General features: G+C 44.4%; 2 protein-coding genes across 3 annotated transcripts in view; both read left to right on the forward strand.

Annotated features, from left to right (window-relative positions):
* The first annotated feature begins 1462 nt into the window (after positions 1-1462).
* On the forward strand, positions 1463-42121 carry PVALB (parvalbumin). Of its 2 annotated transcripts, none has more exons than XM_081928492.1 (5): positions 1463-1487; positions 31036-31104; positions 34754-34886; positions 38590-38699; positions 41897-42121. In XM_081928492.1, the coding sequence occupies exons 2-5, from the start codon at positions 31044-31046 to the stop codon at positions 41923-41925; spliced, it is 333 nt and encodes a 110-aa protein (XP_081784618.1). In that variant the 5' UTR covers positions 1463-1487; positions 31036-31043; the 3' UTR covers positions 41926-42121. The 2 variants fall into 2 exon arrangements, with proteins under 2 accessions (XP_081784618.1, XP_081784617.1); XM_081928491.1 differs by lacking the exon at positions 1463-1487 and adding an exon at positions 22070-22226.
* Positions 42122-67510: 25389 nt separating this feature from the next.
* IFT27 (intraflagellar transport 27) overlaps positions 67511-72089 on the forward strand; it is a 7613-nt gene continuing 3034 nt past the window's right edge. The window contains exons 1-2 of the mRNA XM_081928497.1: positions 67511-67858; positions 71406-71485. Of these exons, the coding sequence (XP_081784623.1) occupies positions 67825-67858; positions 71406-71485 (114 nt within the window). The 5' untranslated portion in view covers positions 67511-67824. The remainder of the gene's footprint in view (positions 67859-71405; positions 71486-72089) is intronic.

The raw sequence follows: 72089 nt of genomic DNA on the forward strand, positions 1-72089 counted from the left end.
CAAAGGCCCGGGTCAAAAGCAGCCTATGAACATTCATCCTAATTTGTTTCTTAGGTCCTTGTACATCTGCCTGCTAATCATTCATTCATTTCACACTGTTCAATGCATTTTCCCATTACTTTCCTAACTGCAAAACTCTGTTTCTTTTCTTAACTGTATCTGTTGCACTAGGAAGATAGAACACTTTAATTTTCTGCAAAATGGACAACCCTAAATTCCTCAGCATGTACTTAAATCAATCCTGCAAAATTCTGACAGTCCATAGGTGCCTAAGCTATACTGGGATGGTGAGGTGGGGGGAGATGCATATTCCACAAGGCCTGTTGGGGATCATGTATAATGGCTGGAAAATGTACAAAATTCAGCCTAGATGTGCACATTCCCCATAGCCTTATGAACACAGTGTATGTTGGCCAGTTAATGTGTACAATTCCCTCTTCATGGAAATAGTATGTGCACATGTTCCATGAGGCTTGGTGATCGTATACATTTGATCATGTGTATTGTCAGTTTTATTTTGGACAAGAGCACAATGGGTATACCAGGTGATCTGTACGTTCACCTTGGTTGTATTGAAAGTATTGAAAACATTTCTATCAGCATGCTTTCTGCTAAGAGAATAAAAAAAAACCCTTGAGAAACCCATTTGAAATGAGAGCTTCATCAGCAAAAGTCTTTCCTTCAATAAATTTCTGAGTGAAACCAGAAATGCAGTCTAGGGAAGGCTTTTTTATTGGACAAGTCTTCACCAGCTAGGTCCTAGTAGAAATTGGTGGACAAAGAGATATTGCCAGAACTCACCACAAATGCCTCCCTTGTTCTCTTTTAATGGCAATGGTGCTCACCTGAGAGGTGCCAGAACCTAGTTCCGGTGAGTTCTGGCTGGGAAAAAAAGCCCTAGCCTTTTGTAAGATCAGCTCATGGAGAATAAGGCTACCAGGGCGTACTAAACATGATGGATATGTTACTTCTAGTAACATACTTCCCACCCACACAAACAGCAATTTTATTTATGTCTGAAATTGCATTGAGGGCTCTTATCAGAGAGCTCCTTCTTAGATAGTGGCCCTCGGCGGATACCCATCCTAGCCTGAAGCAGGAACTGCATTTCTGCGTCAGTTTTTCATGGTGGGCTTTGTGACGGTTGTTGGATTTTGCTGTCTCCTGTCTTTGGGCTCCTTTTATGGAGGTCTTAGTCTTAATCCTTAATCCCTCCAACTAAATTTATCAGCTGTTGATTCTAGCCAAGAGTTAAGCTAAATTAAACTTTGGAATTCCATGTAGAGTGTATCAGATGCACTTGAGTTAAGGGGAGGTGGAGCTGCAACCAGCGAGTGTCCTAATTACAAGCTGCCAGGGGAGCCATCCTTCACACCAGAGGCTTCTTTCTCACCTCTTCAAGCCTGTTACAGTTTTGGTGGCTTCGACATGACGGAAAACCGATCCAGGGGTGCAGTGCGCCAATCAAAACACCTACTGTCCAGCAGGTGTGTCTGAGTATCGTGTCTGGACATGCACATGCCAGGCATTGACTGCAAGGTTTGCTCTGTCTCTGCATGTTTGCATGTGTGACACTGTGATCTCATGGCAAATTTGTGGTCTTTGATAGCAAGTGTGCATGCATGAGAAAAATATAAGAGAAATCTTTTTATATGCGACAGCCGCTGCCCGGTTATTAATTGCATCGAACTGGAAAGGGGGGAAAGTACCAACAGTAAGGGAATGGCAGAATAAGTTATTAGACTATGCAGAAATGGCTCAATTGACAAATAGATTAAGGGGAAATACAAAACAGTCATTCATGAAAAAAAGGGACATGTTCAAGAAATACTGTACCTACAAAAATACAATAATGACATAACATCTATGGCAGCGTTTGAATGACCCTTGTGTAAATTAAATATTATTAAATAAGGAAAAATGGTACGATATGTTATAAGAAAGTATTAGAAAATATAGTAAGAGTAAGGTAAGAAGTATAAGTACATTCAATGTTGTAAATGTAACTTACATCGGGAAATGACGGGAAGTATATTTTGACATAATTTTACTTTGGTTTATTTTTGTCTAGTTAGAAAGTATAAGAAAAGAGCACGAATAAGTACAAATTTAAATCAATATTTAACGGTATAAAGGTTGTTGTTATTATTATTAGTTTTACCTTTTCTTTGTATGTGTATTTAAGATTGTGTATGATATTCTTGGATGTCAATTAATAAAAAAATAAAAAGAGAATGCCTGTGCCCTTTCCCATAACTTACTCAGGTGTAGTCTCTCGCACACTTATCCTCTGCTATCCAAAGCCATTTCTCACATTAGACAGGGGCAAAGCTGGATCAATAGGAAGCTGCAGGCAGATACGCAGATCAGTGTCCTTGTGTTGTACATGTGTTAGATGCAGTGCTATTTTTCTACGAAAAGAGGTGCCAGAACTCACCATGAACGCCTCTCTTGTTCTCTTATAAAGGCAATGGTGCTGCCTGAGAGGTGCCAGAACTGAGTTCCGACTGGGGAAAAAGCCCTGGTTAGATGAAATGTGTTTGTCACATTCATACATTTTGTATTTAGATCTGCGCTTAAAACAAGCACAGACCTGAAAGTGTAACGCAAAAAAGTGGCCCCGACATGTGAGCATATGCGGACACAAACACCTGACTTCCAATGCATGCAGCAAAACATCTTTCCCCTTCCCTCAGAAGGGATTCGCAGAAAAATTAATGGAGGCTTGAAATCTGTGCATTGAAATGCTCGGCTTCTGAAACTAGAAATCATACAACATATCTTCTATACTGCAAACATTCCACCTTCATGATAGTGCTTTGAGTTGTGGGTGCCAGCATTTGTGAACTCCAGATTCCCCTTGATTCCTGGGTCTGATAGGTGTTAGAATTTAATCAAGGCTTGGAGTAATACAATTGGCTGCCAGATTTAGCAAAGTGTAAAATATAGGCCAAACTAAAATACAAGCCAAACTTCCATGTTCATGAAATCAGTCATTAACCAAAGACCAAGGGAAGGTAATGGGCCATTAGGAAAGCCAGAGAGAGGGGACACTGCCAGACGGCCCTTGGGAGATGCCCCGATTCCAGGTCTGAGTTAGTTAGCAGGACAAAGGCCAGAGTCTGAAAGAGAGCAGTTGTTTAGGATTACAGTTGGCTAGAAATCGCCAGTTATGACTCTTTTCCTCTTATGAGCAACAATGAATTCCAAGCATATGTGAAATTGCTTAATTTTCAACAAGGATTGAGGATAGAAAAGGATTTGTGAGAAAGGATTTATTAAGTGGGCAATGTATTCGTAATATCTGAGGGAGGTGGTCTGGGGTTCCTGGAAAGGATGAGGAAGTGTGCAGACATATGCCTTCTGAACTTTTGATATACTGACCACATGAGGACTAAAAACTTATTTTATTTTTGAAAAAAGGCTGGTAAAATATATTAGTAGATTCTCCAATGGATTGCTTCTCTGTGCACTGAATTTTGGCTCTGCAGATGTATATTTTTCCATATTAAACAACTGAATTTTTTTCAATTTAATACTGTAATTTATTCCATGCGTCCAATAAAAATTGAAAAATAGTTTATGACATTTTGGGCTAAGAGCTCTCACCCCTACTTTTAATTATTGGAGTTGCCAGGGCAACCCAGCCAGATGGGCTGGGTGTTGTTGTTGTTGTTAAAAGGAATTACCGGTAAATATTAAAAGGCAGCCCTTCTGCCCTTCTCTCTTTTCCCCTCTCAGTCTAACTTGGCCCTTAACAGTGATGCAAAAGAGTGTCTCCCAGCTTGCTCTCTACCCTGCTCCACACTGAGGTGAGAACTGCAGAAAAGCTGTAGAGTTCTTTATTACTATTATTTATTAATATTATAATAATTAATTAAATCAAGTAAATCATCTGTCCTCGAAAATCAATGGCAGGGGTGAAGTACAAGAAATCCCATCAAGAATAAATCAGATCACCTGGTTTCAAAGACTTTGCTTCCACCTGTAGCTACCTTCCAGATCTGTCTCCAAAGGGTGGCCAAGCTGGGCTTTCGTCAGAGCCCCAAGACCAGCAGAGGGCCCACTGTCCTAATCATAATACTACCTTTCCCACTTTGCACAGAATGTCCCAGATAATCAGATGCAGCCTAGGAGAATTCCCAGTTTGTATATCCTGCCTTTTCCATGGTAAGGGTCACATTGAGGGAGTTATGCCAGAGCCCCACCCCCCTCACCCCCAATGCTAGTCACAGGTCAGTAAATGGCTTCAGCAGAAGCACTGGTGCCTGGTCTTGTGGCGCTGTTCTGTTTATTTTCTCCTCTCCTCCAGGCAAGAGTTCTTACATAGTCTCAATGGTTCTTCCCCCCTACTAATTGTTTCCCAGTGACTGCTGTGATATGGAGAGATTTCTACTGGAATGGACTCATCTCACATTCTGCAAAGCACATATATTTCTTTTGTGGGGACTTCAGTGCTCAAATTGGAGCAGTCTCAGCATGTCTTTTGCAACCATTAGGTTTAGAGTTGGAAGATAGTTTTCTAACGTTGTGTAATTCCATGAATAGTAAATAAAATCAGCAAGGGAACTTAACATTTTTAGAATTTGCATATGCATTATGCTTACCTGAGTAAACATGAAGGTGATGCCACTGGCCACATAGTGATCTCACTATCATTATTATTTTTTAATGGAATACCTTTAAAGTGCTAGAAAGAACTGAGAGTGACCATTTCCCGGTATCAATGTCCCAATAGGCACTAAATGAACCTGCATCACTAACTGAAACAGCATATTTGACTGGAGAATTGCTGGGTGAGAAGAGATTGAAATGATTTTTTAGACTGAGTAGTGACCTCCAAAAGAAACTCTATGGCCTCAATAGACCAGCAATTGGAGAAGAGAGGAACCTCCTCTCCTTAGCCAGAAATACAGGTAAAATGTCCATCTCTGGAAATAGGATGTGCTAACTGGTCATTAAGATTTACCCAAAAAAAGTAATAAATGGTGTCCATAAAGCAAAAAAGAAAAAGAAAGAAAGAATCAGGAGGGGGAGAAGGCCTTTTGGATAGTGCTTACTTTTCTTTTGCTGGAGTCTACATGTGAAGCTAGAGAGGGATTAGGAGTGTGAGTAACTTGAGAGCAAAATGACCAGCCTGTCCACTGAAACAGATGCCTCTCCATCCAATAAGCAGAAATATATTTTGCACTAGGCTGATTGAGTCCCTTGGGCAATTGGGACATGTGCAGTGTAATTCTGTGTATCTCAATAGTCCACTGCGTTCAGTGGGGCTGCTGTGGTCTGGAGGCAATGGTGGACTGTATGAGGACCAATAAACTGAGGCTGGGACTCAACAAGGTAGAGGCACTTAGGGGTGGTGATTCTCAGAACTGGGAATTGGTTTGGCAGAGTTGCGCACGTTTTGAAACTGCAAGCAGCAGACACCCCAAGCTTGGCAGTAGTTCTCAATCCAGCTTTGTCATAGGAGACCCAAGTGGTGTTAGTGGTAGTGTGCTTATTTCTAACTATAACCTGCTCACCAGCTACAGCCATTCCTGGACAGAGATAGCCCAGACACGATAATCCATGCCTTATGACTTGATTACTGAAAAGGTGCCTGCTACATGGGGCTGCCCTTGGAGATGGCCCGGAAACTACAACTGGTGCAGCCGGAATGTTGAGCAGTTCATTCTGCGAGAATCATGTAACACTGATTCTGAAGGATCTGCACTGTCTGGACAGTGATGTACTGTCCAGTCAAGGAGGAGGGGAGAATAAATCTCAGTGTCAGATTTGTTCTGTTGGTGAGTTTGCACCACACTGCTGCCTAGCCCCTCACCCTCCCACTACACCACAAGGACGGCAGGGAACACCCTGTCCAACCAACTGCTACTGCTCTGGGGTCATGACAGCTGATAGCTTCTGCTTCTGCTACTACTATTACTCATATCTTTGGAACCAACAATGGAAACCACTAGCACCAATAATTGTATGTCATAAAGAAAGTAGTTTAGAAAACAAGATGGATTGATCCTTTATTAGGATAAACTTGCAATTACAGTCAAAGCAACTGGCGTGATTAGACCAGGAATGCTTCTTAAGGAGGCAAAATTGCATGTTGTAATAACAGGCGCATCGTTTTCTGTCCCTGTCATAAGGTACAACAAAGGGGTGAAAAAATAAAGAAAAAGAATTGCATATCTGATTTTTTGCATGGACACTCAAAGAATATGGAGATTTCATATCACAGAAGATGCCCACTAGTGCTTTCTGCCAGAGGAACTAAGTAATTCACTACTGAGAAATCTACAGAAGACTGAAGCACATCAAAGCATCATTATTTTAATGCAAAAAAGCAGCAAGATAGTCCAAATCTGCCAGGGCTTTTCTGAATTAACCTTATGTAATGATCCTATTTTCTCTCCATTATTTAAAAGGCATACTCTGCTGAGCCCATTTTGCATTAGCCGTTCTCTGCCTTACAAAGATCTGTTGGTCCATCAGCACTCAAGCAAAGAATCACTAGTTTTCCAAACTCTACATGTGTATTTCCCTGCTGGAGATTTTTCACATACACCTTAGGGTGTTTTTTTTAAAAAAAGAGGGTCCCTTGTTTCTGGAGTTGCAATAGGAGCATAGGAAGCTGCCTTGTACTGGGCCAGACCAGTGGTCCATTTATCTCAGTTTTGTCTACACTGACTGGCAGCAGCTCTCCAGGGTTTCAGGCAGGCAATGCTTCCAAGCTCTACCTGGAGATGCCAAGAATTGGACCTGGGACCTCCTGCATGCAAAGCAGATGCTCTGCTGCTGAGCTCCACCCCTTCTCAAATGTGATAATGTGATATCTCCAGTAAGGCCAGACATTTTGCAATCCAATTAGCATGATTCCAGACTTGCTGCTGTTTGGAAAGCATGCATGGAATCAACTAGTGCTGCCAGAAAGGCTCTCTGATCCCAGGCTATGGAATGAATTTGGAGGGACTCGTAACAACCTACCTCAAAGAGGAGAGCTTTATAGCCCCAAAATCTGGGTTAGGTTCTTGCAAGGTTTACCGAGACAATGTGTGCAAATGGCTTTGAGCATTCTCAAGTGTGGCATATATGCTAAACAGGGGTGACAACTTGAACAATATAGGGGGTGGGCAGATAAGCCCCGCCCCACATAATTAATCACAAGGCGCAGTGCATGCACACCATTTGAATGGCAATGCTGATCCACTTTGGGGGAGCCTGGAAACCTCAAATATTTTATTGAGGGGGCCAAAGGGACCTCGGTCCCTAGGAGTTGGCTCCTATGATGCTAAATATAATGGTTTTAATTACCATCGGCTTAGGCAGAATGCAAAGCAGTGAATGGCCAAAGGATGCTAGACTAGCACCAGCACTCAGTGAGGCTGGACAGCTGCCAAGGAACCATAGATGGTTGAGGGAGCCACTGAGCTAGACCTAGTGCAACCCCTAATACACCTTCTCTGCTGCATTTGGCATTCAGTGGATCTGCAAGAAGGATGGATTAAGACTTTCAAAAATAACACAATGGGGAATGATCACACTGGGGAGGGGCCTTCTTTCTAAATCTCAGTTGTGTCCTGGCAATAAGCTCCTCCTCTGCATGAACAGGTCATTTTCAGCCAGTAGACTATTTGCATCCGGCAGGTCATTAGCGTCCATTAAAGCAAATGGAGTTTTGCCTACCAACCTTAGTCTCTCCTCACCCACCTGCTTGCCTTCTTACAACTAGTCCTGTGGCACAATGGGTCAATGCCTCTGGCTGTTGACCAGAAGGTTGGTGGTTTGAGCCCACCCGGGGATTGCTGTGGGCAGGATTCCTACACCAGATGACCCTTGGGAGTCCCCTCCAACTCTACGATTCTACGAGTCTATGAACTAGTCCGGGGTTGGTGGGTGACATTGGCTTCCTACTCTTTCTTCAGTGTTGCCCTTGTAGAACTCATGAGAGAAGAGGATAAGGACAAACCTAGAAGTAGCTGGTTCTTGCTCCACCTATCCTTGACCTCCGTGCTTTCTGCACAATCATTTTCAATGGGCACCAGTCATCACTGTTTGCATCACTTCTGTTCCAGCGCCAGCTGTCATGTGAATTCCTTGCAGTGCTCCCAAGTATTTGGTGGGAGGACACAGCAAGGAGGATGGGCTAACAATCACACAGCTGAGCCCAAATAGCATGCCCTTGTTGCAAAACCTGCTGCACGCTTGGCTGATATAGCCCACTTTCTTGAGCCTGTCACTTAAGGGGAAAAAAACTGTTGACCAGTGAAATATTGCTAAGGTGCATTGCCAGCTGACGGAATCCTCACTCATTGCCTCGTGCTAGTTTTAGACTTTCTTAGCCAGCACTTTTCACTTGGGATGTTGGCAGGAAACCCCCCGGATCAAAATTCTGGGATCAGAGCTATGATGTTCTCCTTAGTGCAGCTCCGGTCATCTCCTATATAAGCACCAGGATTTTAAAGGCTACAGTCATGGTTAAATGCATTTGCACTGCTCAAGCTGGCTTACAGCATTTTTAAGAGATATAAAATGAATGCATTTTTAAAAATCAAACCAGAATCTTTGTAAACATCTATAATCAATCCAATTTTGCTTTGTACTATGAATAGCATCTGGGACCAAACGAATGTTTTGCAAGTTATGCTCCCTGTTTCACATAACTGGTAATGAGGGTATGTACCACTTTAGAACGTTACAAGTTCATTTTGATTTAATTTCTCAAAGCTTCTGGTGTTTGTTTTCTCTTACTCTTATTTAAGATGCAGGTGGCCATGATATGCATATTCACAAATACCTAGTTTTCAAAGGAACTTGAATTGGTCAGTACTCCTGTAGCCAATCTGGTGCCCTCCGGATGTTTCAGACTACAACTGTGTAGCTCTGCTGGCTGGGACTGATGGGAATTGTAGAAATCTACAGAAGCACATCAAAGCATCATTACTGTAATGCGAAAAAGCAGCAAGATAGTCCAAATCGGCCAGCGCTTCTCAGAATTAATGTTATGTGATGATCTTATTTCCTCTCCATTATTTAAAGGGCATACTCTGCCAAGCCCATTTTGCATTGGCCATTCTCTTTCTTACAAAGATGCTGCTGACCCATAAGCTCTGCTGGCTGGGGATGATGGGAGCTGTAGTTCAAAACATCTGGAGGGCACCAGGCCTATGCTCACCCTTTGACTGAAGATGCCATTAGGTGCCACTATGAAGCTGGTCAATCCAGGTGATGGCAGTTGCATTCAGCAAACCTAAAAGGGTTGTGACAGACTAAGATGTTGTTATGAGTTGGGGGGGTTGGCCACATGCCAGAATCCCTTCTGCAGGGATTCAGTTGCTGAATTAGCCAGCCAAGGGCCATAATGGCCCCCTAAGTTTGGGTCTTTAAGGTAACAAAGGAAGTAGCCCTGTGCCAGAGGGCAAATGGGTGGGCCTCTCTCCCTCAACTGTCTGGTAATTAGACAAAGAGTCAGAGTTGAAGTGTGTGAGCTAGAAGTAAGAAGCCTGCAGCTGGTTGGGTAGCTGAGAGATGGAGCCATGCCTGATTTCTGCTTGAATCCAAGGCTGTGGCTATGGGAGAAGCAAGAGCTTCTTGGGGTGTTAATGCTGCGAGCAATATTCCTCCATCGCAGGCTGTTTATAAGCTAGCCATATATCACAAAGACTCCACTGTACCTCATTCCAAAGGAAACCCTGGGGTAAATGCCCAGAACCCCTGGAATCTCGCACCACTCAAGGATTGGGGTGGCATGAAATAATATATTCCACTTTACACTATCATCTGATCTTGTGCGCACACTTTATAATCCACCTCTTCTGTCCTTGAGGAATATACATTCAAAAATTACAGTGAATGCATAGGGAAGGGTAGTCAAACCATGCTTTGCTGTGACTTGAGCTATATGAAGTTCAATAGTTGGCTGCTGAACAAAGTGATTTCGAACAGATCATGTAAAAAATCAGAGAGGCTTTAGTTGATTGTGATCATTTTCTCCATCTCAATTTTGTAGGTTCATTTTATCACTACATGGATATATACATCCAGTGCTTTTTTTCTGGGGGGATGCAGGGGTACACATACCCCTAAACATTTTGTGAATCTTTGTACTTTTGTCCATTTACTGTATTTATTTTTCCCAATTTGAACTATAAAATGGTGATTTTCTTGAGTCAAAATGAGAGTACCCCTAAACATTTTTTGGGGGGGAGAGCACTGCATACATCAGGTCAGACCATGGATCCATGGTATACTGTAGCATTGTCTACCACAAGAATGGGGAGCCTGTGACTCTACAGATGTAACTCACTAATATATCACACTGACATTGTCATCCCCCCATGAAGTGGCCTCAGTTATGCTTGATGTAACTGGTCCTCATTAACTAGAAGGCAAAGGAAGTGCGGAAGAACTGGCAGACAGCTCTAATGTCCAGTGCAACAGGTTCGCACTTAGTCATAGCAGCATAATAAAGTCCAGCATGGAAGAAGGGGACACTTTTGGCAAAATTTGCCTATTCATTTTCTCATAGTGCCCATGTCCACCTGTCACAAAAAAATGGATGCATGAGAGAATCCCAATCAACTACTTTCCCCCTGATTGAAATCTTTTTAATCCTTACTCAGTCTCAAGTAGGCTGGGGGTTAAGCAATGTAGCTGGCTTCTGCTGAGCTAGTTTATACTGGCCTGGAAACCCTTGCAGCAATAATTACATGGGCTTTTCTAGCCTGGTGTGAATAAAGCCACAGTGGCAATTACACCAAACATCTGGTGTATAAGCTCCTTTTTGCTTATAGAACTGGCTCTTCTCCATTCATTTATCCTCTCACATAAAAAGCAACCAATAAGCTCCCAAGTTCCTGCACTGAATGAACCCTAGCTGCTACAAGAGTTATTGACATCCCTACTTTTCACATCGACACCACACTATGGAACATCACCATCAGGTTCACTAACTGTTTCTCATAGATCACCTAACCTATCGATCCTCAGAGGCTGCACCCACACTCAGAACTCCTCTTCTGTGGAACCTGCATCATTACTCCAGCCAGCACTTATAAAAGATCAAGGCATAAGACAGGACAGAATACCAAGCTGTAAAAGTTTCTCCTTCATACCCTTGAAGCAGCTGCAAAATGGGGAGAATGGTATGTATCCATGTTTGCAAGCTGTCAATGAATTTGTCTTTAACAGGCAAAAGGCAAAGGTTATCTGTTTGTGACATTGATGTTTCTTTTCCCCAACTACTGATGATATCACAGAATGTTCACAATTGTTTCAACTGCTCAGAGTGAAGGGTTGGGTGTCAAAAGTCACACACTGAAAATTTCACATGGGGGGGAGTTCACAAAAAGAATTGTATGATGGGGGAAGGCTGATTTTCCACATGCTGATTGAGAACAACCCGCCAATGTCTGGGTCAGCACTCTCTGTGATTTAAAATGAATTATGAAAAGGAAGAAACAAATTTCCCATCACAGTAGTGACCCACTGGGGACCTCATATGAACAGCCACATTTCATGATCAGGTTTTGAATCAGGTTCCAGGAGGGTAATAAAGCAATAAATCTTTCAGAATATAAAATAGAAATAAATGTCTAGGAAGAAGCATAAGGACTTAAAGGTTGAATCCTACATAAAAAGGTAGCAAGAACATAGTCGTACTGGGAAAAGCTCATGTTGAAAAGTGAGCATCATAATCATCCAAGAAAGGTGTTGATAATAAGTTGGAAAGGATCTTGAGGGAATGGGTCTGGAATGGAAATCCTGTGGGGCTAGATTGATGGAACTTATTCTGATAAAAGTGTATTTAGTGGTTGATGATGTTAAATATGCAACCCAGTCCTATGCGTGCTTTTTCAGAACTATGTCCAGGTACGCTTATTTGGGATTATTCCAAGGTAAATGTGCCTAGGATTGCAGCCTTACAAGGATTTCAGAAAGACACAATCGCATTCCCTCTCTGCTAGGTGTATGGCAAATTATTGGGTTATTTTCACTGCAACGGCAGGGCTGTCTGTCTGAAGGCAATGCAAACTATCAGCAGGCAGAGGCATGGGTAGTTTGGCAAATACTGTAGGCAGTCTTCACTCTGAGGAGCCAAAACAGATTCTGTCTTTTTCTCATCTGCCTTTTTCTGTCACCTGCTGAAATAGAAGCTATAGTACCAAAGCGCAACAAAGGGAAGGTCGTCAGCTCCCTCTTATGACACGCTGTCATGGTGGTGCAGAGAGTAAATTGCCTACATCTGGTTATAAGAAACCCCAGGTTAAGTCCTCTGGCACCTTACATACAAGAAAGTAGAAAAGGAGTGGGAAACCTCTAGGCTTTCAAATGTTGTTGGACCCCAACTTCCCTCAGACCCAGCCAAAAGTTATGGATGATGGGAATTGTAGTCTAGCAACACATGGAGGACTACAGGTTCTGTACCCCTGACATAGAATTAGGTTATATTAGGGGGGGATTATATAGGGAATGGAATGCGAGAGATCTTCTACTTTGCAAGTTTTCAAGCAAACACAGGGAAGATGATTCTTGGAACAGAAATAGACAACATCAGATGTTCATAGAATCAGGGGGTTGTAGAGCTGGAAGGACCCATGAGGGTCTTCTTGTCCAACCTCCTGCAATGCAGGAATCTTTTGCCCAACGTGGGGCTCAAACTCAGGAGATTAAGATTAAGATTGAGAGTCTCATGCTCCACTGCTGTTGGGCTACAACTCACATTATCTCGAGTTAGCTTATCCAGTGGTCATACATGATGGGAGTTGGAGTCTAACAACATATAGGGATTGAAGTCTGGGCTAAATGACCCCCTGGGTATGTTTCTGTTCTGTGACTGTCTTTTATATGCAGAAAGATGGTGTGACCAAAGAGCACAGAGGCTACAGCTTGCAGAAAGAGGGAGGAAATGATATTGCAGAGTGTTGAGAGAAAGAGAGAACAAAAGAAGGGAAGAACTGAGAAAATAGTGAATGGTTGCAAAATACAATGGAAACTATTTTGTTTGCAAATTATTTCCTTTGTACTCTCCTCTGCAAATGGACATCAAATTTTCATGAGATGTTCTCAGAATGTTCAGGTGTCTGCTGAATATTCACAAAATATCTGGTGTCACTATTTGACAACTAATCATGCTTTGATTTAGATATTTGACTTTGCAGTTTGATTTTAATGTTTGATATTTGACAGTATGTGACAGCTGCCTGTGTCTGATAGTTTATGACAAATCAAGGTTAGATCTATATCTGAACACAGTATATATACAGCAGCATTGCACACAAGGCCACTAAAGTAATATCAATAGTTGTTGATGTTTTTCCTCAGCACTGCTTCAGAATATTAAAATAGGCTACATGTAGTTCAGTATCAGGACTTCCTGAGAAGCATTGCATACTACCAGTTAAAAATGCAAAAAAAAATATTCCATGATTCAGGACATTCACAGCAAGGTTAAATTCATTCCATGAGTACCTTGTTATACTTTCCTATGCAATGAGATATAGCAGCAACAATATGGATGTGGGCAGTGCTTTTTTTTCTGGGGGGACACAGGGGTATGCATGCCCCATAACATTTTGTGATTCTAAGTTTGGCCTCATTGAGGGGCAATATTTCAATATGAGTAGGAAAATGAGAGTACCCCTAAACATTTCTTTTAGAAAAAAAAGCACTGGATGTGGGTAGCTCAGTTGGTTAAAATGTGGTACTGATAACGCCAGGGTTGCAGGTTCGATCCCCAGAAGGGACAGCTGAATATTCCAGCTGTGCTGCAAGGGGTTGGACTTGATGATCCTCAAGGTCCCTTGCAACTCTATAATTCTATGATTTCTATGATATAGAATTAGGCTGCATTCACATGGCAATTTATTCTGCTTTCATAATTTCCCCCCTAACTGTTAAGTTCAGTATTATATTTGCACTGCCACATGACATTAAAGGCACTTCTGGAACTATAATAGAATATAGTGTAAGTTTAATTTCCATATTATTTGCTTCCAGAATCCATTTGCAAATAATATGAGTGCTCAATTTGACTTTTATTCTACTATACACCCACTATAGTTCTGGAAGTGGCTTTTACATTGTGCAGAAGCTCAAATGTGGCAATTAAAAGCTAGGGAAACTTCATGGAAACAGAATAAGCTGCCATGTGAATGAAGCCTTTTTCTGTTACAATTCTAAAATTATGGATCCATCACCACTGAAAGGGGTGTCCAGACAACTCTGAGTCATGAATGGAATTGCCATGGCCCCTCATGCTGACATGAGTGCTCCCTTCATACTATTACCAAACGTTCAGCCACAACAGAGCATCATCACCAGTGTGTCAGCCTCAAACAGAACTTGGCTGGTAGGCACAATGCACCCTCTTCCTCACATGTTCACTAAATGGGGAGTGTGGAATCTGAACAACTCTAAGAAGTCTATTGTTTATTTATTTAAATTTCTATGCTGCCCTTCATCTGAAGATCACAGGACAGTTTTCAATATAAAAAACCACAAAAATGCATCGCATAGTAACAAACAAAATTAATATACAGAGAGAGAGAGTTTAAAATGCCATCAATTGTTTAATTAGCCAAAGGCCTGGGCGAAGAGGAATATTAGACACTTTACGCAAAACTTCAAAGTCTTCTTTTCAGACTAGCTTGCAAATCCTGAATTGGCTAGTTGGAGCTGCAACCTTAGTTTGCCACTTGGGTTCAAAGTGGTTATTTTTTTGGCTATTTATTTATTTCAGAAAATTTATATGCTGCTTGATTGTAAAAACAAATAAACCTCCAAACAGTTTGCCAAACTTACGTTTTGCATTCATTATTTGTTGTGGCTTTCTGTCTTGTTTTATTGCTGGCTGTTATTTTATTGAAAGGTGGACCCGAAATGTTTCAACCAAAGAAATTAAGCTGCTGTAAGATTAACAGCCATGTGATGTCTTCCAATCCGAGCCATTTGCACAATGGTGTGCATTTCCCTCACAGGATCCCAAGCATAAAACCACAACTAAGAGTAGCAGACAGGGGAGGGGGGTATCTCATTGTGAACAGATGCAAAGACATTCAATTTCTTGGGCCTCAGATTTCCAGAAACAGGCAAATGAGGCAATTTGACAGCAGCATGATTTCAGTGGGAAGGCAATGCTCAGCAAGGTTGAAAGGACCATTATTGGATATATTCTAGATTAAGGTTACCAGAGTTTTTTTTTAATGAATTAACACTTTAATTAATTAATTAATTAATTAATTACTACACGTTCGGGACATTGATGCTGCAGCGATGGCGGTGGCAGAGGAGCAGCTGCCACCTTGACCTCAACTGCCACGTTTCCCCTTCCTCTGAGGCTTCTATCTCCTTTCTCCATGAGCCTGGGCAGCCCCTGAGTTGTCGGTTCTTCTTTGGTGGTGGTGGTGGTGGAGAAGCGGTGTGCGGTGGGTCAAGCATGGAAGGCAGAGAAGGAGGGTTGAGAGCGGCGGTGGCAGTGAGGCTTGGGCAGTGCAATGCCTCCCTTCCCATCGGAGCAACCCCAATCCCATTCCTACTTGCGTGCAAGCAGGAGGGGGCAGGGATCCCTCAGCTGGGAAGCGAGGCTTCACACAGCCTTTCGGAGCAGCTCCATCCCAACTCCTACTTGTGTGCAAGCAGGAGGGGGTAGGGATCTCTCACTTAGGTAACGGGAAGCCCGCCTTCCCAGCTGAGAGATCCCTGCCCTGCTTGCACGCAAGTAGGAATTGGGAGGCTGCTCTGATAGGCAGCATGAAGCCTCCCTTCACAGCTTACCGGTAGTTGCTGGGGTCAGGAAAGTGGAGGCAGCCCCTGCACCACCATCATATGGGGACTTCCGAGCTGCTCCTGAAGCCAGCCAGAGCCAACTGCTCTGGGCTGCTAAGACCGCCGCCGCTGCATTTCCCGGGGACATTAGATGAAATCCGGGGACGTTCTGGGGATGGAATTTGTCCGGGGACTTATTCGCAAATCCGGTGACTGTTCCCAGGGATGTCTTCTAAAAGTCAGATAGAAGAGTTAGGATTTGATATCCTGCTTTATCACTACCCGAAGGAGTCTCAAAGTGGCTAACATTCTCCTTCCCTTCCTCCCCTACAACAAACACTCTGTGAGGTGAGTGGGGCTGAGAGACTTCAGAGAAGTGTGACTAGCCCAAGGTCACCCAGCAGCTGCATGTAGAGGAGCGGAGACACGAATCCAGTTCACCAGATTATGAGTCCACTGCTCTTAACCACTATACCACACTGGCTAGTTGTTTATTTCCTTGACATCTGGTGGGAGGGCATTCCACAGGGTGGATGGCACTACCGAGAAGGCCCTTGGTTCCCTGCAACCTCACTTCTTGCAGTGAGGGAACCACCAGAAGGCCCTCGGAGTTGAACTCTCAGTGTCCTGGTTGAACGATGGGGGTGGAGACGCTCCTTCAGGTATACGGGCCGAGGCCGTTTAGGGCTTTAAAGGCCAGCACCAACGCTTTGAATTGTGCTCGGAAACATACTGATGATTCTGTGATCAGGGCACTGTGGAAAATTTTAAAAAGGCAAGTGGTTTGTTGCTGTCCTGCAAGTTGTAGCACTTTGGTGCTGGCTTCCCATAGCCACTTCTGCCAGTGGAGATGTCTATTGAGCCATGTCAACAATCACCCAACAGAGGCTGATGCTCATTGAGACTGGTGGGCATTAGCAATGTCTGACTTCATCCACTGCTCACTGGATCCCTCTAACACCCATCTCACAGAGAAGGATGGGACCTCAACGGAAAATGAGAAGGGTGCCTCTCTAAGTGTGCCTGAGTGAGGTGTGAACCAAGAAAAAACATGCAAAAATAATGAAACCTTCATTTATTGAAACTAAATAATAAAACATATAAATCACACAGCGGAGTGTTGTGACTAAACTACGCCAAGCCACACAGGGATAAATAAAACTGCAGTTGCTTTAGATTATAGATCTAAATGTTTTGAAATGCCCTATGCTAGAAGAAGAAAAATGAGAGGTTTGGGAGTATGATGTGTATCATACAAATTCCCAGAGAATAGAGACAGATGGTTAGGTTTTACCTTTTTCTGGTTCTCACTGAGGAACTCCTTGCCACTGGAAGAATGCAAGTGTGCAAAAGAGGGCTTAACCAGAAGCAACCAGAAGGTTCTGTGTTTCTCAACTCTGCACTTGAAGCATCAGAAACCCCTCTCCAAAGCTGCCTGGCTTTGAATCTAACAAAAGCTGCCCTTGTGCTCAGAGTGAAAGAGGCATGATGGATCTAATTAACAATTCAAAGACTATTTAACAATTCAAAGGAAAACAGCTAATTAACAATTCAAAGACTAACCACTTCAATACACTTTTACCTCTTATAGCTAGATGTGTGTGCCTGAGGTTTATTTAGTGACCTCAAATGATAGCTGACCCATGATGAGACAATACTCTCCTTAAGGTCCAAATTTTCATGCCCCTGGGTAGATGTGCAGCTTCACTTCAGATGCCTTAACATGTTTTTCAATAAGCAACCCCTTGATCTATTCCTAGCCTTGCCATGAATAATCTATAATCAGGAAAAATTAACTTCTAGCCAGGACTAGACAAAAAATCATCAAGACATACATCAGGGGCCATATTTCAAGTCTGCCAATGTTATTGTCTGTTTGTTCTGCTGCAAATAAAGACAGGATGCTTGTGTTCACGTCATATAGTATTTAATGGAGATAAAAGGGTGGGGTGGGGGACAGATGACAATATATCACAGGGTACACATGGCTGTACCTGGCCTCAGTCTACTGAAATGAACCAGATTCTGAAGCTATGTGTCATCCTCACATAGGACAGAGCAGGTGGAGCCAGAGGATCTTTCTCTCCATCCTTAGAACTAAGGAGGAAGTAGCTGGCAGACACTGAATGGAAGTAAGAAAGCAGATGGGTGGGAGCTTTTGGATGGGGTTTATAGGCAGCATTAAAGTGGAAATTTTGGGATTAGGCCATGTAGCCTTATTACTGTAACAGACTGGATTTCCCTCCCTTTCCATCTTAATTAAATGAATAGTGCAACAGACTGTGGATTAAGCATACAAATAGTGTTTACTTACATAGAGTCTTGCACTTGATGCCAGCAGTAACAGTAATGAAAACAAGGTGGGCAAATCCAGCTACTAAATTATAAAATTCATATTTGACTTCAAAATGAAATCTCTGCTTGAGCGGAGATCGTAGAGACATCCGTCTGCCTGAGAAGCCTTGTGAAAAAGAGGCTGAGTTCTGAGGCAGGGGGCAGTAGAAAAGATTAAACTCTTTTGTCTTTTTCCCACAAGAGAACTCAAGGGAAGTGATGTCACACAGTGCCCTCTCTAGAAATCAGGAACTCTGTGAGTCTTAACCCTTTTGTATCCTTTTTTAGCAAATCATATTCCTACAGGAATGAGGACAAACTGAGTTAGTGGTGCAGTGCCCCATTCATCATAACAGGACAGCATCTAGTGCAATACCCTAAACTTTTTGCCAGCCCGGCAAATAATTTTTAATACATTAACACCAGTCACAAAGTTCAAGATGAAGATTAACTGTTGGTATTATTTGTTCTCACTACTGACAGGATAGTTGAATAGAAGGCTAAGTGCCAGGAACCCCCAAGCAGAGTGCACCCTGAGCCTGGTACTCTGTCTCCTCCTGAATTTGCCCCTGCCCCATGGTATCTGCTAGGTTGGGAATGTGGTACTCCTATCACTTTGAATGTGGTACTGTTTCCTCCCAGGGTTACAAAGTCCAAAAGTTGCTCACGTGACAAGACCCCAGTACCAAGAAGTTTGAGAAGCATCCAACAGTAAACCATTGTACAGTGACCTCCCCCTTCCATGTCCATCTAATGTCACCACCTAGACTGATGTCAGAGACAGTTTTCGATGACTCCTAACTAGAGCTGGATTCATAAGGGTGACCTAGAGATGTCAAATTCTGCATCTCATTCTCAGTCCTGCCAGGTGGAAAAAGTGCTTGCTGGCTCGTGAAATATTGCCAGGTAAATTAGCATTTGACAGAGTCCTCTCCCTCTCTCCCTGGCTGATGGGAGTTATAGATTTTCTTTCCTTCACAGAGAGCTGCGCTGCCAATAAGCCACACTGAAGGACTGCTTTCAAAGGGTAAGGAACTATTTCAGTCTGTTCCTCTGATTACCCATGGATTTGGGTGGGTTTTTGTGTGCTTGTGTAGTATGTACGGCTCAACAAAACTCCCACTGAGTAATGCTGCTCTCTATTAGAGCAGCAAGCCCTGCATCCTGGCTTTGGGATTTTCAGCTTCGGAACTTCCAGATGTGCATGCTGGAGCCATCCACTGCTACAGCTGTCCAAAGCAGCAAGGAAACCAGTGCTTGAAGGCAGTTGATTTTATACAGATGCATCTTGCATTGGCTTGCAAGAGGGGAAATGGAACTCTCTCTCCTCCCCCCAGTTGTCAAAGACAACAAGCCTGCAGACAAATGTGATTAGAGGATGTAATAGAGGATCGCTCCACAATATCCCTCCCTAATTCAAAGGAAAACAAATTTCCCCATTGCCCTAGGGATAAAAATCAAAGTGCACACATATAAAGAGGGTTGGTTTAAGCTGCTTGTATATGTGGCAGGTCCATGGAACCCGGGGTGTGTGACATAATAAACAGAGAAGAGGTAGGGAAACTCAGGCCCAGGAGCCAAATGCAGCCATCTCTGTCTGGCCCTTGGAATTCTCCCCCAGCCACCCCCTTCACTGGCTGTGCTTTGCATTCAAGGTGCCTGACTAGAAGGTGCCCTTGAGTTCTGATCATAATACATTGCAGGGGGTTGGACTAGATTGGCCTTTGGGGTCCCTTCCAACTCTACAATTCTGTGATTCTATGATTCCTGAACAGGGCAGCCCTCATACCAAATGGGCCGCAAGAGTACTTCAACATGGAACCCATGGGTTGCACGCTGCCATGTCATGCAGGGGGCAAGGGATGCGAGGCCGAAATTTGACGCCCTCCCCATGCTGCCTTCCCAAAGCCAGATAAGTGAGGTGCCAGACTTTGGGGAGAATGCACAGGGCTCTGGCAGGGTTTGAGAGCCTTCCCAAAACTGGGAAAGTACTAACTAGGCTTTGGGAAGGAGACCGGAAGACTCTAGGACCCTATCAGAGCCCTCACACCTCCTCCCCAAAGGCCTTGCTTACCCAGCTTTGGGAAAGAAGCACAAGGGCTGGCAAGGGAGGGGGGGTGGAGTGTCAAATATTGCAGAGGGTCACCAAAAAGTCCTTGAGGGCCGCATGAGGAACTAGATTAGTTAGCCTTGAATCAATGGGGTCTATGGGCACCATTTATTTAATCAGGTGTATGTGCAGCAGTTTCCTGCGGACACAGCGCCCAATAGAGGGAAATTATTTGCATGGCAGCACTCATTCATCTGAACGCACTACAGTGTGCTGTGACTCTCCCACACTCACCCAGTTCTGAACAGAGGCTGTAGATCCTATCGCAGCATCTTCCAGCATTGTTGCTATCACAGGAATGTCCCAACACTCTGATCTTCTTGACTCACAGCTCTTTTGACTTATAAAGCTAATGCTAAAATCCTCAGATTGGCTTCAGATGGTTGGAGACCTGGGGGGCAAAAAGGAGGCAAAGGCGACTTGTACTTCCTGTTTTGCACTCCAGCACACTCTCAGTAACAGGAAGTGCATGGTCTGCTCCTTAGTATTGGGCTCAAGCCTGACACATGTCCAAGAGACCACCAACAGAGATGAGTAAAGGCAGACTTCTGTATTTGGTGCATGGTGACTATGAAACAGGGATAAGCAAGACACTTTGGAGAAGGGCAAAGGGAGCAAAGGTCCTCTGGCCATTCATCTTTACCATGGATTATGAGGATACTATATGTCTGCAATTTACAACTGGGGTTAGGAGGAAAGGACCACAGCTCAGGAGCAGGTGCTTTGCAAGCAGAAGGCTCCAGGTTCAATCCTGGGAATCTCCAGTTAAAAGGATCGGGTTACAGGTGATGGGGAAAGATCTTTTCCTGAGACCCTGGAAAGCCAGTGCCATTTAGGGCAGAGGGACAAACAGTCCGATCCTGGTAGGAAGCAGTTTCCCACTTTCCTAAAAGGACTTCTTTTTCCCCTCCATTGTTTAAAAGTTCCTAGTCCTTATGACTGGGGAAATGAAATTGAACAATTAAAAAAAATTCAGAAGCCAAAAAGTGCTAAGCAATAGCATGTATGTATGTATGTAATTTGTATACCACCCTTCATCTGAAGATCACTGAGCAGTTCACAACATAAAAATACGAAATGAGAACACAAAATACATAATAAAACAAAAAAACAAAAAAGCCCCTCTCCAAAAACATAAACAAGACCAAAAAAAACCCCAATTTCAAAGGTCATAGAAGGCCAAAGACCTCCTTACAAAGAAACGTTTCAGCCTGGCAACTAAATATATGTTGTGAAGCACCAGGCAAGAACATGTAATATTTGTATAATTCTCTTCTTTCTACAGAAAAGTTCCATGGGATGAGATGGTGTTCCCTGACCCTCCTGGTGTCTAGTAGAAGCCAATTAAGCAAATACATACAAATTAGCTTAATTTTCATTATTATTATTATTATTATTATTATTATTATTATTATTATTATTATTATTTGTTGTTGTTGTTGTTGTTGTTGTTGTTGTTGTTGTTTCACAGATCTTTGCTTTTCCTGATGGCCAGCATCCGTGGGTGAGTGTTTTGAGCTCAGATTCGGCTCCATAATACACCCACCACCGTACCTGCCTTGACAGAGGCGCGGCTCTGCCCTGGTTCCTTCCTCCCCACCCAGGTGTGGCCGCTCTGCGCGGTGGCTCCTCCAATCAATCCCATCCTCCCTCCCGTTTGGCACTCAGTTTAAATAGCCGCGCGGGGACGGGATGTCATTTCGATTCTCCGGGGACAAATAAATGGAAGTTTCATCAGAGCGTCCCGCCAGATTGCCGATGTAATAGGTTTCGGGAGCGAGAGGAAGGTGGGTGCCAAGGATTATTAATAGTGCCGCTTGATTAGTTAGGGAAAGGTAAATGTGATACTGCCATCACCGTCCCTGAGTATCTGACACCGGCGAGGAGGGGGACATCGTCTTCCCGAAATAGAAGAGGCAAGGAGCCTATATAAGTGGGGTGCCCACCCGGGGTTTCACCTTCCTGTGTGAGCACCTTCAAAAACCCACCAGCCTTTCCTAGCGCGCCTGGCACAAACATTAGACAGGTAAGTTTCAGGAATGGAGGCAGAGAGAGTGGATCCCGTTACTCCAAGAAGGATTCATCTGTGGGTTTGGGGGACGAGGGGGGTGGGTCTCTAAAGGTGCGGTGTCTCTCTCTACCTGTAGGGTACAACTCTCCCACCCCAATAAAACAGAAGTATCCCCCGCGTTAGAAGAAACTCGGGGCTGCTTCTTTTTTCTCCTTTCCCAGCAAGGCAATCGGAACAGGTGAAGGGGGGGAATCCAAAAAGGAGGAAACTTCAAAGGGAAGAGGGAGGAGAGGGCGGTGGAACTGGCATGCGGAAGCGAGAAGCGGGATTTATTGAGAAAGCACGGGAAGGGGAGGAATAATTCAACCTGGGTGTGCCTTAGAAAGACCTTTTTTGAAGCTAGAGAGAAGGGCGGAGAGGAGCATCTGATCTCGGTGCGTATTTGTGCGTGGAAAGTCCGAGATCAGGGAACAAACAATCGCTTTGAGTAAGGGATTGTCAAGCGCCCTCATCGGCTGCCTATTTAGCTGGGCCCTCGTGCTCTCTTGCAACCCCGAAGATGATGGCAACCCGAATGTTTTGGGTGCGTTTTGCCCCCGATTTGCTCTCGGGGATATGTTTTTCTTTCGTAAAAACCCTGCATATAAACGTGAGCAGCACTTGCCACATTTCTTCAGGGGAAGAAGCGTGTGTGTGTATGTTTAAAGTCAAGTGTGCAAAGTTTGGAGATGATTTCAAAAGAGACAGGCAGGAAAACTGAGAACTGCAAAGATGAGGCAGGCGTATTCTTCCATCTCTGCTTGCGGCTTGGAGCAAAAGCGCTCAGGTGTCAAGAGAGAGACAGAGAGAGCGAGAGAGCGCAGAGCTGAGGGCCTGCGGAGCGCAATGCATGCTGCGGCGGTCCTCTTGAAGCCTCAGAGGTTCGAGCCCAGCTCTCAGTTTGCCAAAACAGGAAGAGCAATGCTTTATGTTCGCTTTTCGTGAGTGCGTAGGTGATAGAACCCTGTTAGCTTTTCCCACGCTTTACGCTTTACGTTGCCCTACTTGAAAGAGGCTTCCGCACTCAACCCCAAAATAAGTTGGACTGGAGCAGATTGCACAGATGGTTACTAGAACAGTTGTTATGTAGTTTTTAAATTAATGTAAGGTCCAGCATTTTTCCTTGCACCAGTTCCTTAAAGCCTAAAGGAACGATTGTTCCCTGACGAAGAATCCTGTGTTATTCTAACGCTTGCTTTCCTAACTTTGCTTGCAAAGGTGGCTCAACTATCGCCGGCGTTATTTGGTTTCATGCCAAAGACCCGCCCTCCGCTGGATTTTTCTTTATGTAATTGCTTTACTTTCTTTCTAGTCCCCCCTTGGGGGCGTTGGTAACTCCTTGTTAACCTCGGAAACGGGAGCAGGGGGATAAGGGCATCTCCTCGGCCTCCTATCACCTCCATCTTTCCTGTTAAGTAAAGGCTTGCGCAGGAGGAGCGCCAGCCTGGTTTGGCTACTTGCGGATGGGCTAGCAAAAGCAGAGTAGGCTGGAGGCGGGCCTCGGGTTGCAGTCCTCTAAAGGCCATCGCACCTTCAGCTGAGCGGAGTGGGTGCGAAACTCGAGTCCCGCTCGCAGCAGCAGCAAGCGTCAAGCCGAGCATCTCTGCGGTCTGGCGGGCGGTCAAGGGAAGATCTGGCGCACCGTGACCCGAGGCGGCGCCTGAGTGCGAGGGGTTGCTGAGTAAGGGCCTCGGCAACCAGGGCAGAAAGTATCGGGTGTATCGTAGGGAACAGGTGCTGCTGCATCAACACCACCAAGCTCCTTCCTTCCCGCTTCTCTCTCTCTCTCCTTCTTTCTCTGGATGGAAATACCGAGTTTTCAAGCAAGGGTCTACTTAGCCGCCTTCTCCAAATCGGGAGCAGTGGGGGGCGAGTGGGAGAGAAAGAGACCGAAGTTACAGCCTAGGGTGCTTTGGAGGGAAACCAGACGCCACCGCGACAGGTCAAACTGTGTTTAAACCAGAATCTGCTGACACGATCGTGTAGGAAGAAACGAGGTAGGGGCTCTGGTTTTAACAGCAAAAGGGACGCGCGGATAAAGGGTGCAAGAGAAACTTCTCCCTGTCCCCATGGGCGTCCTCACTGCTTCCGCGGAGACCCCAAGCATTTTTCTCTCTTCTGTACTGAAGGTGGGGGGGGGGCGGTGAAGCACTGGGGAAAGAGAGGTAAACCATGGTGAGTGATCTGCATCCCCAACACGCCCTTTCTCTGTTAAAATAGGACCTCAAGATGTGATTTGTGGTGGACCACGTTTCTGCCCGACAAAGAGTTCGGTGTCACTGGAAAACCTGCATTCTCCTACAGATCCGCAATAGAGCAGCGATAGTTTTACACACACACACCCTATTTTGCAACCTCATACCAGGCAGAGGAACAGCTGGTGGTAGCATGAAAGTTATGTTTGACCCGAATTTCACACGGTTTGGGAGTTTCACAGAGCTCTTCCTCTGCCTTGTGACAGCAAGCAGTGGCAGGAGGAGAACCATTGCGGGTCACCTTCCCTGGGTGCGTTTCCTATGTAGTTAGGTGTGTTTGACAATAGCTAGGGAGGGTTTTCAAGAGGCAAACTCGTGTGGACCACATCAGATCTGGATTGGATGCTCCATGGCAGTTTTTTCTTCAAAGTAAAAGTGGCCAGCTGAAGCACTTTTTAAAGGGGTATTTAATGTTGGGTGCAGTTTGGCCTATGAAGATGATTGGAAACTCCTGGACTGGATGAGAGTGCATAAGGGGAGAAGAGGATGGATAAAATCCCAGTCCTCAGCTTCCTCTACTGTACTTCTGAAACTGCTTCCTCCTTGAAAGCATAGAAGAGTGATGTGGCCCACAGTAGCTGCAAAAAGGGTTGTCATGTTTTAAAGTGGAGCAGGAGAACCTGTGGTCTCTCCTGATATGGTTGGACTCCAAATTCCATCAACCCCAAGCAATCACCGAGGATGATGGGAATTGTAGTCCCAATAACATTTGATGGGTAGCAGGTTCCTCACCCCAGCCCTGCCTTTAAGATTAAACATGCATATATCACAGGTTCTTCTAAGCATGAACCTATAGCAGTGCTAAAAGGTAAAGGACCCCTGACAGTTAAGTCCAGTCGCAGACTACTCTGGGGTTGTGGCGCTCATCTCGCTTTACAGGCCAAGGGAGCCGGCATTTGTCCGCAGACAGTTTTTCCAGGTCATGTGGTCAGCATGACTAAGCCGCTTCTGGTGCAACGGAACACCGAAACCAGAGCAGCTCACGGAAACGCCGTTTACCTTCCCACCAGAGCGGGACCTATTTATCTACTTGCACTGGTGTGCTTTTAAACTGCTAGGTTGGCAGGAGTTGGGACCGAGCAACAGGAGCTCACTCCGTCGCGGGGATTCAAACTGCTGACCTTCTGATCAGCAAGCCGAAGAGGCTCAGTGATTTAGACAACAGCATCACCCATTTGCCGTTGCCTACAAAATCTTATGGAAAATAATAAAATAATAAAAATCTTATGCAGAAGAGTCGCTCTGCTGTTTCATATTGTTAACTTCAGCACAGAAATGACTGCCAAAGCCAGGGTTATGCTGTCAGATCCACAGCCTTGACAGTCTGCTACAGCCCTGCCCTATGAGTCTCTTCCTGGGCCTACTGCTGACATAGGTATCTGTTTAGATCCCAGTGATCTTGGAGCCCCGCATTGCATTTTTATTGGAAGCCATAAAATAAATGAGGCGTTCATTCCCCAAGGATTGATTTCAGAGTGTTGGAAAGCATTTCTGCACATTGAGAGCAGCCTTTCCAAGAGACTCTCTTGTTTTGGGATCAGCCCCTCCACTGAGGAACTGCAGAGAGGCATGTAATGCCCGTTAGCAGATTCTCCCAGCCAGATCTTCCTCTGTTTGCTAGCAGATGGACATATTTACTGTGTACCGTTGAAAGGCAGCTTGATCCATCTGTGGCCTGCCTTGCAGCAAGCATGGGCGATGTAGAGGCCAGTGGGCTAGTGTAGATTGCAGCTACTTGATTCTTCTGGAATAAGGCAAAATTAGCACAAATAGAGCCAAATGTTTCTGCAGAAAGATCACTTATGGCAACACAATGGCCAAGTGGTTTGAGTACTGGACTAGCACCTGGGAAACCCAATTTCATTTCTCTAATCATCAGTGAAACTCACTTGAGTGGCCTTGAGCTAATCACTCTTTCAGTCAAACCTACTGTGCAGGGCTGTTGTGGAGATAAAATGAAATCCTTGGAGGAAGAATGAGATATAAATGTAATAAACAAGCAAACAAAAGGAGACCAAAGAATGATATGGCAAAACTGCATATGGAAATTTTGTTTGGAGAGCGACACAATTTAAAGGCGCTTCTGTGTTAATGCCAGAAGCCTCAAAAACAAAATGGAAACATTGGAATGCTTGGTACTAAAAGAGGATAGGTGTGTATTAGGGACCTGGTGGAACAAGGAGAAGTCATACAGAATACAGTTTTCCCTGGACATAAACGCTATAGAAAGGACGCAGAATCACTGTGGATGGAAACGGCAGGCTCAGAAAAGTAATATAATATTGGAGCCTACTGTCACCCCTTGACCACATTTCTGAAGGTGATATTGAGGGAGTGAGAGAAAATAGAAAGAGTTACATGACTCCCCTCAGTGGTCAACACTTAGCAAATGCTGCCACACAATTTATTTCCTGATTTCCCACAAAGCAGATGTTTTCTTTTACGTTTTGGGCTTCTTTATCTTCTGCTGATTTTCAACATAGCATACAAAATTCTACTTTTCATCTTTGTAATTGCTTTGCTCACATGCATCTCCTGCTTTGGCTGCTATGTTCCCGCTCGTTCTTTTCTGGAATAAGTGTCCTTGTTTCTCCTCCTCTCAGTTCTCACTTCCAGAATGCGATTTCTTTCTAGTTTTGGGATCTGCTGCTCCTTTGCGCATGCTCAAATGGCTTCTTAAAACTCATTGTGTCTCCCTCCCCCTCTCTCTGCCCAGCTTCTATCACTTTCTCCACTTATCACTGCTAAACACTTTTAGTGTTAATTATTATGTATTTAATGCACATCCCACCTTTTCTCCACGGAGCTCAAGGTGGAATACATGGTTCTTCCCTTCTTCATTTAATCCCCACAACAATCCTGTGAGGTAGGTTAGGCTGAGAGGCAGTGACTGGCCCAAGGTCACCCAGCTTTAATAATGTTTTGTTTATTTTTCAGCCTAATCACACAGTGAGCTTTGTGGCCTAGTGGGGGATTTGAACCTCTAACCCCTACCCCACAGTGGCTTAGGGATGATACCTTTGCAGATCAATATTTTGTTGTTTTAACACTGAAAAGCTGAGATTGCTGTGTGCGTATGTGCTTTACTTACTGATGTGTCTTACTGTCTTATCTTTTACCCTGTGTTCCTTTCGGAGGAAGGGCAATTTATAAATGTAGTAAAGAAAGAAAAGAGTTAATCTGTTTATAAATGATATGATACGAGGTAAGTAATGAGATGGACAGGTCTGCAGATTATTTGCAGTTGGGGGCAGAGTACATTTCTGTTTCCTGTTCACCCAGTTTTGAGAGCTCTTTGCTATCTGATAACCAAGCGGACAGAAAGAGCTCTCCAAGTTGGGTGAAAAGGAAACTATGGTCAAAAAAAACAATGATATACACTTCCAAGCTTGTTTTCTCCTGCTCTGGAAGGTAGGACTCGAACCAATGGCTTCAAGTTACAAGAAAGGAGATTCTGACAGTAAGAGCTGTTCAAGAGTGGAACACTCTCCCTCGGGAGGTTGTGGACACTCCTTCCTTGGAGGTTTTTAAACAGAGGTTGGGTGGCCATCTGTCATGGATGCTGTAGTTGAGATTCCTGGATTGCAGGGGGTTGAACTAGATGACCCTTGGGTCCCATCCAGCTCTAAGATTCTATGATTCTGTATACATAGGATGGTTCTGAACTGGCTGACACTCATCAAGAAAAAAGATATTGATGTTTTGATGGATACATCACTCAGTGAGCAGCAGGTGTTTTGAAAAATCAAATACTGAGTTGTATTCGGCTAACTTTAACCCACTGAAATTAATGACCAATGGCCATGTCTAATTTGGGTCTATTAATGTCAATAGGTCTACTCTGAGTAAACATTAGTTGAATGTTACCCTCTGTGTTAGGGGTCATTAGGAAATGATTGAAAATCAAATGCTGTTTTTCATGTTGTGTTTATAAAAAATCTGTAGCGCATCTGAAATATCACATGTGCTTCTGATCGCTTAATCTAAAAAAAGATATCCTATAGCTGAGAAAGATGCAGAGAAGGACAGCCATGATGATTAAGGAGTTGGTTGCCCTTTTCTGAACCTCCCCTAGTAGCAAAGGCTAAACCATTCTGAGCTTTTTAGTGTAAGTTTAGGGTGGTTGCATGGTCAATATTTTTAAAATCTTGAGGGATGAGCAGTAAGTGCATTTGTTGTTGTTTAGTCATCTTAGTTGTGTTCGACTCTCCGTGACCCCATGAAGCAGAACATGCCTTGGAGACTCTCACATTCTTCTCATAGCTTCTCCTTTTTTATGTCCATTGAGTTTTCTTGGCAAGTAAGTTCATAGGGAGACGTTTTTCTTGTCATATTAGAACTCAGTGACACCTAATAAAAGTAAATGTGAGAAGATTCCTGTGGAACCCGCTGCCACAGGATGTGGGCTTTGAAAAGGAAAAATTCATGGATGAAATTCATGGTTATTAGCCATGATAACTCAACAGATCCTCTATGACTGCAAATTGTCTCAATATCAGCTGCTGGAGGGCAAGCAAGGCAAATGTCTCCATGCCCTGTTTGTGAGCTTCCTAGAAACATATGGTTTATTCACTGTTAGAACGCTGAATGAGATAGATCCCTTGGCATGATCCAACAAGCCTATGAAGTAGTAGACTCTTGTGAACCCCAATGCTATGCATATTTACTCAGAAGGAAGCCATACTGTATTCAGTGGGGTTTTACTCCTCAGTACAGGTGGCGCTGTGGGCTAAACCACAGAGCCTAGGACTTGCCGATCAGAAGGTGGGCAGTTTGAATCCCTGCAACAGGGTGAGCTCCCATTGCTTGGTCCCTGATCCTGCCAACCTAGCAGTTAGAAAGCACAAAGTGCAAGAAGATAAATAGGTACCACTCCGGTGGGAAGGTAAACGGCGTTTCCGTGCGCTGCTCTGGTTTTCCAGAAGCGGCTTAGTCATGCTGGCCACATGACCCAGAAGCTGTACGCCAGCTCCCTCGGCCAATAAAGCGAGATGAGCGCCGCAACCCCAGAGTCAGCCACAACTGGACCTAATGGTCAGGGGTCCCTTTACCTTACAGGACAGCAGTTTGGATCCTAGAGCACACCGGAGATGCTGTGGTTCACCTGTAGGTTTTCTACTGTTTCCATTGCTGGGTTGCTAACAGGTGGAACCACCACAAGGTGACTGGATGGGAAGAAGCAGGTGATGTTGGTGGGGTTGTACTTTATATAACTGTGCAGAAAGAGGGATTTGGAAAGGTGTGCAGGGTTGGGGGAAAGCTACACCTGCAGAAATCCCCTCCTTTCTCTAGAATCAATAAACAAAGTCTCCTACTTAGAGCAGGGGGACTTTGACTGGAGGGCTTGGATTCAAATCTTCACAGTGATAGTGAACTTTGGCCAATCAGTAAGCTCTGTTTAAAAAATAACGGGGTGGGGAGCTAAGCTCCACCACAAAACTTATTTATGGATTTGTTGTGAGGATTCATTGGAAAGGAAGGAGAGGAGAAGCTATGGCCCTCAACCTAGAGATACATCCTACATCCCTCCCTCCCGTCCAGGACAGAGGTATCAGTCCCAACAAAGATAGCTGATAGATAGATTATAGTTCGACATAGCTCTTTTCCATCTTAGATGTATATAGAGATATACAGTGGTACCTCGGGTTACAGATGCTTCAGGTTACAGACTCCGCTAGCCCAGAAATAGTACCTCGGGTTAAGAACTTTGCTTCAGGATGAGAACAGAAATTGTGCTCCAGGGGCATGGCGGCAGCGGGAGGCCCCATTAGCTAAAGTAGTGCTTCAGGTTAAGAACAGTTTCAGGTTAAGAACAGACCTCCAGAACGAATTAAGTACTTAACCCGAGGTACCACTGTAGATAGATCCCTCCCATCCTAGATAGATAGCCACCCCTTTCATCCTAGCTTTCATCTACCTATAGATAGGACCACTCCAGTCCTAGATTTAAATCTAGAAACCCTCCCATCCAAGATAGGGATATGTCTATAGACATCGCTGTCCCTCCCATCTCCATCAAGAGATGCTCCAAAGGCAGTCCTGTCGTCCTCTGTTTTTTTTTGTCCCACCACTTTTTCTTTCCCTGTACCGGCCGACAGGTTGACCTTGACATGACTGTCTCTCGCTTCCTGTCTGCAACTCTTTCCCGCCACGCCAGGTGCTGCTTGGGACTGCGGATGCAGAGAAAGTACCCAAACCTCTTGCCCCGACCACAACCCCTTTAGCCTGCACCGGCCCCTCTCTTTTTTTGCAAACTGGTGCAGGTCTGGCAGAGAGATGCGAACACACACACACACACACAGCCTCGTGGCTCTTTTCCTCCTTCTGCTGCTTCTGCTTGTAGCTGGCACCCCTCCAGCCCTTCTCCCGGTGTGCCATCCCCGCCCGGCACTGCAGTTTTGGTCATATGAGCAGAAATGATGAGGAGGGCACTCCCCCCTCCCTCCCTCCCTCGCTTTCCGCCCCCCTCCCCACACCCTCCCCTCCCGTCTTCTTCTTCTTAAATCTTTTGGCACTTTCCCTCCCAACAGTTGCAAGGATGGCGATGACTGACGTGCTCTGCGCTGACGATATCAAGAAGGCGGTGGCAGCCTTTGCAGGTGAGCCACGCCGGAGACTTCCAAGTACCGGCGGGATAGATGGGGTGGCCAGGGGTGGGGTGGGGGAGGCATTGCGGAGAGTGGGGCGCATATCTTCCAAAGTCCGGCCCAAGGAGATGCGGAGAGAAGGGGGCGGTTGGGGTTTTGCAAGCGCATATTGCCAAGCTGAGCCGGTCCAAGTCCGGGGCTCACGTCCTCCACTGCTTGCTAACTTCCTCGGAACACCTCTAGGAAGGCAAGGGAATGCTTCGTTGATTTTACTGCTAAGATCCCGGAGAATCCACTGCGGGAGGGCTCTGCGCCGCAGCTAGCGGAGAACTCCCCACCTTTGGACAGTCCCAACGATTGGCATAGGGAGCCCAGAGTAATCTGGAGCCCTTCTGGCAGCAAGGCAGCACCCCACACCCCACCCCCAGCTACGACCTCCCCTCCTTATCCATCTTTCCAAGGACTCGCATCCCTTGCTCTGCTTGTGTCTGCTTTTCAGGATGCATAACTTTTTAAAGATATTCCGTGGGTTTCAGTCATGTGGGGCTGCGGGTGTGGTGGCTGCAAAGGTCCAAACTTCGCCTGCAAGAGAGGCTTCCTCCCCTCTTTTTGAACATGCAAGCTGACGTCCACGGTTCAGGACTGTGGGCAGGACAGGGTTAACTCAAGGGTCTCGATCCACCACCCACCCACCCCGGCTGCAGGATTTGGCAGGGACCTTCCCATTTCCCACTCGGAGACCTCCCTCCTTGGAAGCACGCCTTCGGTCCCAAGTCAGGGTCTGGAGGCATGTGAGGTCACCGCCTTGCTGAAGCTAAGCAAGCCAGGGTCCGGCCAGCGCCTGGGTTGGAGGAGACTTCCTGGGAGCCACATCTACGCCGCTTTGGATTCCCTTATGGAAGGAAGGTGAGGGTCTAAATAAAGGTCAGTGAAGATCATTGGCCTGGGAAGAGCCATAGCTCAGTGGCTAGAGTGCCTGCCTTGATTGCAGAAGGTCCCAGGGTCGGTGCGTGCTCCGGCATCTCCAGGTAAATCTGGGCGAGATTCCTGTCTGTGCTGCCAGTCCGTGTAGACAATATTGAGCTCGAAGAACAAATGGTTTGACTCCGTATAATGCAGCTTGCAATGACAGAACTGAATAGAGAAACCTTTCATTCGGCCCTGTCCACACGCATACGGCGACTAACGCCAAGGTTGCAGGTTCGATCCCTGTATGGGACAGCTGCATATCCCTGCATGGACTAGATGATCCTCAGGGCCCCTTCCAACTCTGCAGTCCATGATACCCTCAAACATGTGGGTTAGCATGCAAAACCAGGATCACAAGGCAGAGACACCCCAGTTAGGCCAGATCCACCTTTCCCAGGTGTCTGTACTCTCCGAAGCTCGCCTGCACAAGATATTTGCTTTGTCCAGCTATCTGTGTTCTAAGCAACTTCCAACCAACCAGGACATTTCTGGCCTCGACCCGAATGGACATGCTACAACCCATCTCCCCCCCCCAACCCTAAACCACTACGATGTCCTCTTTGCCTCCTTCTCCCTGTTCACGCGGCGACCTTGCCGAGAACGCCCAAGCCAAGGGCTGAGCTCGGAAGGAAACTCATCGCAGTAGCAGCCCAAAAACTCGAAGGGAAGGCGAGCTCGTCTGCAAATCGCTTTAGTCCTTGGCACTTCATTGCTCTCGCAAGTCTGGCTCCCGCGGGAAATATGGGCCAATATGAAGACCAGGCTGATTCCCCACCCCGCTCCTCTCTCCCTCTTTTTCATTAATTGATTCTCTCTTGATTTGCATGCAGCGGCGGACAAAGGCCTGCTGCCCACATCAAAGGAGGCCGGCCTAATCAGGGCACTTCTTAGAGGTCACTGCGTTCGATTTCCCTAGCGCCTCCCCCGGATTTAGAGCCCTTGGCGAGACGGGTCTCGAAGTTTCTTTTCAGAAGCGTTTAAGCTTCTGATGTCCTTTATTTGCAAGAGTGAGAAAAAGAAACACTGTGCTGTGCTACAGCAGTCTCTGGGTAACTGCCCTAAATAATATGCATACCAAGGAACGATAAGGGGGGAAGCCTTTGGAGAAAACCTTGATCTATCAGCACACCTGACTATGAGTTGTGGGGCTATTTATTATCTCTATTCCACTTCCTCCACCACCCCGCTGCTTAGGTGTGCAGGGCAGGTGACAGACTAAAAATATGACAAGTAAAACAGCAGGCCTCTGTTGTCTTTCCTGGCAGCAGGGCTGCTACAGTGATGCTTAGGGGAGGGAGGTGTGTTTGAAATGTTGTGTCTTCCACCACCCCTTGCTCCCAGATCATACCACATTCAGAGCTACCCGAGTCACCCTTTTTCAAAAGCCTGTCTTTTCTGTCCTGTCTCTGCTTTACAAATGTGCCTGTCTCATGGACAGCCAGAGAGGACCAGAAAAATGTTGGTCTTGGTTCCTGAAATGTGTGTGCTGGTTGTGGGTGAGGAGCTAGAATACCTCTGGGAGTCTCTTCCAAATAAAGTCAAAGTCACCCTTGGCTTATATTTAAGTTGTATCTCTCACCCACCACCCAGCCCATGATGTCCAATTGCTTCAAACCATTGGGAAACATAGGACAGAAATGCTATAATAAAATCAATAATTTCCACCACTCTCGGCCACAAAAGTGACTAGCCCACAAATATTTCTTCTAGGTTCCCAGCTCACACAGACCTCTGTTAGACATTTGTGGCACATCAAGCATGAAACTCTTAATCTCAGGGTTGTGGGTTTGAGCCCCAACTGGGCAAAAATATTCCAGCATTGCAGGAGGTTGGACTAGATGACCCTCAGAGTCCATTTCAACTTTACAATTCTATTATTTTCTCAACAGCCCCAAGGGGGATGGGTGTGGGGCAGAAACTAGTTACCTTCCAGATTAACATAGTCATTCTGGTGCAGTTTCCCAGTTATGTCCATGGTGTTGGACAATGCAGCAACTTTGCTAAAGCTTGGAAGCTCTGGTTCTATTCACTATTTGGATAGAACACTACTTGGGACTCTCAAGGATCCTGCTATTGAGCTCCATAACTGAAGAAAGGAGACATATTTGTTGTAATCCTCTCTGATACTTAGTTGCGCCTTCGTCAACAGGGAGAGAAGGGAATCTATGCATATGAATTCTCTGGTGCTTTGCAAGCTCCAACAACAAATTGCAGGCACTTTGCAAGGCCTGACAATCAACTGATTGTCACCAGAGGCCAAAATGGATCACCTGATGTCATTGTGACATTGGGTGAATGACAGGTGAGCAGAGCTGCCCACTTGTCAAACTAGGCCCACAGGGTGGGAGAGACAAGGAGCTGGCCTTTCAAACAGATCTATTTCCTGCTCCGATATAGATAATAATTTTCTCTGTACTTAGCTGCCTGCCACAGAATGCGTGAACTGACTCCATTGGAAAGCACTGCGTTTGAAATGATTTGTGGTGCCAGACCTACGGAGGCCCATTCGCACATGCAAGCATCCACTGGTGTTGTTGCTGTCACTACCAATGAGCAGGCATGAATTAACCAACCCCATGCCATCTGAAAAGTGAAAGATGAATGGGCCTGTTTACAGAGTTAAGGTTGCTAAAGTGCCTTGTCAGCCACTCTAAAACTGAGGTGCCCTCTTCAATTCTCCATCTTCCTGCAGCTCCCGATTCTTTTAACTACAAGAAGTTCATTCAGCTGGTGGGATTGAAAGCTAAGAGCAAAGAAGATGTGAAGAAATGTTTCCACATTCTGGACAAAGATAAAAGCGGTTACATTGAGGAGGATGAACTAAAGTAAGGAAAGATTCCTCTCATATACCAACTAAAATATGGGTTGTAGAAATAATGTGCAGCATGGACTGGTCTTAAACATTTCAGCATCTGGTCATATCAATATATGCATAGAAGATGTTAAGCTACCAGCCATCATATGACTATCAGCCAACAGAAAAGACAATATCCACATGCCCCATACCTAAACATTAATTGATCTTTTTGCTCCCCACCCTCAAAATATTTTGTTTTCACTTATTTATACAAGGAGAAGCAATCAGCAATCAACCATCACACCCACCCCCAGCAGAAGCACCAAATGTCTGTTTAATTCCATTTAGCTTTTAAGTCATTTCAGTTTTTAATCAAAGGTAACATTCCACAGGTTGCCATGTATCCTTGGAAGCCTATAACAATGTTCTATTGATGTTGCATATGTAATAAAACAGTTTGACCAAGCTGTGGGAGGCAGTGGAGGACAGAGGTGCCTGGTGTGCTCTGGTCCATGGGGTCACAAAGAGTCGGACATGACTAAATGACTAAACAACAACAACAATGTAATAAAACTATGCCGGGTTAATCAGAAAGTAGTAGTTTTCTTTTCTGTTCAACTCTCTTGGGCAAGGGTTGTCAGTTTCTCCAGTAATATTACCGGTAAGTCCCAGAGTTGTGAGATCCAGAACTCAAATGCAGTAAGTCTGCATTTAGTGTCTTCCAATGCCTTGCAATATAGTAAGCCAAACTTCAGTCATCAGGTGAGTAATGAGATCCTTGTGGGAAAGTTGTGGAACAGTTTCTGAATAGTTGTTTGTTTATATTTGTATACTGTCCTTCATCCAAAGATCTCACAGGAATAAAACCATAAAGTGCATAATAAAAAAAGAACAAGAACAAAACAAGCCAATACCACACACACACGAAAAACACACACATTTAAATGATGTAGGATGTTAATCAGCCAAAGGCCTTGCTGAAAAGGGACATTTTTGCCTGGCACCTAAAGGTGTATAATGAAGGTGCCAGACAAACCTTGCAGAGAGCATTCCACAATTGGGGAGCCACTGCAGAAAACTCATGTTCCTCTTGTGAAGGAGGCACATGAAGAAGGGCCTCTGATGATGATCTCAGGGTCTGGGGTGGTTTATATGGGGAGAGGCAATCCTTTAGGTATTGCAAGTGGTTCTGAGCTGTTTAAGTGCCATTTTAGGACCCAAAGGGATATCTCGTTTTGTGATAAGGCCTGCTTTATGAAAAATTGTTGTCACTTGTCCAACCATGATAAGCTGAGTTTATTCAATGTTCTTGACTGGTGAAATACAACTAATGCAGATCCAAGAGCTCAACCAAGAGTAAGAGCCGGTGATTTTAAATTCAGTTCTGTAGCCAGACATGGGGGAAGAATGGCTAAGGTTACATCCTAAGTCATCCTAAGGGCTCTCATCCTAAGGGTAATCCTAAATCAGGTGTGGGGAACCTTTGCCCCTCAAGATGTTGCTGAACTACAACTCCCATCATCCCTAGCCATTGACCATGCTTGCTGGGGTTGATAGGAGTTGTAGTTCAGGAACTTCTGGAGGGCCAAAGGTTCTCCATTCAAGTCCTATGTCAAAGAATCATATACTTGGAGGAATCTTGTAGGCCATCTTGCCCAACCTTCTTGAGGCTGGAAATCCAAAGCAAGAGCATCTCCAGGAGTTGGATGTCCAGCTTCTGCATGAAGACCTCTGGGGAGGGAGACTCCCACCCCCAGTATTTAGTTTCAACATCAAACTGTTCTTGCTTTTTAGAAGTTTCTCTTAATGATCAACCAAAATCTACCCTCATCTCACAGAAGCCCATTATGTATGCCCTGCCCTCCAGTGTACTGGAAAACAAGTCTTTGTTCTCTACAGTGGGACAATCCTTCAGGTATTGGAAGAGTGTCATCATGTCTCCCCTCTCAGTCTTTTCTTCTCCAGCCTAAACATATGCAGAGCAGCAGAAATGGACATAGTTAATCAAAAATATTAGTGCAACCCTATGTATGCCTATTTAGAAGTAAGTCCATTGGGTTAAATCAGGCATACTGTTTAGGACTGTAGCCTAAAGGTATATCATTTATTTAAACATTTTAATAACATTTCATGTTAATAGAAAAAAATTAAAAAGTCAGTGTCAAGTGCTGATTGGGTTGGAGTTGTTTGCCTTCTTACTGGATCAAATATTGCCTGCATGTTATTTTCCCTTATATCTTTGCAAGTAAGAGGGCTTTAGCCTTTTTATTTTTGAGATGAAAGATGAAAATTCAAGGAAGGGGATCTGGATTATCCCCTGAGGGGGGCTTGCAGCCCTTGCCCCCACCCAGCTACAGCCCTGCTTCCAGGGGCTGAGCTCATGAAGTAAGCACTTAAAAAGAGGAGTATTCTCAAAAGAGGACGGATGGAAGGAATCTGTAACATGGCTTGAAATAACTGCTGAAGCATCTGAAATAGAGCTTTCCCTTGTGAGACTCTCTTCCACCTGAAGCAGCCTCATGTGACAATTCCCTCTCTTTCAGTGACATTAGGAAGGTCACCCTCACAAGGCAGGGCAGGGCCAACTGTTCCTCTCCATGTTAGCCTGTTGTGCTTGAGCTCAGTAACGGACAGAATGAGAGCAAATCAACTCAATCCAGGCAAGGCAAAGGCAGAGGTAGAGGTGTTGATGGTGGTTCTTGGGGGAAATGCCGCTTTGTGAAAAGGGTCACATCCCTCCTTAAGTTTGCAGGTTAAGAGGCGCTCTTAGCTTCAGATGTTCAGGTGACAACTCTAGCCAGGAGTGTGTTCCCTCACCTGTGGTTGATCTGCCAGCTGTACCCTTTCCTGGAGACCAGGGACTTAGCCATTGTTATGCATGTTATAGTAAACCACTCAGCTTGACTATAGGAACATGCCTTCTACGAGGCTCTTCTTGAAGACAATTTGGAAACATCAGGTGGTCCAGAAGGAGGCAGTGTGACCTTTACATGGTACTATCCACGGGGGGGGGGGGGATGGTGTAACACTGATCCTCTGAAAGCTCCACTAGTTCCTTGTCCAGGAGTAGCCAGTTGTTGTGGGACAACAACGCTCATCATCCCCACCTAGGGTAGCCAATGGACAGGGGTTATGAGAGTTGTACTCTGACATATGGAAGGCACCACATTGGCCACCTTTATACTAGTCTGCTTCTGGGCTAAATTCAAGCACTAGTTTTGACCTTGAAAGCCCTTTGAACTTAGGAAGCACCTTGTCCCATATACAACACACACCCCTATAAATTGAGATGTTGCTCCAGATGCCACCACCATCTGAAGTGATGCCACCTGTGGCCAGAAATTGGTATTTTGTTTTATTTTTATGATTATGCCTGAAGTATGGTATTCCTTCACCAAATAGACCTGCAGTTCAAACCCCAAGGCCTTTCAGTATCTGGTGGATGTGCATTTGCTCTACCTGACCCTTACATATGGCTTAATTCCTGTTCTGCCATTTTTAGTGCTGCCCTACTTTTTTATTGTGAAATGTTTTAAAAACGGAACAAAATTATGTTTGATTGTGTTTTTATTCTGTGCTTTGAACCACTTTGGAGCACCTTTCAGAGGAAAAGCTGTCTGTACATTTAGATAGCAAATATGTGCTACACGCACGAAATTTAAAAACTGGGTAACTCAAGAGTTCTCATGAATTAGCTTCCTCTCCCCCTCCCCTGTTCTTCTCATTGATAGGTTTGTATTGAAGGGCTTTACCCCTGACGCCAGGGACCTGACTGATAAAGAAACCAAGGAATTCTTGGCCGCTGGAGATAAGGATGGAGATGGCAAAATCGGTGTTGATGGTAGGTGCTTTGCCCTGGAGAGTTCAAGTGTAACACCAGCAGGTCAGAAATAATACCAAGAACAACCATGCATTGAAAAGGAATGATTTTCAAAATGCATGCTGGGACACAAGAAACAAGACACAAGAAAGATGTTAATTCAGTAATTTGATACTCCTGTTGCCCCAAGGCATCTAATTTCCAAGGTGGTTGTCCACTGTGTCTCTGCCATCTCCTTCCAATCAGTCATTCTGCCACATCATTGCACTGGAAGTTCTTCTTCTTCTTTGGCGATCACTCATAGCCGAGTAAGATTGTCTTCCATAAACACGGTTTTAACAGTGAGTCCGTAAGTGACTGTGGAGGCCAATTCTGGATCCACATGTTCTTCCACAGTGGGGACATTGGTTTCCGGGTGGGAGTTGATCACGGTGTGGATTTGCCAAGTGTGCCTTTCTCTTAGCACGTTTCTCCCTTGCGTCCTGAGTTTGAGCGTCTTCAAAGCACATGGCACCTTTGGTAAAGGCTGTTCTCCAACTGGAGCACTTGCAGGCCAGTGTTTCCCAGTTGTCAATGTTTATGCTACATTTTTTTTAAATTTGCCTTGAGACAATCTTTAAACCTATTTTGTTGACCACCAGCATTGCGCTTTCCATTTTTAAGTTCGGAATAGAGTAGTTGCTTTGGAAGATGATCATCAGGCATCCACACAACAAGACCAGTCCAACGGAGATGATGTTGAAGAATCATTGCTTCAACACTGCTGATCTTTGCTTCTTCCAGTACACTGATATTAGTCTTCCCAAGTGCAATCATTTCCACTCCAAAGGTGCAGCAGGACACTCACCTCTCTTTGCAGGAGGCTGCCCACTGCATCTCTGCAAGAGTCGTGGCTTTGGGTACACATCCTTTGGGGCAGAACAGTCAGTCATGCAAACATATGCCTCAGAGAGTGAGTTCCTCTCATTCTGTCATTGTCTAAAGAGTCTCCCGGGTATAAGGGTGAGGTGTATCTCCATTTTGAATTCAGAACATAAGTGGGGCACAGTTATCAGAAGGTGAGAAATGCTAGTCTAAAGTGATGGGACTTGGGTGAAAGGGCAGGCTTCAGGGGGAAAGCACAGCTGACTTCAGACATGAGGGGAACCTTGACAAAGCACTGTGTGATGGGCCTCCTCCTAGGCCAACAAGTCCTGACAAACTTACTTGGCAATGGCAGCAGATAACAAAAGAATCATGTCTTAGCCACCATTTTAATTTCCTACAATGCTCCAGAGTGTCTGCTTTGGATCTCTCCTCTCTCTCAAGAACTCTGTCACATGTTTAGCATAATCTGCCTTAGAATTCAGTCTCAATTTAAGCAAATCCTTCATTATTTGTTTGCAAATCCATATGAAACTTCCAGACTCTCATGAATCTGGGATGGACTCTCATGAATCTGACTCTCCTTATCATGCACCACCTGGGCATCTGAAATACTGCTTAAAATTGTGGTCTTTGCTTGCTGATTCTGCCTGTCAGGGCACAAGGGAAGTGACCTCACAGAGTTCTCTCTAGCAAAGTTTACAGGAAAGCTCTGTGAGCCTCAGCCCTTTCATGTGCCTATCTGGCAAAAGACGTATTGTTGTTTTGACTGCATAAAATATCCCACAGAGCACTGCTACATTATGGGCATTGGAGGAAACTAAAAATGTGGCTCCTAGACCAAGTCAGGCAGCCCAGGACAGGTGTCAGCACTAGTGGGTCCTAGCAACTGCCAAAGGGTCTGAGCAAAGAGCTAATGCCAGTTCACATGCAGTTGGCAATTTAGCATCATTGCCACCTTTGCTACCCACAGCTGAGGGTGAAGGATGTGAAATAAAGCAAAGGGACATGGCTTTAGCTTCCTGCTGTTGATTAATCTGCCAGGACAGCATGTAGGTATATGTGTTAGGTATATGCATACATTGCAAAAAAGACACCTTCCTCCACCCTGTTGGCTCTACTGTGACCATGTTTGTATTCTTGTGCCACCACCTCTTTCCATGAAGCATACCAGGGGAAATGCATGATTCATAAATCTAGGTCATATTGGTGTACTAGAAACAGGAGTTGGCATGTGTCCCAGAGCCAGCACTTCAGTTGTGTCTTTGGCCATAGGAACAGAGAGGGACATGTCATGTGCTGATCTGGCAGTCTTCCATGGCCATTAAGAGGCAAAAGAGAGTCCAAGAAGGAGATAGAGATCTACTAAGGTGGCCCTTCCAAACAGATCTCTAAGCAAGCCAATAAAAGTCAGTCTAGATGGGCCTCTCGATTTGCATAGTGACTAGGAAATGGGGGTGCCAATATTGTTAAGAGCTAAGGTCTCTAACCTTTTCCTGGTTACTTTGAATTGGGTGGTATGTGCAGGAACCCTTCTGCCCTAAGATCCCACAGAGGTAAAGGAGAGCAGCTGAGAAACCAAAGAGAAAGTGAGGCACACACAAAACCCACAGGAACGTGCTGTGGAGATGCAGGCCCCCTGAGAAATTCAATCCTGTAGACTACAGGGTACTCCTTCAGAAGTGGCTTCCCTGCAGAGAAAGTACCACTCTGCAGGATTCAACCGACCTATTCTCAGCACAATGGTGGTGATGGGGAGAGGCTGCACCTCCTTCCCCACCCTGCTCCTTGCCTGACCATATGTTTAATTGTGAACCCTAATTAAACATTAGCCCAGCCCCCAGGTCGATGCAGGTTGAGGCTCCCCCAGGTCAGCCCAGCTTGCAGGGTGGGAGCTGTGTACAGACCTAACAATGCCAAATCTCCTGCATCCCAACCTGGCAACTTAACTGGGGGTGGGACTAGATGATCCTTTTGGTCCACTCCAACTCTACAATTCTATGAATTGTCAGGAAACAACGAAGTGAAATAAGTGGTTTTTGACTGAGTAAAGAGAAATAAAACCTACCACCTCCAGATGCTTTGGACTACAACTCCCATCAGCTCCAAGCCCCATAACTATGCTGACTGGGGCTGATCATGGGAGTTTTAGTCCAAAACATTGGAGAGGGGATCAGTTTGGTGCAGACTGCCTTAAAACATTTACTCCCTTTATTGTGCTCCTGACACCAGTGAAATTGGTGCTTTGACAACTGGATCTCAGAAGACATGAACAACGAGGCTGGCCCTTTTCATCACAGCCCTCATAGGGTGCAAACGTGACTGTCTCCTCTTCCTCTCTCTTTTTCCTCCAGAATTCTCAACCTTGGTGGCTGAAGCATAAAGGCATTGACCAATCTCAACCCTTCATGCACCCTTCATTGCCTGATTCCAACTGTTTTTTGCTGACCTCCTTGGTTCCTCTTCTATTTATTTATGTTATTTTATACTCCAACTCTGTTCCTTGCAGCCCTGCAACTCTGTAAATTGTGCTGAAAGATGCTGTTAAAATAATAAAGGTCACATCAATCTGGGCTCCATTTTCCCTGCCTTTGACATGTGCTTCATTTTATTCCGACTTGAAAGGATGGAGGGAAGGCAAAGAAAAGAAGGATGGGGTTAGGGACATAAACCTCTTGGCTATCTAGATACCCCTTTGCCGAAGCAGCTTAGGCTGGTATAAGGTCAGCAGCACCGAGGAAATTATTTCAGTAGGGATATGCCAATGGCAAATAATTTAATCTCATTTCACTTTGCGGCAAGACTGATTTCATACTCTCCCAGATACGCGCACTCATGCGCACGCGCACACTTAGCCTTGACAAATCTCTAGTGATAGCAATTACACAACTTCATTTGGCAGCCGATTCCTTTGATTTAACTGTTCTTGAAGCTGTAAAACATGTTTCAATGGCTTGCCTCGGATTTCCCCCCAAACATTTTTTTAAATGCTCAGTAAATCTTCCCCAATACATTCAGCACATTACATTTCCCAAATGCAGGGAGCCATATGAACAAAAAGGCCATACAGCTACATCAGTCTGTGTCGATCAAACTCAAATATCGTTTCACAAATGGCTGTAAAGCAGCCATTTCTAGGACGGGAAACAGAGTGTGTCAACCAGTAGTACTAGTTAGTAGCTTAGGACAGGAAATAAAGTGACTCATGCTATGAAGAAATTTAGATGATTAGAAAAGAAATCATTTCACTGAGACCTCAGCAAAACTAGTAACACTCCTGCCCCATGAAAAAATAATGTAGGGTTCTTTTTATCCTTGACAACAAGCAAGGTTTTGCTTTTAAATCTGATCCAATATGAAGGCTGTTTCTGAAGCTGAAAAGCATCTTCTTCCTGGATCCTTGCTACTGTTCTGCAGCAAAGAAGCAAAAGTGCTATTGTCAGAAACCTGGAAAAGGGAATTATTTTCTCCACTGTTTCCATTCTCCAGCACCAGGGCTCATAGCTCCTTGGTACAGTGGTACCTCGGGTTACATACGCTTAAGGTTACATACGCTTCAGGTTACAGAGTTCGCTAAGCCAGACATAGTGCTTCAGGTTAAGAACTTTGCTTCAGGATGAGAACACAAATCGTGCTCTGGCGGCGTGGCAGCAGCAGGAGTCCCCATTAGCTAAAGTGGTGCTTCAGGTTAAGAACAGTTTCAGGTTAAGAACGGACCTCTGGAATGAATTAAGTACTTAACCCGAGGTAGCACTGTATCTGCTACTTTGCTATCTCAACAACCATCTGAGGCTTCTCACTACTCTGTGAGCTGCAGGTTCAGAGCATTCACATGGAGGTCCACCATGACACAGCGCCTAGTCAGGAACTACTTAAAATTTTTTGCATGGGGTACAGATTTGACTACTCGCCAAGCCAGAACAAATTCTTTAGTTCAGCGTTGGCCATAGTCACAACAGTCGCCTTCTCTTGAACCTTGCCACTTGTCTCTCATGACTGAATGATTCCCCTCGACCTCAGTCCTCCTCTCCAGCCTTTGCTCAGTGCCCCACATAGGGCAAGGTGCATCAGAGTTATGAGGGAGGCACAGCTATCAATAGCACATTACAGAGTACCTGAAGACTGGAAGGACAACCCCATCCCACCAAGCTCTGGTGCAAGTGTAACAGTTCAAGTCTGCAGACTGTTGAGGGGTTTGTGAAACCAAACAAAGCAGAGCTGTGTGGATCTGCCATGTACCTTGCACAGGAAGCACCTCAATTGCTACGGTGCAAACGTATCTGTGCACCACATCAGGCTAAAGCAGCCAGATAGGGTGAGCCATCATGGGCCACGCTGACTGCAACTGGGAGTCCAACAGCATCTGAAGGACGACAGATACCCCAGCTTTGATTTGAAGAATTCACTAAAAAATATTGGCTTAAAATTAAACAATAAAATACAGAGGAAAACAACAACTAACTTTTTTAAAAAATGCAGATAAAAGAAGCACAAAACAAAGACAAAATTGGGAAGATAAAAAAAGGTATTCATCTAGCACTGAAGAGGAATCAGGAGAGATACAAGGTGAGCAGACCTGGAAGAAGCCTTCTACAAATGGGGCACCACCACTGGGAAGGCCCTTTCCCCACTGTAATGTCTCAGGTCAGATGACACGGTGCCTATAAGGTCTCCTAATAAGATTTTGTCCTGTTGCAGGATGAGCCATCCCATGTCATAATATCCTTGTTTCAGAGGAGCAGTTGTCATGCGACTACCCAGGTTGCTGCAACACTGCTCCTCCTAATGCAATGCAGACTTTGCTAATACAGGCAGAAGCTCTTTGCAGTACAGATTACGTGCAGCACCACACGCGCAATGTGCAAACGGCTTTCGGATTTGTGCTAGTGTGGATTTCAGCCTGACGGTGCATCTACATGACACACCTCCCTATTATTTTTTAAACCCCCCCCCCCCAAAAAAACACAAAATCTGTGGCACCCAAAAGAATTGCCTGGGGTCACAATAACCTTCCCACCCCATTAACCACCTCCACCCCACAAACACACACACTGTGCCAGTTCTCCAAGATGTTACTGCTTTAAAGTCGCTGGTCTGTGTAATCATAAGGTGCAGACTCAGCATCCTCTTGAACATTCTCCCCTACCTCTTAGGCAGATTTAAACCCACACACCCACAAATATGCTGATCTTCACTACACCTTACTAAGGCCATTGCCTTAGGTGACCACCTCACCTTTCCTCTCCTCATAGTTAGGCTGCCTCACACCAGAGGCCCCTCCAGACCAGATTTAAACTTTTGTTTTACTGCAAGTATATTCCTTGACATGTCACTGAGGGTACTTGCTTCCCAGCAACGCATTTATTGAGCCTTCAGCCTGCTTTGTTTGCAGAGAGATTAGATTATATTGACTATTTAATGAGTAATCACTCTAATTTGCTTGTGGGGAGACTAGTAAGAGCCAGTGTGGTCTAGTGTTGGACTAGGATCTGGGAGGTAAAGGTAAAGGGACCCCTGACCATTAGGTGCAGTTGTGGATGACTCTGGGGTTGCGGCGCTCATCTCGCTTTATTGGCCGAGGGAGCCGGTGTACAGCTTCCCGGTCATGTGGCCAGCATGACTAAGCCACTTCTGGCGAACCAGAGCAGTGCACGGAAATGCAGTTTACCTTACCGCCAGAGCCTATTTATCTACTTGCACTGCTTGCTTTCAAACGGCTAGGTTGGCAGGAGCAGGGATTGAGCAACAGGAGCTTACCCCGTCACAGGAATTCGAACTGCTGACCTTCTGATCAGCAAGCCCTAGGCTCTGTGGTTTAACCCACAACGCCAGGATCTGGGCGAGCATGGTTCAAATCCCCACTTTGCCAGGAAGGTCACCGGGTAACCTTCGGCCAGTCACTTCTTCTCTGGGCTCATCCAGGCTTCCTTTTGTACTGTGTTTCTAGGCACAGGCCTGAGCTTTAAAGCTCCATGTTCAAGTACATGGTTTTTTTTGTCCTGGCACTTTCCCTGTGAAAACCTGCTCTTTACTGCTGAATTGGAAAACCTAGATTGCTGTTTGTTCTGATTCAGCATTAAAGAGTGTATTTTGTTGTGAGGAAAGTGCCCAGGCAAAAAAGATAAACACTCAGACTCAGTGCTTTAAAGTGCAGACCTGTGCCTAGGAAGCGCTGGGCAAAAGGTAAGTGTGTCTAACCTACCTCACAGGGTTGCTGTGAGGATAAAATGAGGTGTGGGAGAACCATGTAAGCCACATTGAGTTCCTTGAAGATAAAATTGAGATCAAAACGCAATTAATATAATAAAAATAAGAAGCAAGTGCTATTCCACACCTTCCACCACATTTTCATATTACTCCCCTCCCCCCCCCACAAAAAAGTCCAGTCTTTGGAGCAAGTGTGCTTATCGTGCAAGAGGTGCAAACATGTGTTTGTTTGTTTGTTTATATTACATTTGTATATCGTCCCTCATCCGTAGATCTCAAGGCGTTTCGCAACATAAAAAGACAACATAAAAACACAAAATACATAATAAAAACAAGAGCAACAACAACACCCCCCCTGCAATGTAATATGTAAAGGTAAAGGTACCCCTGACCATTAGGTCCAGTCATGACCGACTCTGGGGTTGCGGAGCTCATCTCGCTTTATTGGCTGAGGGAGACGGCATACAGCTTCCGGGTCATGTGATGCTGCAGCCTAAATTTGATGATGTGTGATTGAATACCCCATCCATGCCCCACAATCCCCCCCCCCAAAAAAATTGCTTTGTAAGTACCCTGATGTGAGAGCTATAAATAAGGCTGGTTGCCAAAGAATTTATGCTTTTGAATTATGGTGCTGGAGGAGACTCTTGAGAGTCCCATGGACTGCAAGAAGATCAAACCTCTCCATTCTTAAGGAAATCAGCCCTGAGTGCTCACTGGAAGGACAGATCCTGAAGCTGAGGCTCCAATACTTTGGCCACCTCATGAGAAGACTCCCTGGAAAAGACCCTGATGTTGGGAAAGATTGAGGGCACAAGGAGAAGGGGATGACAGAGGACGAGATGGTTCGACAGTGTTCTTGAAGCTACCAGCATGAGTTTGACCAAACTGCGGGAGGCAGTGGAAGACAGGAGTGCCTGGCGTGCTCTGGTCCATGAAGAGTCGGACATGACTAAACGACTAAACAACAACAACAGTGGTATATATTTGTACTAGACTGTCCACATATTAGGTCTGTTCTGAGATACTTCCCCATCTGAGAGGTATTCTTGCCCTGTGGCACAACAAAAATGTAACAAAGGCAGGATATCTCAGTTGGTAAAGCGTGAGACTCTTAATCTCAGAGTTCTGGGATCGAGCCTTGTGCCGGGCAAAATAATGGTTTGATATGACTCTCGTGGTCCCTTCCAACGCTACAATTCTATGATTCTGTGAATGTTTCTGGTATAAATTTTACAGGATTTCCGCACAAAACTACTAACTGAAAATGAAGCAGTATGTCTGCCCCCAAAATATCTGCGGGCACACTTTGGGAAAATGGGATAGAATATAACTGCCCTGATACTATCAGGAGCACAAATCATCATGAAATCACCATAAAGAGGATGTCTGGAGGGGCCCAAAGAGTGTACAAATGGGATCCTCCTTAATGAGGGTCCTGGCTGCGTGCGGGCCCCCAGGACACCCCCGCAAGGTGGGTTGTTGATAGGTGTGGCCCAAATCTTAACCGTTAGGCCCTGGGATCGCGCCAGGCTGTTTTGGCCAATCAGGGCAAGCGGCGTGATTCTCAGGTCCTATAAAAGCGGCAGCGCAACATGACTGGGGGCACATGCTTCGCGCTGCCGTACACCCGCCCTCCCTAAGTTTAGGTCATGCTGCTTTGGCCCTGCTTTGGAATTTGTCCATTTGGCAGATTAGCTGGAGCCACTTGGTTTTCCTACCCCCATAGCATTCGTCACAACTTTGTAAGGTTAGGTGGTTAGGAATTAGCTTATTGAAGTGTGTGGGAGGGGAGGTGTGGCTATCACCTGCCCCTCCAGAAATAGGGTATTCCGGTAAAGGAATCTGGGGGTCCTGGATCTCATCCGAAGTCCACTTGAGGGGCTAGGGCCTTGCCAGGACCACAGGAACTCTGGAGTGAGCTTCGGTTGATCTTCATCGATGTTGCTCCCTCATTTGGTGTTTACCCTTTCAGACTACCAGCCAGACTACCAGTTATAGCCTGTTGCCAATGCCTAAGCCAATATTGCTCACTTTGCTGTAATTAATAAAGTTGTGGCCTAAATTTTGCCCAATAACTTAAACAAAATTTATGAGTCAGTGTGAAGTTATTTACAGGGGAAGGGCTTGGAGGCCTCAAAGCGCAACAATGTTCCTGGGCATCGGCTGAAGACTCAAGCAGTAGCAGCAGACTGCCATTGTGTATAATACCAAACCCCATCCACATACTCATGCACTAGTAGTAACTGAAAAAGAATAAATTAAGATAGGGGAGATTAGATAGATAGATAAATATATAATTTCTCAGCAGCCACTGACCTCCTGTGGCAATAAGGTGTAATTGCACTGCCTATGACTTGGGCTACAGGGAAATCGACAACCATTAAAACAAAAGCAATCAAACCATGCCAATTTTTATTATTATTATTTAAACCAACCTCTACAGGGCAGTTCTGTGGAGGATCATCATCCCTTTCCCCACAGGAATAAACTGGTTCTGTCTGAGTGCAGCCCAGCTAGGCAGAACATTTCTGATTCCACAACAGCACACGACTTACCTTTTATCTCTCCCGCTCTGCCTGAAGGTATTGAAAAGAGCTGACTTTTCCTGAGTCATACCAATGTTTGTTCTAAACCCAGCATCATCAATCATGACAAGCAGCCCATTTCAGAGAGAGGGGAGCTATCCCTATCCTGCTGTCTGAGATCAGAGCAGGCATGAAGTTGAGCACATCTTTCAAATAGGATACAGAGACTTACTATAAGAAACCAAATCTTAAACCTTGTTGATAAAAAAAACAAAAGCCAAGTGCCTCGGTAATGGTTTGTTGATAATAATTTGCTTGGAAAAAATCACTAAACATGCATGTGCTCACACCTTTCAGCTCTACTAAAGAACTTTTAAAATGAAGAAGAGGATTGAAATAAAATCCAATTCTTCTTTATGGTTGCATAGATGATAGATAGATGATAGATGATAGATAGATAGATAGATGATAGATAGATAGATGATAGATAGATAGATAGATAGATAGATGATAGATAGATAGATAGATAGATAGATAGATAGATAGATGATAGATAGATGATAGATAGATAGATAGATGATAGATGATGATAGATAGATAGATAGATAGATAGATAGATAGATAGATAGATGATAGATAGATAGATAGATGATAGATAGATAGATAGATAGATAGATAGATAGATAGATAGATGATAGATAGATAGATGATAGATAGATGATAGATAGATGATAGATAGATAGATAGATAGATAGATAGATAGATAGATAGATATAGATAGATAGATATAGATGATAGATAGATAGATAGATAGATAGATAGATAGATAGATGATAGATAGATGATAGATAGATAGATAGATAGATAGATAGATAGATAGATAGATGATAGATAGATGATAGATAGATAGATAGATAGATAGATAGATAGATAGATAGATAGATAGATAGATAGATAGATAGAGATAGATAGATGATAGATAGATGATAGATAGATAGATAGATAGATAGATAGATAGATAGATAGATAGATAGATAGATATAGATAGATGATAGATAGATAGATGATAGATAGATGATAGATAGATGATAGATAGATAGATATAGATAGATAGATAGATAGATAGATAGATAGATAGATAGATGATAGATGGATGATAGTGTTGCATTTTTCTTGTTCATTGGCATTGGTTCCAGTGGGTTTACAAAGAAGTAGAACAGTGCTGTCCATCAGTTTGTTGGTGAAAAGAAAGGTTGGGGGTGACTAAATCCAGACCCCTCCTCTTCCCCAACAGCTACTTGGTGTTATTGCCAATTGTTTAATAGGACCATGCCAGTTGGATTACAAGGGGAATTGTGCACCCAATTAATGTGTATTGAAACCTGTCTCCACAGGCCTCTGATCAGATGAGGCAATTGTGCCTCAGTGGTAAGAGACACTGTAGCTCTCTTCTTCACAGCTGCAGGTAAATCTGTCCATACTGAATCTAGCAACCTCAAGCCTTGAAAATGCACACAAAACCTATTTTAGTGCTGAGTTATAGTCTCTTCCCTAGAAGGTCCCAGCATCACTTTGTGAAACTTGACCCAACTAGAGATCTTGCATGATTTATTTAAATGGAACACAAAAGAACAGACTCACATCAAGTCAGGCACAATGTGAATTATTGGTATCAGTACACACATTCAGCTAGGACTCTGAAAGAATAAGCATAGAAAGAGTAATCAAATTATGTGCATGCGTGTGTGAACCAAGTTTGATATGACTTTAATAATTATCCTCCATTTCCCCGGAGAATGATCATTTTGCTATTTTTGAGAGTTAAAATTATGGTCTACATTCCTGAAAACAGTCCAACAAAAAGAGCATGAGGGAGGCCATTACACAAGGGGAAGAGGCCACTTCACACAGTAGATTTGGGCTGGGTACCACTAAAAGTAGCAGAATTTCAAAAAATGCAAAAGCCAACTGGGGGATGGGTTAAATAAAATGCACATCCAAGATGGTACTAGTGCAAACACATTCCATGGGGTTTCCTGAGTAATTCCCTTAGGACTGCATCATCTTAGGGCTCCTCACTGGTGCCATCAGGGCAAGATTTTGGGGGCAGAGGTCCATATGAGACTCTGAGTAGGAAGCTGAAGGACTTTGGGGCACAGGTGGGTATTTCATCACTCCTTCCTATTGGAGGTCATAGCCCAAGAAGAGAGGAGAAAAACTGGAAGCATACCACTGGTTGTACAGATGGTGCTATCTGGCTTCTTGCACCATAGTATCCACTTCCATGAAAACTTATAGTAAGAGGTAGATTTCACCCCATAGCAGCTGGCAATAATGTGTTTGCTAGGAGTCTCGTAAATCTGATCAGGAGAGTTTTAAATTGAATCTTGATGGGGAGGAGAGAATATTTCAGAAGACACAGGAACACCAAGTACTGGGGATAGTAACTTCAGGAAACTCAGGCAGTGCTACAGGAACCTGCAATTGGGCAGGGGGGAAAACAAGGAAGCAGCTGGAGGAAATGACTCAAGGTTTCAGTTGTCTCTATACTAATGCATAGAACATGGGAAATAAACAAGATGAACTTCAGCTCTTAATACAGGATGACAAACATGATAATAAACATTACTGAAACCTAGTGGAATGAGACTCATGATTGTAATGTACTAATTGAGAGGCATAACCTAGGAATAGACCATACAGGAAGGGAGGAGTAGCAACATTATATGTAAAGGATGGGTATACCAACAAGAAGATCCATGACTTGCATCATGGAAGGTAGGTCTAGAGTATTTGGGTAAAAATTGTAGGAGAGGGAAACAACAGTGAATTCACAGTGAGAGTCTACTATAGATCTCCAAGCCAGAACGAAGGCTTGGATGATGCCTTCCTAGAGCAATTACCAAAAATTCAAAAAGAAGAGATATAGTAGTCATGGGGGACTTTAACTATTCTGATATCTGTTGGAACTCAAGCTTTGCCAAGAATGTAAGATCCAATAAATTCCCCATTTGCCTTGCTGACAATTTTAGAGCTTTTGGAAGCTGGTAACTCTGATTCATTAGAAGTTAAAAAAATGAAATAAATGTTGGAAGGCCAGCTGCCTGGGATTCTGTAGCTATGATTCTTGCAAGGAGTTGGACTAGATGACCTTTGGAGTGCCCTCCAACTCTTCACTTCTATGATTCTATGAAAACCAGAATCAAAAAAACACCTGACTGCACCACTGAGCATACTGAAAAGTGGAGGAGGGAGAACCTTAAGAGAAGATCAGGGTGTAGCCATGCTTATCTTCTGCTAAAAGAAAGGAGCAGACAAAATTAACCAGGTGTCTGGATGATTGAGTAACAGTGTGCAGCGCTGCAAATTTGTTGCAAGATAAAAAGAAAAGAAAAATATTCTGATAATGAATAATGAGGAGAGGTGGGACAACAGCCAGGTACTAGCAGAACGGAAGAATGCTGCCCAGATAATTATCAGGACATTCTGTATTTTGTTATATGAGATTTATGTGGAAAACACACACACTCGGGAACTGAAGAACAGTGACATATCCCAGGATTGTATATGAAATGTAAGCAGCAGATCATGCAAAAACACTGCCAATCTGCTCACACCCCAATTGTCTACTTCTTATGTCAAAGTTCTGTCCACACTTTTCAGGATCTTGAGGGGGGGTTTTCCTTCCTTCACATCTGGCAAAGCTATCTGCCTCCCTGTCAGCACCGCCCCTCATGTTCTTGTACATTTTCCGCAAAATATCTACAGCACAGGGAAAATTTACATTTGGGGACATTGTAACCTAATATCACATTTCTGATTAAATAATGGAAGATTATGTCAGGATCCTGTTATTCAGCATTATATTTAATTCATCACAATCTTCAATTTTTTAAATGCATTTAAGGCTATAACAGAACCTCTAATCAGCTGCATTGGGAGAACGCAGGAAGTTTCCAAAAGAATTTAGGTCAATCTTGCAGGCACATACCCAGGGCCTCAATTATACTATGACTGTTATACATATAAATTAGGCACATTATTTGACGTTGTGTGATTATTTATTTGGAAGAAAACCTACCGCTGTGTGCTTATGCAAGGACCACAAGTTATGCTTGGCCTGGGAACCTTACTTCTGAAATTGCAAATTGCTGGGTTTGTAGAACCCAGAGCTTTGATTGGAATGCTGCCTTCAATATCCGCCCAGCTGTGACAAACAAAATCTAATACAGCAGAACCACAGAGGGTGAATTTTGAGAGATTCAGGGCAGACAAAGCAAAGTATTTCTTCAAGCAGCACACAGTAAAACGCTGGAACTGAATTCGACAAAATGTAAGGAAGGCCACCAATTTGGTCGTGGTGGTTATGTACTACCTCCATGTGCCGAGGCAGCATGCCTGTGAACGTCAAGCGCTGGGGATCACAAAGGGAAATGATATTGGCGCTCATGTCCTGTTTGGTTGGCCATTGTGAGAACACAATGCCGGACTAGGTACGCCTTTGATCTGATCCAGCTCTTCTTAGAATACTTAGAAAATAAACACTGAATCCAACCTCATAACCTAATTCACTCAGCAAGCTTGGCTGCTGTCACATTAGTTTCTGGTAAGATAGACATATAGCCATTCTAAAGCTTTGTCATTTGTGTACTATTAGCATTGCTTCTCTCCAGATATGCCAATTTAGATTCCTTGAGAACAGCAATTTAAGGGTTATGGAGGCAGAGTGCCCCAGAGTCCTTTTCAGATGCTGTAAGAACAGAGAATGTGCATAGGCAGGCATGTAAGTACATTTTAGATATGCTGAAATTCGTAGAATGTGCTTATTTGATACATTTAAATCCTACCTTTCAAAACAGCGTTTTCTCAGAATAATACCTGAAAAGGTCTAAGTTCTTCTTCTATCTCAGGCACAAACAAGTCACACTGGCACTCCAGACCAGAATCAAGGTCACAGTGCTATCACATCAGCACCCACTACCCTCAGGCCACAGATACAGAGATAGGCAGGTGTGTGGAGGAATGAGAAAACTCTGTTTCCTGCATTCTTTGTCCTCTAGTGCAAGGGGTTGTGTAAGCCATTGTGAAACAAAGTTACCAGCAACCTGCTTATGCATTCCCTTGCACAACATCCTGCTGGCACAAAACATTTCACCAGCGGAACAAGTGTACTGCTAAGTGACGATATTAACCCAATTTAATTAATATTAAATTAACTTAGTCATACATTGGATACAACTAGGGTGCTTTAAAAGTAAACCATCAAGCTGGAGTACTGCACTCAATAAGCTATGGGACATATCTAATAATGCCATCACCTTAATGAAACGTCTTTATCAATTTTGAATACCTTTGTTTCCAATTTTTATCATCACAAATTAAAACTGGAGCATTTAAAGGGCACAAAATCAGCTGAAATTAATGGGTCTCAAAATCCACAGCCAGCAGTAGCCAGCATGTCTTGCTTCATGATAAGACTGCTCTGGGACTGGAGAACCTCACACAACATTGTTCTTTGTGTCGCCAACTGGCTAGGTACCAGGATAGTCCTAGGACCTACCTGCATTTCAGTGGATTGTGATCCCCTCCAGCTGTCCATTTTATTGCACATTCGTTATTTGTGTTCAAGGTGGTATCAGGGCAATTATATGGAATCCATTTTTAGTAGTTTGTGTTGGAAAACTTGCCCCCTCGGGAGAGGCTGGCCCCTCTCCTCAGGCTCCCGGGGCTTGTTTGCCGGTGATCTATCCTGGCTGGAATCCCCGCAGTCCAGGAAGATCTTGATAGGCGACATCTCCCTGCGTGGAAGATGCACACCCCCTTCCCCCTTGCATACCAGCAGGAGAAAGAAGATAGTCAGAAAGTCTATTACATCTCTAGTTTATTTCTGACGGTACAACTGAAACAAAAACATGTCCATTCACTCAGACTTCTCTCCGAGCAACTGACTCAGACTTCCTTCACATATGCAACAGGAAGGTCTCATATTACACAAAGAACAAATCCCTGTGAACCACCCTGTGAACTTCCTGGAACATTCTTTCCTACGGCTAGTCACATCATGTGATGTAAACACCGAGCTGCTTGTTTGCAGCTGCCTAGTACTCAGCTGCAAACAAGCAGCTCGGTGTTTACATCACATGATGTGGGGGCAGGGCTGTAGCTCAGAGTTAGCACATCTGCTCTGCAAGCGAAAGGTCCCAGGTTCAATCCTCTGCAAGCTGCTCTATTCCATTTCCTGAACTAACCTGGTTTGTCTTGGGACACAGGTGGCGCTGTGGGTTAAAGCCTCAGCGCCTAGGACTTGCCGATCGAAAGGTCGGCAGTTCGAATCCCTGCGGCGGGGTGCGCTCCTGCTGCTCGGTCCCAGCGCCCGCCAACCTAGCAGTTCGAAAGCACCTCCGGGTGCAAGTAGATAAATAGGGACCGCTTACCAGTGGGAAGGTAAACGGCGTTTCCGTGTGCGGCTCTGGCTCGCCAGATGCAGCTTTGTCACGCTGGCCACGTGACCCGGAAGTGTCTTCGGACAGCGCTGGCCCCTGGCCTCTTAAGTGAGATGGGCGCACAACCCCAGAGTCTGTCAAGACTGGCCCGTACGGGCAGGGGTACCTTTACCTTTACCTAGTACTCATATTCCAACATCCTCCCCCATATGAATCAACGTTAGCTGCGAACAAAGCTTCATCCAGAGAAGAAAACAAACAGTTGTTATACACATAACAATCCCATATTGTTTCAGTTCCACCTTTGGAACTACCTGCCACTGGTTTCACCAGTGTACCTCTCTGGTTGTCTGTTTTCCAAGGAATGAGAGCTTGGCTAGGGAAGGTAGTGTTATGCTTAGCAACTCCCCGTTTCCAACAGTTTGCACTGCAGGTGTTTGAGGGCAAACAGTACTAAAAGAAATCCTGGAACTTTTCATATCACCGATGTTCTGGTGTTGTTGTTGTCCCCTCCCCCCCTCGTTGCAGTATAGCGCAAAAGTGCCCTCCAGGAGGCAGTAAACGCAGTTACATTGGATAAGCATCACTGAACTAAGAAAGTAGAATGATGTACAAACTGTTCAGTATAAATCCACTATGAAAGCATTGGTATTGCATCAAATATATGTTGCAGAATATATTTGCCAAACAAAAAGCACCAGGCTGGAGGTGCCTAGGATTATCCTGTCTGCATTTCAATGGACTGAGGACCAGCACAGGCAGATGATCCATATAGCACAGGTTGATGAGTAGGGCGGGGGTTTGAAAATGGAATAGAAGCAATTTATTCAGAACAAAAAGCTAAATTGATAGTAAACAACGTGGTGACAGAGGAGTTCAAAATTGAAAAAGGGACACGACAGGGGTGCCCTCTATCTCCTCTGTTGTTTATTTCAGTCCTGGAGGTGCTATTGAACATGATTAGAAATGACCGGTTGACACAGGGAATTGTGGTCGGAGAGAAACAATATAAACTGAAAGCTTTTGCAGATGACTTGGTATTAACATTACAGGAGTCAGCCTCTAGTACTAAAAGAGCGTTAGAATTAATTTCTGACTTTGGTCGGGTGGCGGGATTCAAGCTGAATAAACAAAAAACTAAAGTTTTAGCAAAAAACTTGACAACTACTGAAATAGAGGAGTTCAGAAAAGAAACAGAACTAAATGTGGTCAAAAAAGTAAAGTACCTAGGGGTCCATTTGACCTCCAAAAATTTGAATTTATTTAAGGACAACTATGAGAAATGTTGGTCAGAGATCAAAAGAGATCTGGAAATATGGTCAAGATTAAAACTTTCCTTGCTGGGCAGAATAGCTGCTATAAAGATGAATGTATTGCCGAAAATGCTATTTTTGTTTCAGGCCCTCCAGATCGTGGATAAGGTGGAATGTTTTGGAAAATGGCAGAGGGATTTATCTAAATTTGTCTGGCAGGGCAAAAAGCCCCGAATAAAGTTTAAAATACTAACAGATGCGAAAGAAAGAGGGGGGTTTGCCCTGCCGGACTTGAGGTTATATTATGAAGCTGCAGCCCTCTGCTGGTTGAAGGATTGGATTTTATTGGAGAACACCGATGTCCTTGACCTGGAGGGATTTGATAATGCTTTTGGGTGGCATGCATATTTGTGGTATGACAAGGTTAAAGTTCATAAATTGTTCAAAAACCATATTGTCAGAAGGGCAATTTTCATGGTCTGGTCAAAATAGAAAGACTTATTGGAGAGTAAAACTCCGAGGTGGCTCTCACCGATGGAGGCCAAAGCACGTAAAAGACTTAATATGGAGGCCCACTGGCCTAAATATTGGGAAATAATTGAAAAAATTGGAGATAAATGGAGGTTACAGAGTATGGAAAAGTTAAAAAACAAGGTGCGAGATTGGTTGCATTATGCTCAAATCCAGGAAGTTTTTAAAGCAGACAAAAAAGTGGGTTTTCAGGAGGAAAAATCGAAACTAGAAACAGAGTTGCTTGAGCCAAAATCTAAGCTAATTTCGAGAATGTATAACTTGCTGCTTAAATGGAACACACAGGATGAGATTGTCAAATCCTCTATGATAAAGTGGGCACAGGACTTGGGGCATAACATTATGTTTGAAGACTGGGAAAGGTTATGGAACACCGGAATGAAATTCACGGCATGTACTGCCTTGAAGGAAAACATTATGAAAATGATATACCGGTGGTACATAACCCCAGTCAAGCTTGCAAAGATATATCACCTGTCCGATAATAAATGTTGGAAATGTAAGGAAGAGGAAGGGACATTTTTACACCTCTGGTGGACCTGCCCGAAAGTGAAGGCCTTCTGGGAAATGATACATAATGAACTAAAAAAGGTGCTGAGATTCACCTTACCTAAGAAACCGGAGGCCTTCCTTCTGGGCATGGTAGACCAGAGGATGGTCAAGAAAGATAGAACTTTCTTTATGTACGCTACTACAGCAGCGAGGATTTTGTTGGCAAAGCACTGGAAGACACAAAATCTACCCACATTGGAAGAATGGCAGACGCAGCTGATGGACTATATGGAGTTGGCTGAAATGACTGGCAGAATTCGAGACTCGGGAGAAGAAGAAACGGAGGAAGTTTGGGAAAATTTTAAGGACTATTTGAAAAAGCATTATAAGTTGTATGAATGTTAAAAAATGCTCCTTTCTAGGAAGGTATAGCTTCAGTATCGGCAAATTTCTGAATTGATAAATAAGACACTATAAGACAGAAGTGAGATAATGAAATATTTTTATTGTGTGGAAATTAAAAATTAATGCAATTGTACTGAAATGTTTACATCAGATAACACGATAAAATGGAAGATATATTGTTATGTATAAAATAAGTTAACAAATTGCTGAGGTTTTGGTTACACAGGGAATGCAGTGCTCGGGAGATGGGGGGAGTCCATTGGATCTATGGAAGTATGTATTTGAAAGTGGAAATTTGTTTATTAAAAACCTAATAAAATATTTATAAAAAAAAACATATAGCACAGGTTGATGGATCAACACACAGCTCTGACTCATCCGCTCAAAATCCATACACAAGAAATTGAGATAGCATTTGCTAATTTAGGGATGTATTGTTGTTTTCTCAGCAGCAGTTTCTGCCTTTTATTTGAGATATTTCTCAAACCTGGTAATGGTGCTTGGTCAAACTGGCTGAAAATAATTTAAGTTTAGATGGGTTTGTTGAATGTCAGTTTCATTCTGCTCAATTAATGTTTTAAACGGTGTTGTTGTTGTTTGAACCACCGGTGGCTATATTGTGCCAAGATTTGAGGGTAGACACACTTGGACTAGATTCTCACTGAGGTGGTAAACATGAGTCAGGACTGTACCACTTTAGACTGCAGGTTGGGGACACACATAATCAAATGCTACTCCATACAAAAATGGAGTTTTGTTCTCACTCCTGGCTCAGTGACGTCTACACTGGCTTGGTCATGTCCACAGAATGGAAGATGCCAGGATCTTCAAGGGCGTGCTCTATGGAGAGCTGGCTTCCGCCAGCAGGCCAGTTGGCAAACCAACACTGTGTTATAAAGATGTCTGCAAATGTGACACGAAGGCTGGCAACATCAACCCTATCATGTGGGAACCCCTTGCAGACAACCACAATGCCTGAAGACAATGCAGTCACATTGTGTATCCATAGCAGTGACCAGAGGAGAAATGACCAGTGGGAGGAGTGGAGGGAGGAGAAACGCCATAGTCCATCTGCAGCAGCACAACTGGACACCTTCATCTGCCCCACCTGCAGGAAAACATGTCCCTCCCACTTCGGTCTTTTCAGCCGTAGCAGGTGCTGCAACCTTCCAACAGCTTGACCTCACCCCCAAAGGCGTACTCTTCCATTGTCTCCTGAGAGAGACAGATGCCAGCAGCAATAAAAATAAAATTTATTTCACCTAGAAATCAGAGAGAATCTAACTCAGCCTTCCTAACATACACTAGTGTTCTAAGTACAGGAACGTTTTTAGCATGGTGGAATATAAAAACCATATGAATCCTCAGTTTTAACACTGCAGTAAAAACAAAGCCATAGATAACTATTCTCAACCGTTATTGTGTAATGCTACCAAGTTACTGTGGCAGGATAATGCAGTTTGTCTGGATACCCATTTGGTTTCTGCTCCACTGCAGAAATTTATCCTACAGCTGAGAGGTACATGTCAAACAATATATGTGAACTTTCCCCCTGTAAAGTAACCCAGAATTTGGTTGGGTAATGTCACTCCATAGCTAAGGTATGTTACCAATGATCTACCTCCTTACAGCTGCCCTAAGTCACAGAGCATGAATCAGAGGTGAAGGAAAAGAAAGATTTTGTGTCATTGTTATCCAAACCTTTCTGCTTTGCTGACTTTTACACTTGGTTGCTCTCTCTAACATTCCCCATTTACCACAGTCTTGAATGCTCAGAGTTCATGTTGGATGGCTTGCTTATTAGGGGAGAGTATACCGGGCAGGAATGTGACCAGAATTTACATAGGGTTTCCATTCTTTTGGCCCATACAGCTAATGCTCAAATGTGCATCTCAAATTCTGAGCATGTAGCAGCCTAGATGATACCTACAATATTTTTGCAGTGTCAGAACTGTCCTCCTGTCCTTGCCCTCTAATCTTCAGTGATTATCAAGAAGAGATAATGAGCAAATACTCCCATAGTTCCATGCAACTTCAATTTTATTCAAAAGCCTCCAAGCTAAGAGTGGTTTCAGACATTCAAGATGTTATTGACTTTTGCTTCCTGTTTTCAGTGCATGTTGGTAATATTAAAAGAGAATTCATAGCCACTCTTACTTCTAAGTAAACATGCATAGAATAAGGTTCTAAACCATTCTTTGATTAACACTTTTGGACTCTCTCTTTTTAAAACCTACAAGATCCCACATTACCCCAGCTTTGTTAACTGTTAGAGGTAGTTTGCTGTATAATGTTTCAAACTGTATAAACTTAAGTCTGTTCTGAGACTGCTTTTGCCTGTATAGCAGCCTATTAGTTGAAAACTGCCAGTATGTCTCCCCTAATTTTGTTTTCTTTAAGTTAAACATACCCAGTTCTTTCATCATTTTCGTATGTGTCATATATTTCAAACTCAGTAAGTGAAAGTCTGCCTTTCACAAAGATAAGGCTGTGGGTAGGATTTTTAATATCAAGGTGTTCCTGACAATAACAAAAAAAATATTCCTCAAACAAAGGTTTCTTTATCACCACCTATTTTCCTTTTCTTTCTTTGATTTGCTGTCCTTTTTCTTCTTGAACTTTGTTCCATTTCCCTCCTTTATTCGGTCCTCTACTCACACTTCTTCTATCAAAGTCCCATGTGTACCTCCTTAGGGTGGGTCAACTCTCACTTTGGTTTTAAAGTCTGCTGTTTAGAACACAGCTACGTTGACACTGTAACTATTTAATTTTCTGTCTCTTGCTAGACCTGTCTCCCACAGTGTCTGACCATCTCAACATTTTCTAAAAAACAAAAACCTGTTAACCTCTACAGATAGAAAGCTAAAGTATAGTGTGAATTGAATCTTAAGAAAATGAATACAAGAGGGAACTGAACCCACACCTTCTACATCCCAAGTGAATGTCATAATCAGCCTTCTTTACACTTCTGCCAAGAGCTCCCTGCTTTCTTATATGAAAGCTACTCTCCTGACTCCCTCAGGTAGTCACAAGGAACTACTGGGTTTTTGAAGGTTTCTCTAGCACAGTATTTCCTAAGAAGCATACTGGTCCTCAAGTTCTGTCTTAGCTGATATTAGGGGTGATAATTTTACAGTTTGGGGTCCCTTCTATTCACTTTAGCTGTTTTGATGTTTTGACTGATTTTACTACCTGTATTTTATAGAGGTTATTTTCTGCTGCTTTTACATATGTTGTTTTTAGGTTAGCACTGCAAGTTTAAGTGAAGCTATGTCCCTGTTCAAATAGAAAGAATCTGGGCTGATAAACAATGGAACCTGGTTTCATGTTTAGGACTCGCCCTCCTCCTCTGATCGCAAACTTTTAACTGATTTTAATATTGTGTTTTAAGATTGCTGACCCCTGGGACTTTGGTGAAAGGGGGGTTAAGAAAACTAACAAATAATAATTAGCATGGAGGGAGCCTTAAACCATGGCTGTCAGACCAGAGCTGCTGTGTCTGAATTGGGCTTCTATGTCTGAAGGCGAGGTTGAAATTTTATAAATAAATACAAAGAACTAAATGTTAAGATTGCTGGGTCATAATACAGATGGTAGTATCTAACTTTAATCATACTTAAGAGTAGATAAGTATGATCTATTAGAATGAATGAGCACAGCTAACTTAGGTCCATTCATTTCAGTGGATCTATTCTGAGTAAAACACAGTTGGAGACAACCCAGAGTTGTCATACACACACACACACACACACACACCAGTATATATATATATATATATATATATATATATATATATATATATATATATATATTTGCTTTCGTAGATTTTCACGGGTACAGGAATGCAGGTTTTGGTGTCCTCGGGTGTCTTCCCGTGTAAAAGTTGGGGTGTCTAGGCGACGTTTCGACGAGGTCTCACTCGTCATCTTCAGGCTGGTGCTTTCGGCTTCTTGTTACTGGAACAGAGCAGGATCTCAGTGTTTGAGTTCCTATAAATACTGTTGAGGGGGTGTGGTGTATAGCCTCCAATGTTCTGGGCAGAGAGGAAGTTCCCAGGCTAGTGTGCCTTTTCTTCTTTTGTTCCTTAATTACTTGAGGGATATCTTGAGTGATTTCTTGAGTGATATCCTGAGTACCACTTAGGTGGGTCATTAGGTGTGGATTAGTTGCTAAAGTCTTTGTGTCTTGACCTCTTGAACTTTGTGAAGAGTTTTTCTGAGAAGATGGCTGTACTGCACTTAGTTGTGCTCTGGCTTGGCTTCGTGTATAGGGGCGAGCTGTGGTTTTGTGGCCTGTGTCAGCCAGATCTGTGTAGGGATTGCAGGGGGGTGCAGCATCCGGAGGTGCCACCATGGTTTGGCTACTGGATGGTGTCTGTAATTTATCTGTGGAGAGGGTCTGGGTTTGGGTCTGGTGTGGTTGATTGGTGATGGCGTTCTGTGTGCCTCTGGATCTGGTGTCAGTTTTTGTGGGGAGGGCTAATTTCCAGATGTCTGGCAAGCGGGATGTGTCGTCACGCTTGTTCATGTTGTGAGGGTGTTTCTCTATCTCGATGGCTTCCATGATTATTCTCTTGTGGTGATGTTCCATGTTAAAGAGCAATTTGGAATCTGCAAAATTAATTTCGTGTCCTGTTTCTTTCATGTGTTGGAAAAGAGAGGAAGTTTTTTCTTCTTTTTTGACGGCATTCTTGTGTTCTGCGATACGTGCATTTATTCGTCTGTTTGTTTGTCCAATGTACGTGGCTGGGCAGACTTTGCAGGGTATTTCATAGACCCCTTGGTTTTCCAACTGGATTTTATCCTTGGGGTTTCTGAGGATATTGGCTATTTTTTGGTTGGTGCAAAAGGCTGTTTTGATATTGTGTTTATGGAGGATTTTGCTAATTTTATCTGTAGTGCCCTTGATATAAGGAAGGAGGGCCATGCCATTGTTTTCTTCTGTGTCTTGGTTTTTGGGGGGTGTTTCTTTTTGGATTAGCTTCGTAACCCTGTTTTGCTGGTATCCATTGGCAATTAACACATTTGAGAGATTCTGTAACTCAGTTGTCAAGTGGTCTTTGTCAGCCAGGCGTTTGGTTCTGGAGATGAGAGTCTTGGCTACGGAGTTTATTTGTGCAGGGTGGTGGTGTGATTGTGCATGTAAGTAGCGGTTGGTGTGTGTTTTTTTCCGGTAGATAGTGTGTCCTAGGGAGCCATCAGGTTTTTTGTAGATTAGGACGTCAAGGAAGGGAAGTTGGTTGTTGGCTTCTATTTCCATAGTGAATTGTATTTTGGGGTGTAGGCTGTTGAGATGTGTGAGGAAGCTATCCAGTTTTTCCTTCCCGTGTGGCCAAATTACAAAGGTGTCGTCAACATATCTGAGCCAAAGTTTGGGTTTGTGTTCTGACTTGTCTAAAGCATTGGTTTCAAAGTGTTCCATGTACAGGTTTGCGATGACCGGTGAGAGGGGTCATCTCACAACATGAACAAGCGTGACGACACATCCCGCTTGCCAGACATCTGGAAATTAGCCCTCCCCACAAAAACTGACACCAGATCCAGAGGCACACAGAACGCCATCACCAATCAACCACACCAGACCCAAACCCAGACCCTCTCCACAGATAAATTACAGACACCATCCAGTAGCCAAACCATGGTGGCACCTCCGGATGCTGCACCCCCCTGCAATCCCTACACAGATCTGGCTGACACAGGCCACAAAACCACAGCTCGCCCCTATACACGAAGCCAAGCCAGAGCACAACTAAGTGCAGTACAGCCATCTTCTCAGAAAAACTCTTCACAAAGTTCAAGAGGTCAAGACACAAAGACTTTAGCAACTAATCCACACCTAATGACCCACCTAAGTGGTACTCAGGATATCACTCAAGAAATCACTCAAGATATCCCTCAAGTAATTAAGGAACAAAAGAAGAAAAGGCACACTAGCCTGGGAACTTCCTCTCTGCCCAGAACATTGGAGGCTATACACCACACCCCCTCAACAGTATTTATAGGAACTCAAACACTGAGATCCTGCTCTGTTCCAGTAACAAGAAGCCGAAAGCACCAGCCTGAAGATGACGAGTGAGACCTCGTCGAAACGTCGCCTAGACACCCCAACTTTTACACGGGAAGACACCCGAGGACACCAAAACCATATATATATATATATATATATACACACACACACACACCTTTAACAGTGCATAAGAAAAATGCAGTCATGACAGTTCCTTCATCTACCTTCTCCCAATCCTGCAATAGCAAGCAAGATTTCAGTTTTGCACCACAGCAGAGGGTGGAAGAGTGGACAAAGGAACCAAGTGAAAGAATAGGGAGCTCTGGCAAACTGCATAATTTCCCACATCTCAGCAGTTTAAAAAGGGCTGCATGTTTTAATTAGGGAATTACTAAGACTGCAATCTTATATACCAAGGATGGGGAACTTCAGGCCCAGGGACCAAGTGTAGTTCTCCATGCCGCCTCCCCAGGCCAAGCTTCTCACCAACCTACTTTGTTCCTGGCTAGATTGTTTTTATCTGCATTGATGGATATGTGTTGAAATCTTTCCAATGTTGTTACATTAATTGCTACACCATTTTTATCTCTGACTCCCACCATTATCAGCAAGCAACTCCCATAAAATAACCATAAGGGAATGTAGTCCTCAGGCTGAAAAGCTTCCCAGCCCTAATACATATTCAGTTAGCAGGGAATCTCATTAAACTCAATCAGATTTACTCCTGAGTAAACATGCACCGGATTGCACTGTAAGGCTGCAATTCTGTGAATACTTACTTGTGCATAAGCCTCACTGTGCAGACTTCTGAATATACAGATAGGATCAGGCTGCACAGCTTTAGAGGGCAGGTTTATTCCCTGGCGGTGGGGGAGATACTTATTTCTCCTGAACTGTGATTTCTCCCTGCAAATGTGCACCTCAATAAATTTCCACACTTGCTAGACTCGCTTCTGGTTTCAGAGTCCAAGTGACGGGGAAATTCTTCAAATACAATCATTAAGGGTGTATGCAGAAGACAATCTGCAGGGAACAGAAGAAAATCTTCTTCCAACTATCACTTCTCCTCCTTACAAATGCCTGTCAGCCATTACGTTTCCTTGGTAGCATTTAGTTCCACCTAATTTTAGTTGATAATCAGTGGGGCTGGATTTTAATCACTGAGGACAATTTTTAATTGGTAAGACTGAAAATGAATGTTTTGTTTGTTTGTTTGAATATAGTGGCCATCTGCACCTCCACAGGGCAGGAATTCCAGTCAATGCACCACTACAGAGGAGGCTCTATCCTAATGGGTTCTTCCACACTGTCCCTTCATGTTGTTTTCTATGATCCAATTCCTATCTACCTGTTTTGCCCGCATCCTGTCCAGAGCCACCGTGTTTAAAAGCCCATTTATACTAATCAGTTGTAATTTGACTTCTTTATCAGTATTGTCATTAGAAAGTCTGTTTTAAATAAGCATTTACTCCCCTTCATTCCTTTCAATATGCCCTCTTGAAAGAAATACTGTAGCCACTGCATTTATTAAAAGAAAAGTGTAGGTTCTCAAGCCTGCCTTCAACCCCTATGCTCTGGCCAATGCTTCCTTTGTGGAGAAGAAGGGATATTCTTGCTGATGTTTACTGGTATTACCTCCTGTATAGTGCTTCACATTTAGATCTATGTCATTGAATTCACACTGGCTTTTGGTGGCCAGGGACAGAACAAGATTAAAGCACTAATTTATTTGGGAGTGACCGCCACTGAATGAAATGGGACTCACCATTGAGTAGACATGCACAGGACTGCAATTATGCTTTAACTGGAAGATTGTGTGATTAATATATTGTTACTCCACCCGAGCTCAACCTACAGATGGAGAGGGTTCTAAATTAAAAGGGGAGCATACAACATCTTGTAAGGAATTTGCTGCCACAAGGTGTGCCAATGGCCACTGACTCAGAGGGTATTTTAAAAGTCACATGGCAAATGGCTAGCACTCATGATGTCTAATGGAACCTCCATGTCCCATGGAAGGATCTGGTTGGATACTGTTGGAATGCTGGATTGATCCCACAGGGCTTCTGCATTCTTATGAATGTAACAAATCCTTAAGAGCTTTTGAGTCCTGATGCTGAGCCAGTGTGCTGTAGTATAGAATCATAGAACTGCAGAGTTGGAAGGGACCACAAGGGTCATCTAGTCCTGGCATAGGCAAACTCTGGCCCTCCAGATGTTTGGGACCACAATTCCCATCATCCCTAGCTAACAGGACCAGTGGTCAGGGATGATGGGAATTGTAGTCCCAAACATCTGGAGGGCCAGAGTTTGCCTATGCCTGATCTAGTCCAATCCCCTGCAATGCAAGAATCCTACCCACAACTGTTATCGGAGCACAATCACGAGGCTGGCAGATTCAGATTGACACTAAAACACAAAGCTCACGTAGTGGCCATGGTTTAGTTCAGAGGTGCTCAACCTTTTCCGATGAAAACCTGGCAGTGCTCACAATGCCACATGCAGCAGGCAAAACACCAACACTTACATACCCCAAATAAAACAGAAAAGCAGGCAAGCCCATAACCAAACATTGCCCCCCCAAAAAAAAATTAAAATCGGAGGGACAGGGGCTACAGGACCAAGTCAGAAAGTGCTACGAGGGCTGGCCTAAGGCATTTTGCCACCTGAGGCAGACCCCCAAATGGCATCCCTCTACCTTCCAGGGAAGAAGGGGTGAGGGAAGATCTACATCAGGAACAAGGCGGTGGGGGGGAGATCAACACCAGGATCAGCTGCCCCTGTGGATCTTGGCACCTGAGGCGCTTACCTCACCTTGCTACCTAGGTAGGCCAGCCCTGGGCACTATATTGGGAACACCCAGGCTAGCCATTATCAGCTCAACAGTAATATTGTGAAGATGTAAACCAGTGGGGCCTATGCCACCGTAAAAGAAAGGCGGTATTGACACACAACGAACTCCAAAAAGCGAATGGCCTTTCCAGCTCTGGAGCAATCTCAGCTGTTGCGATTAACTGCAATACTGGCTGGCGCCTGCTCTCCGCCCTTCCCTACCATTTCTTCCCCGTTTTCGGGGTCAAGGGGTGGGGAAGCAGCAGCTACTCTCCCCTCTCTCTCTGCTCCCCTTCCCGCCTTCCTTTTGCCTCAAGGAAGGAAGGGTTCCCTCGTTGCCTTTGCTCGGGAATTCGCGAGGAGAGGAGAGGCCCCTCTCCTATGGTCGAGCAACAGTGAACGCCACTCATCCCCGAGCTGGGGACGTTGAAGTGCGGCTGCCCGTCAACGATGAAGGATGAAGGGCCGCCGGAGGAGAGTCAAAAAGCGCGCGACGCCAGTGACCGTTGGAGACGGTTCGAACCCCCCGCAGCGCGCGCAGCCCTTCCCCGCTCTCTCCCAAAGGAGGGGCAACGTGTGGGGGTGGGGAAGAGACAGGGCCAGCGTCGGTCTGCGCAGACGCGGAAAACTCAGTTAACCTTGCGTGGAGCCTCCATAAACACAGAAAGTACATAGGAGCCACATAGCGGCGTGGGAAGGCCCACTGTCGATGGGCGGGTGGGGGTGTTTAGGGATTGACTTGGGAAGTGAACACGCGTCTTGCCTCGCAGAATCCTAATGGAAAGTAGTCACCGAACCGGGATTATCCGAAGACAGTTTAACCGTAGTCATTTCCGGCGTCCCTAGAGAATTGACAACGAAAAGAGCATGATTCCGTCCCAGTGGTACAGGCCGCCCGGGCTCAACCAATCATAAAATAGGCTCGTTTGGCGGGTCATTAATCACCGGGTAGAAGAAGACGGTCCACGCACGCAAAATTGTTGCTTTGAATGACTTCATCGCTTCCTCAGGCAGGGGCGTCATCGCGGTTGGCGGCCCTGGACGACTTCAAATGATTGAGCACAAACTGAGCCAATAGGCGCCTAGAGTTCCTTTTGATCGGCACATGCTGAGAACTAATGAGCCGAGGAGACCGACGAAAAGGGCGGAAAGGACGTGCGAGAGAACAGCCAAACGGAAATGTAGGCGGGCGCAACGCGAAACCAATAGCTTCTTCCGAGAACGGGGAGCGTCGGCCAATAGGATTGCAGGTGGGGGTGGGCGGGGGAAGCGCGGACGTTCTCGTGTCCTGTTGCTAGGAGAGGGCTGGAGTCGCTTTTTTCCGCGAGAGGCGGAGGAGCGTGGTTTGGGTTGGAAGCTGGGTTTGCGGGGACCCGGTAGCCCAGGCCCTGCGCCGCTGTCCCCGCGGATCTCAGGGCGGCTCTCCCTCCCGACCCGCTAGGCCCAACCTCAGGGGTCCCCTTCCCCGCCTGCCTTAATTCCAGCCCCTCGATGCCTACACAACCCTCCCCTCCATAAGCGCCGGCCTCTTCCTCTCCCCTTTCCCCACAAAATCCTCTCCTGTGGTGAAGGGGTAGCGCAGGCCATGGTGAAGCTGGCTGCCAAGTGCATCGTGGCAGGTGAGTTCCGAAACCGGCCGCCTTGGCAGCATCGCTACAAGTCGCATCTCGTGTACAGGGACCTGAGAGTCCCGGGCCAAGGCATGTCCTCGTCTCAGAGGGGAGGAAAAGAGCATTGCTGCCTCTGCACAAGCGCCCGCAATCTAAGGATGCGGTTAAGGTGTTCGGTTGCTTTTATAGCAACGCAGCCTAACAGGAAACCGTTGCTTTTAAATCATTCCTGCCCCGCTCTAGAAATCTCTTGAGAATCCCTTCCTTCCTAGATCGACATGGTTAGGATTGGGTATTATTTATTTATATATATATATATACACACACACACATATAGTAAAGAGTATATGCCTTGGGTTAATTTTGTTCCCTGTAGAAAGGGAAGCACAGGAGCACACCAGGTAGGAGGACTTGCTCTTCAAAAAGCGAAAACACACAAAGAGGAAAAAAGCTCGGCACACCTGCTATCTAATTATTCTATTGCTCTGGGACCAGTTTGACCCTCCAATGTCAAACATAAGCTCTCTAGGGCATTGCTGATTTCTATCAGTCACATCTAATTTTGGCTTTGTGATGTGAATGTTTTGTCTCTCGTGTTGCAAACTTTCTTGCATCGGTTGGTGGCATATAAATCAATCAATAAATGATTCTAGTTGTTGAAAATGACAATTAGTCTGCAACAGGTCCTCCTTTTAAGGGGGTAAAGGCTTTCTTTGCAAACCTGTAAAAGAAAACAATAGTGAAAGTGTTGGAGCCAAGGAAGAGATTGTTCCAGTCCACCTTTCAAGAGACTGAGATCTACTCCCACTATAAAATAACTGGCAGTGAGTTACATACCCCCCATGATCTACCAGTAGATCAAGATCTACCTGCTGGACGTGTCTGTTATATAGAAATGGACTGTAACTGGCAGTTTCAACTTACCTTGATTTGCCAGAAAGCATATTGACGCTTGGTTGGTTGGTTAAAAAAATCTGCAGATCAGGAGGCACTGTAGGCTTTAGGATCAGCTTTTAGACATGCAAGTTTCCCAAATAGAACAGAAAATGCCAAGATTATTGAAAGATGATGTGGTTTTATCGCATGCTTAGCATTATGGGATGTTTCTTTAGAATCTTAGAAGGGTCGTGACCCTAGAATCAGATTACTCTTTTTCAGGGGATGAGGGCAGACTCTGAAGGGGGAGGCATGCAGGGCTAATCCCCCAAAAGCTCTTCGAAGCAGGGCTGGTGTGTCCCGCTTGAGGCGAAATGAGAAGTGCCACTCCACCAGCGTAGAAGGGCCAGCATCGGCAAGATTCACAAGATCCCTTTGTGCTCTGTGAGATGTTGCGAGATTTCAGTGAGATCTCACTGGAAATGGGAACCAATGCCAGCACTGCTTCTCCACTGGTGGTGGAGGCAGCAGAACAGGCAGGGTGCCCATGAGGGTACCAACTCAGGGACTTACTCTGCTTCATCCTGCCTCATAGGTGGGCAGTCAGTTGGTGCCAGTGCCCTTCTTGCCTAAGGATGTATTACTGCTGTCTTCAATCTAGAGGACTCCATTGCAGAGGCCCCCATGAGGTGGGTGAGGCCAGAGCAGAAGACTAATGGAGCAGGCTGGGGCCTTTAACTGATAAGGCAACTACCACCAAGGGCAGGACCAGTAATAGGTATGTTGCCGCTATATAGAGCTCAATCTCAATTTGATAATTGCTGAAGCTACATCAGCACTCTGCTCTGGACCTCACAATGATATATTCCATATTTTTACTTTAAAAGCAAACCTTACACCACCATTGATAAATGCAAAATACTCAATTTGCCTAAATAAATTTTATTTTCTAATTGCCTTACAAGGTGGCCTAGTCAACCAGAAGCGTATAAATTTGACTGTGTTGTCTCAAGCATAATGGACACATTTCTTCTGCTATGTCCATTGGGTGCTCCTGTCTTACCTGGCATCCATGCAAGAGTATGAAGTTTGAGTGGAGTAAACACACACAGGCCAGCTGCCCTGAAAAGCACAATTTCCTTCAATTAGTCTTGGAAATAGTTGCTCAATTTGAGCCTAAATACTGAATTTTTCATGCATGTTGCTCCTGCGTATGCATGTCTAGCAGAACAATTGCATCCTCTGTGAACAGAGAGAAACTGTTGTGAAATCTGAGCGTTTCGTGCATCTTATGCAGAAGAATTAACATGTTTTTCCTGTTCAATTCTGATGCCTAAAATGTTGAATCCTGACAATATTGTTATGATCGGAATTAAATATTTTTCCATACTGGAAAGTACAGTATGTTGCACCTTTGGGCAATGTTTCCACAATGCCATTTGTTGTGTTCTGTACAGTAGATCTCCTAACTTCACTCTTGTTCGCATTATGAACATAAGACTGGACAAGGTTATGATTAGCATTCATTGATAATAAGAATGTTGTGACAAACTCAAAGAAGCAAAATAATATTTATATACTAGCAAGTAGAATATATAAAAAGTGCTGTCCTGATAGATGGTGAAGAAAAAAGGTAGAAAGTCAGTTTCTTTAGTGTCCCATGCTATGGTCAGTAGTACCACAGCAGATCTTTGGAGTTTGTGTACTTGCAAAAAATTGAGAACAGGTGTCCTACAGCCTGAGGGCCATGCTAGATGCAGTTCTGGAGAATCTTGAGCTGCCACAGAACTGGCAGGTAATTATTTTGCTCCTTGCTACAGTCCACACAAAAAAGAAAAACAGCTTTCGAAATGTGTGCATTTCATTTCAAGGTGTGATGGGGGCATCCCTTGAAATGTAAATTGCAGCTTTGAAGAAACAATTTATGGTATGTGGGCACTGTGGTAGGAGGAAAAACTTTTCCTCCCCACTTTTGTGGTCCAGAGACTCCTCAGCCTTCGCTCAGCCACTGTTTACACTAAAAACATGCATTGCTTTTAATTACATTCACACAATGAATGGCATGTCTAGCTTGGACCTGTTCCTTTGCCCAGATAAAGGTAAAGGGACCCCTGTCCAGTCACGGACGACTCTGGGATTTTGGTGCTCATCTCGCTTTACTGGCTGAGGGAGCCAGCATACAGCTTCTGGGCCATGTGACCAGCATGACTAAGCCGCTTCTGGCGAACCAGAGCAGCTCACAGAAACACCGTTTACCTTCCCGCTGGAGCGGTACCGATTTATCTACTTGCACTTTGACGTGCTTTTGAACTGTTAGGTTGGCAGGAGCAGGGACCGAGCAATGGGTGCTCACCCTGTCACGGGGATTCGAACTGCCGACCTTCTGATCGGCAAGCCCTAGGCTTTGTGGTTTAACCCACAGTGCCACCTCCGTCCTTTGCCCAGACAGGTGTACGGTATTTAAATCCTTTGGTTTCAGTATGCATATAAAATGTATAATATTGAACTGCTCATTGTTTACATCAGTATTATTTATTTAGCATCCCCCCCTTTTGTTTATTTATTGAATTTATATACCACTCTATACCCGCAGGTCCATTATATTTCTTGGAATTTAATTGGAGGAAGGAAGTAACTTAGCCAAATTAGAATAAAAGTATTTTTCCTATTTGTTGTGCAGGTGACCCAGCAGTGGGGAAAAGTGCCTTGGTCCAGATGTTCTGCAATGATGGGGCTCATTTTCAGAAAAATTATACATTGGTGAGCTTTTGGATGGAATGACAAGCACCGGGGAGGAGAGACATCGGTGTGATCTTCACAGATCTGAATGTTAATCATAGTGCTAAGTATTTTGGTTACATTTAAAACATCCCATCAGAAAAGTGGCAAGGATATATTTACCGAGGAACAATTTGTACACTTACACAACCAATTATCATCAAATGCAGGAGGAGCAAAAGTGCATCCCATTCCATTTCCCACTACAGTATATGTCTAAGGAAATGTGGAACAGGCACCCCATACAGAGACCTGTACATGTGGAAACCCAATTTGAGGAGGAAGACTTGTACAAATCAGGTCTCTGCACTTGTAGGTCTTCATGTTGAAACATACTTTTTTGTATTTACCTTAGGTGAGCAGAAAAAGAAGGATGTACTCTTTCTCTTATGAAGATTGTTGCCTGAAAAGGGGTTTGAAAAATACCCTAAAGAATCTATAGCCAGAGCTAGTCCTGCAGCAAAAATAAACTTTCTATAACTGTGAGCAACTGCCTTCATTTCAGCCTAGTTTTGTTTTTCCAGGCTAGTCCCAAACATCCATTTTTCAGATTCTGAGTGTTTCTATGACATATAAATTAGTTTGT

This window comes from Podarcis melisellensis, assembly GCF_964234715.1.
Source record: "Podarcis melisellensis genome assembly, chromosome: 10".
NCBI classification, from domain to species: Eukaryota; Metazoa; Chordata; class Lepidosauria; order Squamata; family Lacertidae; genus Podarcis; species Podarcis melisellensis.

Excerpts from the sequence above, each read along its gene's own strand:
- PVALB (XM_081928492.1), top strand. The coding sequence starts at position 31,044 with ATGGCGATGACTGACGTGCTCTGCGCTGACGATATCAAGAAGGCGGTG. Across the intron at positions 31,105-34,753 it reads GGCGGTGGCAGCCTTTGCAG|CTCCCGATTCTTTTAACTAC; the intron begins GTGAGCCACGCC and ends ATCTTCCTGCAG. Across the intron at positions 38,700-41,896 it reads TGGCAAAATCGGTGTTGATG|AATTCTCAACCTTGGTGGCT; the intron begins GTAGGTGCTTTG and ends TTTTTCCTCCAG.